Raw genomic sequence first — 71,890 nt, 5'->3', positions numbered from 1 at the left:
AGACTTACATGATGAAGTGTCTAAGGAAAGGAAAAGGGTATTTGAAGAAGGTGATGCAAAAGCCATGTTTTCTTACTTTAAGAGAATGGTAGATGACAATTCAAATTTCTTTCACACATATCGAGTTGATGAAGAAGGAAGGCTTAAGGATGTGTTGTGGGTAGACGCAAGGAGTAGGGTGGCTTACGAAGAGTTTGGGGATGTAGTTGTATTTGATTCCACTTATTTGACTAATGAATACAAACTTCCTTTTTGCAACTTTGTAGGAGTGAACCATCATGGGCAAACCATTCTTTTTGGATGTGCGCTTGTCACCCGTGAGAATGCTGAGACTTTTGAATGGGTGTTCTCAAATTGGCTTCGATGCATGGGCGACAAAGAACCTATTGGGATCCTTACTGACCAGGATCCGGCAATGAGGAAAGCTCTGAAGGTTTTTATGAAAGGAACAACCCATAGATGGTGCATTTGGCACATCATTAACAAGTTTGGAAAGAAGTTAGGCAAGCATGTGAAGTACCAGGAGCTGAAGGAGGCGCTGAAGCATGCTATTTATGATAGTCTTGATTGTGAGGAATATGAAGAACGTTGGCGTGACGTTATCAAGAAATTCGAAGTTGAAGATGATGAATGGTTGGCAGGTAAGTAAATGTGAATGTATTTTCAAACTAAGCTTAGTTCATCTGTTAAAATTCAGTTGAATTGGAGACATATTTTGATTCTAGTTTAGTTTTGTGTTGGTGTTTTGTATTTTGAAATGCTGTCTTCGAGCAAAATGTTTGTGTTGGTGTTTTGTAATATGAAATGCTGATTTTGTCGTTTTTATATTTTTAATTGTTGGAGTCATCAATTTTGCAGCAAGTATGTCTGGTTTTAATGTAATTTTAGTAATTATAATTGCTGTTTGTCAGGCTTGTATGAAGAACAAGCAATGTGGGTTCCAGCGTTTGTCAAGCATTTGTTTTGGACTGGGATGAGGACCACGCAGAGAGTGGAAAGCATTCACAACTTCTTTGATGGATATCTAAGTAGACACACCCTGCTGCATGAATTTGTTGAGCGTTACGTTGAGGCTCTTGAGGTTAGAGCTACAGCTGAAAAGAAAGCTGATGATAACAATGCGAGATATGTGAGGAAGGCTTACAGTGACTTCCCAGCTGAGCTTATATTCCAGAAGATCTATACCGATGCAAAATTTAAAGAAGTCCAGCGTGAATGTAGCCGGTCCCTTTATGTTAGTCCAATTGAAAAAGGACTTGTTTCTGAGAGTATCATTGAGCATGTTGTTGAGGATAGAGTTTGGTACAAGCCGAAAAACTGTACGAAGGAGAAACCTTCAAAGCGGAGATACAAAATAACCTTCGATTGTGTTTCTAAAGAAGCTAGTTGCGACTGCAAGCACTTTGAATGCCACGGTATTATTTGTCGTCACATCATCAAGGTTTACGAGCTGAATGATCACTATGAGATACCTGACAAATTCATTCTTAGGCGTTGGAGGAAAGATGTGATTAGGAAGCACACAAGGGTTAAGGTTGCTTACCATGACCCAAACAAGACTGACGAGGTTTGTAGGTATGATAAAATGATGGTCAAGTTTGGTTCACTTAGCACGAAGGCCTGTGTTTATAAAACCACAACTGATCTAGTGATCCAAAGCCTGCAATTATTAGAAATTCAAGTGGATGAAAAGCTATCGATGATCAATGGTAGTAACGCACAAGGAGAAGGACGAGGGGATAAGGGAACTCCTGTTACCCCTTCCACACAGAGACAAGATAGCTGCTCTGAGGTACCAAAGGATCCCCCAATGCCGAAGAGGCCTGCTCACAGAACAACTGCTGTGAGATTCCCTTCTTGTGTTGAGAAGTCTACAAAAGGGGGTAAGACAAACAACAAGAGAAATAAAAAAAAATCCTCACAGGTTGAAAATGATTCACAGTGTACACCTTCATATGCTACACCTTCATATTCTCAGGTTATCTTCCGTTTAGTATTTTAAGTTTTTTTAATGGTTGTTTGATAGTTTGCAATGGGTTTGTGTTTTATGGTGTGTTTTGTTGGTGTGTCTTGTTTTGTCTATTGTAGATGGGTCCACCACACGGTTTTGTGTTTCCTTACAGTCCCCACTCTATAGGAGGCATCCAGATGGTGGATGCTGATGGATCAATAGGGTATTTCACTGGTGTGTCAGGTGCGAATACCCCCCATACTCCATCAGCCAACATGTCGGGGACTGATGGACAATATGTTTACCATCATCACTACAGACCAGTCATTCCATGTACAGAGGCGGTGGCGACCCCTAGTACCCCTAATTCTGCAACACCACCTGCTTCCGGAAATTACAGACCCATTGCTCCTAAGCCTGTGTTCCTACCCTTTGGTCCTTACCACCATCAGCAGTATGTTCAGGCTTACCACCATCAATATCTACATCCAAACCAACATCCTCATGAACTCCGTATTCGTCCTAATGGCACTAACCAACACGCTAATGGTACAGCTAATACCCAAGTGACGATGTCTGCAAAGTAGTGAAATCGTAATGATGAAATGCAATACATGAAGAAAATGGTGTAATTATTTTGCTCATGTGTAATAGAACTTTTATGTTAGCACCTGGGGTATTTTTTTGGAGGATGACATTATGTATTTGTGATCTGTAGTACATTGATCCCCTTTTTTGCGAGGGTGTGTCTGTGCACATTTAGTTGTTTTTTTGATGTAAAAGATCAAACCCTCTAACTATATGAATAAAATCGGTGCCTCGAAATGGATAAAATTGGGTGTAAGAATTGTCTAACATTTATTTCTTTTTTTATCTAAAAGATCAAAGCCTTTTTTTTGCGAGGGTGTGTGTGTGCACATTATGTTGATCGTGTATATTTACATTCGAGAAAAAGATTACAGTTGGAATGAATAAAATCGGTTGTACTGAAAATGCAAAGGGTTCAACCGGAACAGATAAGGGTACCACTTAGCATGGAATAAACTTTTGTTATACTAAACCACCAAAGAGTACAACTGAAAAGGAGAAGGGTATCACTAGCATGGAAACGAAATAAACTATTGTTATAGTAAACTATCATGGAAAAATATTTGTCATACCTGTCCTGCTTTACATGCAGAGGGTACAACTGAAAAGGAAATTGGTACCACCTGAATATACAGACGGTAAAGGGTTCAAATGAGATTGAGAAGGGTATTATTTAATTAAGTTTACTATTAATGTAAATAACCTTTGTAAGTTATACTACCATGATGAAGGGTTCAACTGAGATTGAGAAGGGTACCATTTGATTGTGTTACTAATTATACTCACCTTATATAGTGGATGTTAATAAATAACCTTTTGGCTTCCTTTGGATTAGTACTTGTACACTTAGTTATGGGGACTAACTGATTAGTACCAAAGAAATGATTTTAACAATTTTACACCTGAGAAATTGATTCTCAAATATAGTGTTTGTTTGTATTTGCACTTGTTGTTTGTATTTGCACTTGTTGTTTATACTAACATATATTGTATTTGTTCATTATTACATAATTGTATTTCCGTTACAACCTAACTGATTTACAAACTAATTTAAATCTAACATTTAGGACATATTATGTAGTTATTGTGAAGGTATTGTACCCATTCAAACCTATTTCGCGTTTTTTTTTGTCTTGTTATATACTTATATGAGAAATTCATCCATATGTTACTGGGCCTATTTTAACATTACTGTAATTTACGGTTATACCACTACAGTTACAAAGCTTTCACTAGGTAAATGTTTATCTGTATATAACAAAAGTATCGTTAACTGCATGTAGGGTACTATTACTCTGTTTAGGGTTATGGGTTAGGGTCTAGGGTTTAGGGTTGGTTAGGGTTTAGGGTTTTATTTTCATAAGTTACACAAGTACGCTGGGGAGAGGAAAAGAACCACTGGAATACCAAAAAATCCAACTTGTATTGATTTTAACTATGAACTGGAATAGTCATGTAGTCCATTAAAACTTTGTAGGGTACTACTAGAACTATATTCATGCTTCTCCATCTCTAGCTGTGTTGTGTTGCTGTGTTGTAGTAAATTATTGGCATTACTTGAGATGATTTTACCCCAATTTGAAAGTCCCTAAAAATACAAAATATTCAGATACCAAATTATGTTCGCGTTCCATTTGATGATGAAAACTATCATGTTTATTGGAGAACTGACTTCAAATTTTGTTGTGAAATGATAAGTCTTACATTGCGCCTGAATGACTATTGCATTAATTGTATTCGTGGTGAAGCTTGATCTTGGATGTTTTTAGCATTGATTTGTCATATTGTTTTCATTTAATCGTTTTAATTAGTTCTTTAGTTATTGATTCTCATTCATTTTATTTTGTTACTTGGTTGAGCCATATGTTCTTGGGACTATTTAATTGGTTGAACCATATGTTCTTGGGATCCGACCCTTGCTTGTCCGTCTACATAGTAGTGGTATAGTTAGGTTTATCTTTGTTAGGTAGTGATTTTGTTATGCACATATACCGAAAATAGTTTGTCATTTTTTGTTAATCGTAATACCATCATTAGCAGAGAACTCCAATTGTAGCTTGATTTTCTATTAACCGTCTTTATCGAAGATCCATTTTCTATTAACCGCATTTCTTCATAAGATATACCATTGCTAAATGCCTTAACACCATATCAATACATCTTCCCATGCATGAAGGTTGGTGTTACACCCAATTTCTTATAGTGCATACATTGTCCATTGTCGTATGATCATTTGTCGTACTTATTAACTACAGTTGTCACAATATTAGTACCACTGCAAGTAAATATAAACCGTTGTAGAGCATACTTTGTCCATTGTCCTAAGATCATTTGTCTTACTTATTAACTGCAGTTGTCACAATATTAGATATTAGTACCACTGAAAGTAAATATAAACCGCTGTAGAGCATACTTTGTCCATTGTCCTAAGATCATTTGTCTTACTTATTAACTACAGTTGTCACAATATTAGTACCACTGCTAGTAAATATAAACCGTTGTAATCTGTTTATGTACAGTTAGGGGTTGTACCAATGTTACTTATTCAGAGTAATTATAGTACCATTGGTTGTAGTTAAAGTACTACTGGAGGTATACAACTGCAATTAATTTCGATTTATAAAGGCGGGAGTTTTGGTAATACTTTCCCGCCCACAGATTTTTGTGCTCTCTTCAAATATAGGGGAGAGGGATTTCAAAGAAAGTTGCATAAAACTTTTTGGAATGTAAGTGGTTGTCATTAAGTCAAGAGAGGTGGATAGTTGATCACGAAGAAAGGCAGAAGGCATACATATTCCGTCTGTGTAGTACTCATGGGTAGCAAAGTATGGAGTGGAGTTGAAATCAAGTTCAGGGGTGGTAGTGGTGGCGAATGGCCGGAAGTACATGACAGGTGTGGTGGGGTGTGGTAATACCGGCCTTCCCCAAGCCCTTCTTGATAAGTTTTGTGAGCTTGACATGGTGACTGTAAAGGAAGGACTGTAAAGGAAGGACTTAGGAACAAATGAGAGGAAGGAGTAGTTTAAAATTCAATCCACAATAACATAATTAATACTGGGAAAAAAGGGGAAAAAAATCCCATGAGATCTTCAATCACAGAGGACTTCTAATTTTAAATATAAAATAAAGAAAGGAAGTACATCTAGAAAGCTAGTTTTGTTCAACTTCAGAAGCAAAGTTTCTTATTGACAAGACAATACACCAGCAATGACAGTACAAATTTGGTGTTGGGCTCAATGCATTTCTCACATTAGTTGAACACATTTAGGAAGGTAAGACTCATTTATGTTACAGCTGAATTGCACTATCAAAGTAAATGCAACCATTGGTGTTGGGTTGTTATATAATAGTCAACAACAAACTGAAATTAAATCACCAATTCCCCCATAAACTAAACTAAAAGGTCTCCACCCTGCACCATTGGCAATGGCGAATAGAGGTATCATAGTTAACTCATGAAATTAAGTTTTTGTGTGTATTCCTTTTGATTGTTTACTTTCTATTTGTTATTGCTAACGCTTTATTTGTTCAAAACTGATGAATTTATTTGTTCTAAACTAATGAGTAGTAATCTTAGTACAACACACAATTCCCAGCGAAACTAAAATCATTGTAAGTGAATTTTATTAGCGATTCTAATGCTTCAAGTACTATTCTGTTTGTATTGTCACCAATTCTAATGTCACCATGCGTGATATATTTATGTGTGAGCAAGAGTTATTGTCCTCTCAATGACATGAAAATTTGCATGAATATAAAGTACTATTAGAAGAGTGTATAGTCCTACTACAATAATTGATTGAAGTGTCTGTTGGTCATGCAGGTAATAGAGAATCTGAAAGACGACGTAAGAGAGTGCTAAGGAAAGTACGCAAGTTGAAAAACGCTGGACATCAAGATCCCAATGGTATCATTCGGGATATGTATATGCCTAGGCGTAGCAAGGAATTGATGTTCAGTCATCAGTTGGCAACCATTGCTAAGGGGGTTTACACGACCCTGTTAAGGGAATAGATTTCCACCCCGAATACCCTTTCCTAACATTGTTTAGAGTAGGGCGGGCTAGGTACTTTCGAAAAGAAGCGTATTGTTTCATGTATTATTTGGTAGATGTGGCAAAGATATCCGTCTGTTTCAACTTGCACACTTTAAGAAGATCATTAGCGGAGTCATATGCATTCCCTAATTACCACATCTACCTTAAAAAGTTTTTTGATTTTTTTTGCTTACCTAGAAGATTGGTGGCTGGAGGTTGATGAAGCTGTGGGAAAGGGAGAGGAATGGGGAATTGTGCTACTTGGGAAAAAATTTACAACACCAAAGGGGGGTGACATCAAAGTTACTTGGAAGTGGCTGCAATACTCAAAAGAAGACCCCCTTAAGAAAATGGAGAATGATACCGAGCAATTGGTTTGGTTCAGAAGGACAATGCTAGCTGAAAATGGATTACAAGAAGATGAAAACATGTCTATTAATATAGCTCGACCATTTCAATACACCGACTACCCCAGTGCCTATGTGAACCGCATTCAGCATGCCCAATACCTGTTCGAAACCAACTCAAACACTGATACCTCGGCAGAAGGGTTTGGATGGACCTCGGGATCAAGTTTCGAGTTCTGTTGAATAAACTTTAGGGGTATTATCTAATATAGCATATAACTATGTTGTGTTCTAATTTCTTTTGAATTCAGTAGTAGAAAAGTGCTAGGAATGCTAGTATGTTCAAAATTAAGAATAATACATGATGTTCTCGTTTGCATAGTTAATTAAGCAAAACACTGCTACTGCCTAGCACAGTATTTTCAGTACCAAATTCTGAGTAACCAAAACACAATTCAGGTTAACCAATATTTTTCAGAAAATTTGAAATCAAACGCCTAAAAACACTAGTTGGTCATGTGCGAACCGCCCCTACGACTCCCTCGACGTTCTTTAGGCAGAACATCCTCCAACTTTGGCTTCATCTAGTTCAGATCATTGTTCACATCAGACAGAAACAAGTTATGCCTCAAGGTGTGAATCTTGTCCTGAAATAATAGCACATATTATTTGATTAGGAAAACAGACGGGTTACATACTCCTGAAATCATAACCCACAATACTCACCATGTGAAAGGCAACATCAAAGCTTCTTACACAATGTTTGATAGCAGCTAGCATAATTGCACCACACGAGCACCTAATGAAATGCCAACATCAATAAGGCTAACACTAGTTAAAGTTACCAAATCATACCACAACTTCTAAGATTACATACGTGTCAGGTTGTGTTACGGGGAAAGAATCCCGGCCCCAAGTAGAAATTGTCCCCTCCTCCCAGGTGGGATCACTAAGTTGGATCAGTTCCCCTAAAGCCTCAATCTGCAGAGAAGGAAAACAGAAGTATTAAAAACTAGTAGTTTAACCAACATAAACTAGACAACAATATATGAAAACAACAAACACAACAATTACCATCTTATTCACATTCTTTTCATGTCTTTCGTACGCATCATCGTACATTGAATCAATCATCCAAATACGCTGACCTTTCATATCCAAAGCAAGACAAAACCAGTGTTCCGCATCTTTCTCCTCTGTATCTAGGACAGGGACAAACACCTGTTGCCAAATAAACCTAATTAACAACCTACAAGAACAGGGACAAACAACCATAATACATTTCCCCATAATACAAACAACCATAAGACACTAAAACTACACTAATACACTAAAACTACACTACAAACAGAGGCAAAAAGCAACTAACACTTTGAATTTGGCTTAGTTCAAAGCTTAGAAGGAACTTTGCGTACTTCTGCCCCAACTCCTTGAAATCACCTTGTCCAAGGCACACAAAATGCTGCGAAACACAAATGTTACGAAAGAATGAGAAATAGACACTCCATCAACAATGACACACATACACTGTCACCTTTCCTCACCGAGTACGATGGATCAAGGAGAACCCTCTTCATAGTGTGTTGTTCTGACCAGGTTTTGGTATACAACACAGATGCCATCCTCACATACTGGTTTCCAACCCGGCTCCTCGGGGATAGAACACGGTAACAATCCCTTTGTGATGCATTCATGCCATCACACTCAATTATCGAAGGACCGGCCCTGCAAAATTAACCACAAATAACTAAATACTATAAATAACATGCATTCAATAAATTAATTCCATTACATTGTAACACTCACGCATTTTCATTCTTCAACTCCTTCCACCCGCGAACAAAGTTCAGCACCCTCTTGTCCAGCACAGTTAGCTTACATGTCCTTTGTTCATCCTCCACCTCCATATTGTCACCCGTGCAAGCAGCCGGTACTATTTTCTCAGCAGGTTTCCGATTTAGAGGAATCACACCACCTGTACTCCCCGTAGCTAAGTGGCTATCAGTTGAACAGAAATCAACAGTACCATTTCCGACATTGTGCTGTGTAGTCATTTTCGTGACAAAGGAACTGAAAGCTCTTCCTACTACACCCTCTACAAAGGTCTCCAACCTTGGGGTCAACTTCTCCATCACCTACAACATTACAACCAACATTACAACCAATAAAAGCTAATATAATTCAAAAACACGTCGCTAAATCATGTTTGCTGATTGTTAAACAAATTTATACCTTATCCAACACTACTGCCACAACATCATCCACCTTTTCCCTTTCCTTTTCCTGATTATGACTTGCCAGTGTTGTAGTTCCGGCAGTCACAGGTCTTCTCATACACTCTTTATCCCTTGGATCAAGAGGATGCTCCTCATAAGCTATGTCCAAGGCCTACGCAAAACACAAGTTCATGACATAATGACCTCATAATTAAAAATAATAAAGATATTCATTTAACTATTAATAAATGGGACATTATACCAGCAGCTTTCCATATTCATCGCGGCTAATCTTGTCTTCCATCAAGGCAGCCTTTATCTGAGAAGAATTCCACACCTTCACCCTAGGGAACACCCCCCATTGCAAGGGTCTCCTATGCAAATGATCTAATAGAATATCTACAAAAACAGAGACAGTTGTGTTCATACTCAACATCAACTATAATCATAATCATAAACACATAATTATAATAGATAAACAAAACCTACAAACTCACCATCACAAAAAGAAAGCTACCTCCTGATCCAGACCTAAACCCATCACGCAGAAACTTTGCTTGAAAACGGTGCGCAGAGTCACAAAGCCAGTCCATAGTGAATGTGCACCAATCATATTCACTAGCTTGTGTCGCCACTGTCAACGACGGAATAAGAGAGGCAGCCAAATTTGACGAGTTCGTCGTTGTGCATAGAAGTTTTCCTAGGACAACAATCAAGAAAGCTACCATAAACTCCTCCTCATCACTTTCTGTCACCAGAGGAACAGGATTGTTCTCACTATCAACAGGGCACAAAACCTCAGACACCCTTTTCAAAGATATGGTTTCTTGCTTCGGCCCCACACCATACACATCATACAAGGATTTAACCAACATTATCTTGTCTTCATCCTCACCTATGTCCATTGGCACAGGTTTCGAACCCATCGGAATGCCTAACACCGCTCTAACTTGACTCGCACACAACGACAACACTTCCCCTTCACCAAACACCATTGTCCCATCTTCAAGTACTCTAGCCATAAGCCAGTAGAAGAACTGCCGAGGGATATTATCCATATCCAACTCAAGCAATCCACCAAACCCCATTTGCTCTACTAATTGTTTTCTCCTCGAATCAAACAACTTCACAGAATCACAAAATGATTCAACACGGCAGACAATGTTCGGATACTGTTCACATGTAACAAATAATACTTAAAAAAGGAACATCCAAACAAGAAAAATAAAGGGTCGACACTTTCTATTCACAAAATCCAAATACCAAATAACACACTATTAAACAACCAAATTCAAGATCCATTACCTTCCCTACATTGTCATGGTGAGTCTTTAGAACCTCCCCTTTACTCAAAACTTTATGCCCTTCAAGTTTTGGTACCTAACAAAGAAATCAAAAACAACACACACCACCCATAAATCACAAGCCTACCTTTACCTTAAAACAGAACTAATCACATATAAAAATAACCCCTAATATATTTTACCTTTTGCTTCTGCTTCTTGTACACACTTTGTTCCAATTTCCCTTTCCTCTTCCTAGACTTCAACTTCATGTACTCCATCATCAGGTTCTCCATAAAATCACCACTACTTGCTGACTGTCCTTCTTCATCACAGTAATCATCTTCCTCCATAACTTCATCATCTTCATCCTCAACTTGATAGTCCTCATCATCATCACTTACTTCCTGCCTTCCTTTACCTTTCACTTTCCTATCAACCACCTAGGATTTATTAACAGCCTTTACACCACCACCCTTACGCGCACCACTCTTTACAGCAGCAGAATTACACTTTGAAGGACCCTTGACAACAGACAACACCACAATTTTAGAAGATCAAAACAAACAGCCTTTCACATATGACATAATTAAAATGATACACAGATAAACAACTCACCAATCCCTTCTTCCAGCCGATTGCTCGCACTACTGACTTCCTCATCCCTTTATTCCTCTTTCTATCATATAAAAAAGTCCCAAAACATGTAAAACAAAACAAATTTAACACTAAATACAGAGACAAATTTTGCTCAAATTTCCCTCAAATTTTGCTCACATGCTTTAATCAAATACACATACATACCCAAAATTCAACCACTTTTACACAATAAACCTCTCACATACATAAATCAAACCTTTTAAACAATTCTATTCTACAAGTTCAACCATTTTAAAAATAGCCAGAATACATAACCACCCACATTTTGAACTTCAAACCTCTACATATTCGACCTTTTTTACATACACACAAAAATAAACACCAAATATCGAACTATTCAATTCTTCAAATTCAACCCTTTTAAACTACCATATTCATGCCCAAATTACAACTTCTAACCTCTTCAAATTCGACCTTATACTCCTGATATTCGACCTTATTATAACACCTAATACAAGAGGATAACAAATACCCAAAAATCAAACTTCAATAAATTGCGATTACGATTACAAAACACACATTCATAAACAATTAAGCCTAATTCAAGAGGATAACAATTACCTTATACTGAACCCTAATCTTCGCCATTAACATGGTAGTTTGATTGAACCCAATAAAAATTAAACATGCACAATTTAATTGAACCCATAAATTGAACTAACCTTGATTAACACAAAATAAGGCTTCAAACACAACGACTCGCAGACTCCGGGGAACTCGATACAACGCCGACCAAGATACAACGCCGAACAACTTTAACCACCACGCATAAAATAAAATCGCCTTCAAATAATTATTTTTTAACTTATTTGTGGAATAGAAGTTTCGGAAATCTCAATTTAACACAACTACGGGTGAAGAAGACGAAACAAAAAACAACATTGAAATGAGGAGAGAGAGCGAGAAGGGGAAAACCAAAAAACTAATTTGAAATGAGGAGAGAGAGGAAGGAGGACAGAGATGAGATCGAGACAAACAAGACAATAAAAAATTAAAATAGTACAAAACGGGAAATCGAGTTGCAGAACGGGGCTGCTGAGTCAAAATTTTCAAATTCCAAGCGAATTAACAAATTTACCCTTTGATATGTATTTGCACGTACATATCAGACCTCCCTTTGGAAGCCTTTGAGGTCTGTGTACAAAGGAATTTTCTATTTTAAGATCATGTTTATGCTTGTCCAACATTCCCCAAGAATCAAGCACATCTTAAAAAGAAGAAGCTGAAAAGGCGTTTTTTTTGTGACATATGGTTCAGCTCTTGCAATGACTTGCATTGATTGGTCAATTCAAGTAAGTATAATTATATTATTTATTCTTCTTGTTGCAAGAACTCTCTATTCTAGCTTTCTCTTTCTCTTTTGGTTTTCCTGCTGTTTTTCTGATTTAGTTCTATAATGGGGAGCAATGATAGCACTGCTTTCTCTTGGAAAAAAAATTACACCTCCTACTTGGAAGTCTAAGGTAGGAAATTCTGATAGAGAGAATGTATAAGATTTTTTAATGTATTTCGTTGATGTTACGAAAAGTATGAATGCGTACCTTGATTATCTTCGAGAACAGGTTTGGAATTCTTGGAGATGAGTAGAAAACACAGAAGACATTGAAATTCTAAACAATGGTATAAACCTTAATGATTAAAACCAAACACAAAACACACGAAACAACCGATACATTTTCCTTCCCACACAAGTCAACGGTCACCCCCCCTCTCCAACGGTAAGATATGTAAGATTCGTGGTTGTGATCGTGTTTCGGAGTTTAGGGTGTTATTAACATGATGATTAAGGGATCTTATTTGTGTGATAGTCACTAACTTGTTTTAAAGTTCTTCATATCTCTTCTTCCTTCACATATACTCTCTCTCTTATATTTCTTCCTCGTCTTACCTCATTTCCCTTTTCTATTCTTCCTTGCTTTCTTTCACCTTCTTGTTCTTTTTTTCTCCTTCCTATCCACTTTTCTTTTGTAGTTTGAGCGGTTTGGTAAGTCTCTCTCTTTCTCTTTTTCTCTCCCGACCCTTCTCTCTTAATTTCCTGACTCATCTATTTCTTCATCACTCTATCTCTCTTTCCCTTCCCCTATTTCTCTTAATTGCTCTATTTCTTTCTCTTCTGATCCTTATCTCTTTCTTTTTCTCCCAGCCTCTCTCTCTCTCTCTCCTTATCCTTCTGGCTCATCTCTATCTCCTTTCTCAATCTCGACCCCTCTCTCTCTCTTTCTTTATCTCGACCCCTTTCTTTCTCTCTTTCTCACCCCTTTTAATTGAAACAAATACTTGAATTTATTTTTACAAAAATAACTTGAGTTTAATATTATATTGATATTAAAAATTATTGATCATTAAACATTTAAAAAAAAAACGCAAATTTTATGTTTATAGGATTTTAAATAAGAATTAAATTTTATGTTAATTATAACCTGTGCAATATACATTTTTTTTAGAGGAACCCGTGCAATGTACTTATATACTAATAATGTCCCATATGATAAAAAGAGAATGATGTATGATACACAAGAATTGCGTATAAAGAACATGCAACTGCAACCTGAATAATGTTGAAGTGTGTGAAAATAACACATTAAGGTGCAACCTTTGTTATTCTTATTCTTTGTGAATAATGTTGAAGTGTGTGAAAATACACCGGAATTGGTGATGAATTCAAGATCAAAATCCTAACAATGAAAAGGATTTCATGTGCAACCTTTGTTATTCTTATTCTTTCTTATTTTATCAAAATCAAAAACTATTTTCAGGCTGAAAAAATACTCACATCAATATCTCGAGCTTCTCTGATCGCTAACACATACAAAATAAAAAAATCCATAATATATATATTATTGTAAAGTTAATGCTCTCAATTAGAAAAATCAAAATCTCTCCAAAGTATCAAAATTTAATTTATTACTTGAAGAAATAGGGATAAAAACTATTTTAGTTCCCAAAAACAATACCGCAGAGGCGTCTCTGTTGATGGGCAGAAACCCCATTATTCCGCCGTTCCGACGAACACGAACGGAGCACGCCTTCTCAGAACAACCAAAACCCTAAAAACACGAAGTAAAAGTCTTCTAGGGTTGATTTCCCATGCGAATTCGACGGAATCTCCGTCTCTAACACGCAATTCCTGCACGAATTTAGCGTATTCAGTTTCAAGAGTGCGGACCTTTAAACGCAACCCACCTTTGTGCTTGTGCGTTAGGGAGAAGGTATAAGTTTTTGGTTTTCGACGGAGACGGCGTTGATAACTAGGGGTGGTTAATGGATAAGGCTGCCCATTGATAATAGGATCGGGCCAAAATTTAAAGGGTCTTGACCCTTTAATATTTTAGTAGACAGAACCACTAAAGGGCTTTAAGATACAAGGTCAATAATGTGAATCAAGCTTTTATTATGGATGGGTTCAAAATAATATAAAACAAATTATATTAAAATCATATATAAATTAACAAATTACGTGAAAAATATCTTATATTAATTAGTTAAGATTGTATATTGTACTAGTTTAAGTCCCGTGCAACGCACGTTTTTTACTGAAACTAATTATGAATTGTAATGTTAATTTAACAATAGTTTTTTTTTTTTTTTTACAAAAATCAATATTTTTTAATTGAAACAAATACTTGAATTTATTTTTTTTAAAAATAACTTGAGTTTAATATTATATTGATATTAAAAGTTATTGATCATTAAACATTTAAAAAAATAAAAAAAAATCCGCAAAATTTATGATTATAGGATTTTAAATAAGAATTAAATTTTATGTCAATTATAACTCGTGCAATATACATTTTTTTAGAGGAACTCGTGCAATGTACTTATATACCTAATAATGTTGTCCCTACTTTGTCCCTAATTTTGTGATTATAGGATCGTAAGCACCGACGAGAAGAACTCATTCATATTTCCATTTCAGACGGTGAGTCGCGCTCGCCATGTCGACCCCTGCATCCGACGAGTTATAGGTTGCGGTGCTTGCGGCGGTTGCGGTGGTTCCATTTCTTAAAACTAACTGTCTTTATTTTTGAATTTTTTTTTTTAGGGGTCGAAGATTTTGAACTTGACTGTGAGTATATAACTATTGTAGAGTTTAGGGTAAGATTAGTCCTTAATGTTAGGGTAAGAAAAATTAGATAAATTATCAGAATATATATATATATATATATATATATATATATATATATATATATATATATATATATATATATTTCAAAAAAGAAAAAGACATCATAAAATTGGTCAAACATAGAGGTCAAGAGATCTGCAATTTTTTTTTTTTTTTTGTTTGAAACCTCAAGAGATATGCAATTAAATTTTAAACAAAATTGAGTAAAAGTAATCATTTCAACGCGTAATTTTTGGGTTTACAACTTTATGCTCCGCGTAACTAATAGATTTATACCTTAGTACGTTACGGCCTATATTGCAAAAAGTCATACTAATTACACAATTTCTATTTATGCAACAAGTCATAGTTAGTAGAAGAATCAAAGTACCTTGTATAGTGTTTCATCAACCTTCATTCAATAATAAAAGTTGCTTTTATATTAACTTGTAATTTTGGGTTCAAAATTATATACTCGTAGCTTGTAGTCTTGTACCATGAAAATGTGATCGAGAAAGTTGTGATTATTTATTAGAATGATCTTATGGAACAATAAGACAATGAGATGAACGAGATTAAAGAGCACAATCAATACAATCATATTCATAGCTACATAGCTAGTTAAAAGCTAAGCTACCTAATTTCTAGGTAGCAATAATTAGCACATAGAAATATATAACATGCATGTTATAGAGAATTAAAACCAAACTATGAGGAAGACTTGGTATACACAATAAAAACTTTTTTTTTAATTTTTGACAAAAACAATAAAAACTTGTTAATAATTATGTAGCCTAGTAAGTTTTTATGTACCATGAATTATAATTAATAATTTTGGTAGATAATACACTACTTTTTATTTATTTATTTATTTTTTACTAGCTAGCTAGTTGATCGATGAAGGATAGCAGTTTACGCCTTTCTTATTTTCATCTCCAAATTCCAAGCACGAGATAATAACATGTAATTGTGGTGAGGCTTTGCTTATCGTCTTCCACATAACAAATATCATCCAAGCCTCTTCACATACTAATTACACTCTATTCGACTTAATCCCTTATATGGTTTGATTTTAAAATGTTGTAGTCCAATAAATTTATTTATTTTTTAAAAAAGAGGGATAGTTATACTGCCTTATACGCTGATGTCAAAAAAAAATAAATATATATATATATATATATATATATATATATATATATATATATATATATATATATATATATATATATATACTGCCTTATACGCTACACGTATATGTTTCATTTTTTAATTAATCTAAACACACAAAAGACATTACTACGGAGTATATATATCTTGAGAGGGTGGGAAATTAGGTGAAACATAAGTCAATCAATATCATAAACATGAAAAGCTAATGGTAACATAATAGTAACATGCATGGTAAAAGAAAAATGACTGGGAAATTCAGAAGAGTTAGTGGAGAATAAAGAGGTAAAAACGATGGAACTTTCCAAAATAAAGGGTGGTCCTTCCAGCTAGGGGAAGCTGGCATACATACTCAGTACAATTTGCATTCTATTTTTATTATGTTTCCTTCTCTCTTTTCACATGCATATATTCCTAATCTTCTTTTCAATTTTCCACGGAGCTAATACTATGGTTGATTACTATATCAAGTAGCAACAACAATAAGACATGGAAACCTATAACTTAGTGATAGACCGAGGTGGACTACATAAACCATTATTTTATCATGTAGACCTTTAATTTAAAAGTGTTAAATTATTTTAAGTATAATATCGATAAACTACCTACATAGGGGTGTAGGTAAAAATTTGTAACTTTTGTTGGGTCGTGGGTTTACAAGCTCACATTTGAAATGACCAGAGTGAAATTTGAATCATGAAATACACTTGAAAGGGAAAGGAGCTGAGGTATAGTATAAAGCTTCTCTAAGCTACGTAAGACTGAAAATAAGTGCAATATATTACCGTATCAACATAATGGCCAACTACATAACTCCAAATAAGATGTAATTAGAGAAGTAAAGGCAACTTACAAGGAAATGAAACCATCCTTATTCCTTGAATAGCATTACAAAACCTAATAAAATCGCCTCAATACTACAAAATTAGGATAACTCCCCAGAAAAACACTAAACCCGCACAGGACCTGGTTATAAACTCATGTGCTTAAACCAGAGAATTGATGTGGATACCAACCTTAGCTCTGTTATATGCAGGATCTATGCATTTGACTATGCTACTGAGGATATCGAATATGAATTGTAATGACTGCCTAATAGCAAGACATTCATTTATCACTGCGGTTTGTCTGGGTTTTCTTGCTCTTCCTTTTCCTCTTCCTTCTTTTCTTCGTCATCCTCGTCTTTCTCTGGTGGATCAGCAGGCATAGGAGGTGGTAATGGTGTTTCCATAGGGCTGAATTGAGGAAATATATCAGGTCTTCTCCCAGGCTTGGGCCTCTCCCGCTCCTATTAAGCAACATGTTAAATTTGCAGTAATTATCAAGTCTTTAAATGTAAATGTGAAAGTCATAGACAATTTTCCCTTCACACAATTAGAAATAATGATGTCATGGATTGACACAGTATTATTTAGAAGAAAAAAAATCATACAAGATATAATTGGAGCATACAATTTTCAGTTCTCATCCTTGACTAGGTCTAGGTTCACTTTAAAATGCTGATGAATATGATCAATTGAGAGATTTGCAACCATTTGAGTTGCACCTTTTACACATCAACCCATTTAAGTCACACCATTTACACATTCACCCTTTATCATTCAACTCCTGAAACAGTAACACACTAAAATAACTGCCTTAACAAGACTCATACTACCGCTCTCAATTGCATCATAACCCAACTTTGTGCTCAAAAGCCTTAATGACTCCACAAAACCATATAATAAATGAAATTATCAGGAAGCTTTACATTTTGACAGCATCATGAGATCAATGATGATTCAAAACACTTCTCTGAAGGCACCAAGTATTCCTTTACATCACATTTGATCTATAAAAATAGAAGTGAATTTCCTTTTCAGTATTCTAATTCAACTTCCCCTCTCATCCCTTGTACACCCCTCTTTTGTTCTCAGTTTCACTCAAACAGAAGCTAATGAATTTAATTAGAGCTTCTGTACTTATCACTTATTTGCTTAATTATTTGAATAGGTACAAAAATCAATACAGCAAGAGCAAGCATAGGTCTCAAGTATTCTTAAGCTTGTTCTCTTCCTCAAATTCTTCCTCACCCCTTGACCACAAAAAGACGGTGTTCCCATTCTCCTAAGGCGAAATCACCACGGAATTGCCTCAAAAAAAAAAAAAATCCTTCTCTTGGGGGAGGGACAGGTAAAACAAAATGCTAGATTTAGTAACTAAGATACCTAAAAGGCTGATTGCCAAAGTCACCTCAAACAAACTTTCAAGACTGCGTGATCAAACTTTGATGCACAAGGACTAAAAAAATGTACGAAAAAAGAGCACACAATCTTAATAAATAAATAAATAAAACACTGAAAGCTACAATCCTATCCTCCTTTCCCCAAGCCACAAAAGAAAGTACAGAAGGCTGTAAAGTAGATTGAAGGCATTAATTAAAAGGATATTGGAGTTAAAGAATGGGAGTGAGTGATTGAGAATTCACTTAATGCAATAACACTCCAATGTTTGGTTTGCAATTTAAAAAGTATTAAAATATGTAACAAATTTACCAAATCAATTGAACAACCTTCATAAATCCTCTCCCTAACTACAAAATTGGCATTTCAAGCCATTAAAGTTTCCCGAGAGTAGTAAATCCCACCAGGAGCAACCGAGCAAGAGCAGGGTGAAATTAAATCAGAAGTATAAGAGTCTTATAGTTAGAATCTAATCCCCATATTTAATTCCTAACCTATCAAAGAAACATAGTGCTTGTAATTTTAGAATATCGATACTCATTCCGATGCCCTTATAACCTACAGTATGACATAAGACAAGTTATTAATCACAACCCTAACTAGTAGATAACAGGAAACAAATGTGCAGATTTATGATGCTCTCAATTCTCAAATCAAGAATTTCAACTTATATTCCCTGAAATCACAAGATTGACATTGTTAAAACAATCAATTATCATCAAAAGCAAAGTACTAGGGCAGCAATTAACATCAGAAAAATGCCAAAATTGAAGCAATTACAACAAATCAACTATCCAAATCTACACTACTTGAATTGAACAGGTGACAGAGGCACGCGGTAAGTTTTGCAGTGTGCTCTCAACTGTCATCATTTGATCTACATTTGCACTGCGACCCGGGTATATGACCAAATTCTCCAGAACTAATGCATACGTCAGGAAAAATTGGATCAAATCTATTTCCCTGTCATATCCCAAGAAACTTTTAATCACAATTTATTTAAGATGATATCTGCAACATGTGGTAGGCACATCTGCTAGAGCTGTTCTGCAAAACTGTTGTTCTGAAGCAAGTTCCTCCTCCTCATGGCAATCAGGCTATGCAGTTAACCCCTGCAAATTAGATGGCAATAAAAGTAAATTTGTTAAACCATTCCTGAATTCAATCCATGTATGTGAAAATATATCAAATTAGAACAAAGCGACATGTACACTAACCTCAGGGAATACAAGTGTTTCCAAGACAGGCGAACAATTAAGAAATCCCAATAATATACTATCCCAAAAGCTACCTTCATAGAAACCCAGTTCTAAACACTTCAAATAACAAAACACCGGCAGTTGATCCTTTAAATCTTCATGGTTTAATTCTTTATATCAACAGATAACAAGCAGTCAAGTCAGTTAATCAATTAAAATCAAATTGATGACAGAATGGAGGCAAGATCAGAAATTGAGACAAACCTGTAAAAATAAATCGATCAAAGTTAAATGCTGAACATTAGACAATGGCCTCAAAAGGCTGAGTTTTAGCTGGCCAGAAACCTCAAATGCAACCTCCAATAAGTCATTTTCAATATCAAGGTCTGCTTCGACAAGGCGATCCATGTTTGTGATGTTGTAATGTGATGCTAAGTGTAGTGAAGATACTCCAAATTAGGAGTATGAATAAGTACCAAGTCACTGCTGTGATGCTCCTCAAATTTGTTCCACACTTCCAGAGATAGTCTCCGAAGAGAAGATGAAGAGATACTTATATAACAGGCATGTTTCCAGGTTGCAACCAAAGTGAGATCTTCAAGTATAGGGCAGCTTGAAACAAGCCTTGTCACAAGGCCATCGTCGGGAATCATAGCAGCACGAAAGGAGAGTAGTTTCAGGCTGGGAAGACGGAAGGATGTAGAGGTTGAAGCTTGATCAAGATTCAAGACCAAGGTTAGTATCAAGCTTCAAAATCTCTAATGTCTCACACGTGAAAATTTCCGGTGGCAGCTGAATATCCCCTTCTTCCCTCACATTAATACGGAGGTTGAGCTCCTTGAGTCCAGAAAAGGTTAAAGGAAAAGAAATCCAAGCATTAATATGCGAGGATTTCAAGTCTGGACAACAGCCGTTGCGACACCGATATTCTTTATGCTTGGGATTATACCTGGACCTCTGAACACAGGCGCACCCACTCCAAGACTAAAGCTTGTAAGATAGCGAGAGTGGTATGATAGGAGAACGGAGTCTACAAAGGCAACAAAAGTGGGGAAACGTTCGATTGCATAGGGTGTCACCAAACAATGACTTATAGGCGAATCATCAAAGTTAAGGCTGGTAAGCGAATGGAATATATTGTTAATCATCCTCTTAGAGGAGGTGCAAGCAGCAGCAGCATCCTTAGTAGGAAGTGAAGAAATTATATAAATTAACAATTCATCAGGTAGGCAAGTAAGTCTATCAAGGTTTCTATTATGAACGTCCTCTTGCAAGGTAGTAGTGGTGCTGGTACAACGTTTCAACCTCATATCCATATCATGTCAGATTGGGTTGGGCTCGTTTATCCTCAACAACAAATTAGACAACAATAGCATCAAAAGTTCAACAACAACAAATTAGACAAACAAGAAAAATTCTACATCTTGTGCAAATTCTGAAATTCTGAATTTTAAAGAGACAAAATTGAATTTAGAATTTCTACGAGATACCTTAATCAAGTATAAGATTTAAATCAAACTCAACCACATTATCAATTCCTTAAGATCAAGGTAAAAACCAAAATCAAAACAATCCAGACCAAGATTAGCACAAATTAAACAACCAAGAGGCAGGCCCGTCCCTGAAGCAGGGCAGGAGGGGCGGCCGCCCTATGCCCAGGGAAAAAATACATAATTTTGTTTTTTCGCTGGTTATGATCTTTCATACTATTAGTATTTAGAACCAATATAATTGAGATAATTAAATTAGATTAGATGAAAGATGAACCCTAGATTTTGAAATTGATATGATGATTACTAAAAGAAACAACTTACCTCGGAAACTGCTTCAATGGGGAAAACGTGAAGTGGGATGTTGAGTGCACTTCAATGGAGAATCAGAGAGAAAAGAAGCACTATCCAGGGCTATGTTCATCGGCTTTTTTTTTTCCCTTTGGTAGTACTACCTCCGCCTACGAATATCTGCAACAAAGTACAAATGAGTGGACTCCTAGGTAAAACTTTCAGGGGAGTGTTAATTGAGTTTTGGTGGGTTTAATTAATGAGAGAGAAAGGTAAAAATACAAAATTACCCATATAATGATATATATAAACTAAACATTTAAGTGTTGAAAAATAAGGGTATATTTGGTATTTATAGTGTGAACACAAATATTTGTAGTGAGTTTTAGGTAGTGGGTAATAAGTGGTGGAGGGGACCACTAACCAAAAAGTGAGTAATAGTAGGTAATTAATAGTTAAATATTACCAAAAAAGGAAAGAAAAAAATTTGTTGCAGATACTCCAAGCATCCAAATTTGGCAAATGTTGCAGATATTCGTGGGCGGAGGTAGTATCTTTTATTTGTAAATTATGGGGGTATAAAAGTCTTTTCAATCATTTATTATGGGTATAGGGGTCATTTCCTTTTGTCTTATTAGGATGTTTTGCCACATTTGAAATTCCCGTACTACTCCGTATTACAGTTGGCATAACGGACCTAATAGCAAGTACTCCGTTTATTCCCCAACAACCCAATGCAATTCTTTCTTAAAAAAAAGGTTTTTTTTTCTAAGCTTACCCCTTTGGTTAATTGAGTTATAAGGTATGCCTATACTTTTTAAAATTACAAGATGTGCCCTTTAACTTAAAATATTTATTTAACCGTACTATTTGATGTTAACCCAATGTTAATAGTTGTGTTAAATATTAATTATCCAAATTTGGAGAAAAATTTCACTCCAAATTGGTTAGAGTTATATTAGGGGATTAATAGTAAGCAATTTTTTATTTATTTTTCACATTTTCTCATCTACTTTTCTTCTTTCTTTTACAAGCAACCATTGATATGTCAAGCTATCGGTGTACTTTTTCTTTTTTTTTTCCTCATTCGCTTCTTATTACTTCCCTTTTTTTTTACAATTACTAACGTTGAGTTAACATTAGAGGATACGATTGATTAATCACCTTAAGTTGGAGGGCACAATTTGTAATTTTGAAAAAATATGGGTACACCTTAGAAACTTAACAATCTCAAGGGCATAGTTTAGGAAAAAAAAATGCAATTATTCTCGTTATTGGTACCGTGTTCATCACATTTGCACTAGTTTTTTTTAATTTTTTATAAAATACTTTAATTGAGTCATGTTGTGAGTAAGATTAACACCCTTGAATCTTAATAAAATGATTTCGCTTCCCGTCAAAAAAAAAAAAATTAACACCCATTATGCTATTAATCTATTATTATGCAATAAGTCACTTATAAATTTCAAACCGAAACTGACCGACCCAAATTGAACCAAATCGATTATTTGAAATTGAAAACCAACCCGTATCGTTTTTTAGTAAGCCCAAAACTAAACCAACCCGAATAATATTAAAACGTAAAATAATCGAACCTGATAACAAACCAAACCGTGTCTAAACCGAAATGATGAAATAGAACCTAATCAAAACATAATCGAACCATTGTTAATCCAAACCGTTTCTAACCCGAAATCATTTGAATTGGATAAAAAATCTATTTAAACCGAAACTAAATTGTTTACAAACCGAATTATTTTCAAAATTGTGAAAAAAAAAAAAACAAAAAACGTCCTAATCAGCAAATTAAAACTAGAATACTGCAATGCCAAACATCACCCAACTTTTTTACTCCACACTCATTGATAGACTAAAACAGAATAAAAAAAATATTAGTGATTGCACGAATTATTCGAGTGCTTTCCCAAAATAATGTTGAGAAGTGTTGTAATTCCACAAATACAGTCACATTTTTATCAATTCCAAATATACTGTCCACGTCAGCGGTTCAATTGATTATATTTTTTTGTGAAGGCGGAAGGGGGAATTGGTGGAGTGGGCGGTTTTGGTGGGGTCAGGGGGTTCCGGCGAGAGGTTAGGGGGTTCCGGCGGTTGGGTTGGGTTGTCGGCGGCTTGGCAGGTGTGGTGGGGCTGGGTTGGATTAGGATTTAGGGTTTTAATCTTTTTTTTTTATTTTTTGTTTTTATTTTTTTTTAAACAAGTCGCTGAGTGACACGTGTCCACTGTGAGCCCCACTAACGGATTCCATCCAAGAATCCGTTAGATGGTGGTGAAATCCAATTTTTGGATTTTTTAGTGGTGTTAAAATAAAAGTTTGAGATTTTGTGGTGTTATAATCCATTTTTTTATGGATTTTGTGGTGTTATTTTCTAATTTTTCCTTCCCTTATGATAACTTTTCAAAACATCAACTTTTTAAAAATTTTACTTATACGTAGCCAAAGTTATTAATGGTCAAAAATGTTTGTTGGAAACCGTGCAAATGCAAAGTGAATCGCACATTTAGGAATGGAGGGAGTATATCAATTCTCAAAATCTTAAGAACATAATACATTTAATGCAGCTAGTCCCTTTTTCCCAACCATTGTAGTAGTAATAATAGTAATAACATTAACTAAAAGGTAATGACTTATATGGTGTTATCCCATTACCTGAATTTGTTATCTAAAAATAATTTTTACTCCAATATAACTTATTAAATAATTGTCTTTTATGACACTGAGATAAAATAACTGCCTACTATGATTTATATTTGGAAGTAACCGTATACATTCTTTAATTTGAATAGTTCAACAATCATTATTAGACTCCATAAATAACATGTACATGATTAATCTATTTATGTGATATATATTTTTTAACCACATACTTCTTCCATTTCTTGGATGATTCATCTCCAGCTTATAGTCACTCGTCATCCTAGTTCATAAAAATTGAAATAGTGAAATCCTATTATTTGTGTCTTTTTGTGTTGTATAATTCATCAAGTTTCATATTAAGAGATCTAAATTTAAAAAGAGAAAGCGAAACATACCTGAAGAAAAGGATGTGCATAGCCAAAATAATTAGAGATGATTATGAGAAAAAACAGGAAAGAGAAATCGAAGTAAAATATAAATTTTAATACAGAATGAGGAAAAAAAAATGTAAAAGGCGTACATATGCAAGGAAAAAAAACTGACCTTAGAAGCTGCTTCAATTCTTTTTTCTTTCTTGCCAAATTCCTCCAATGTTGGGAGGAAAGGAAAGCTAAAAATTTGTAAAGGAACTTTCCTCCCACTTCCCTTTCTTTCCTTTGAATTCTCATGTTATTAATTCAACCAAACATGAGAACATGAGTAAAACCCTTTCCTTTCTTTTCTTTTCCATCCCTTCAACCAAAAAGGACCTTAATGTAAAAGTGTAACAAATGTGGTTATTTTTAAAAAGTCAAGTATTTGAAAACAGAATGAGTACATTTTATTAACCTTTGGCTCGGGGTTATGGGTTAGATTTTTAGATAATTTGGGAGAGTGGGGAGAAAGAGCAAGGAAATCCATTCTCCCAATTTAGTGGGGGATTAAACCTATAGCATCCTGATTTGAATTAGTTATTAGTTCGCAACATTGTATTGTGAAACAAATACAATCATGTTCCAATCTCTCCCTATGGCCATGTTTGTGAAAAATAGCAGTACCTATAGACTTTTAGATTTTTAAGTAACTAGCTAGTAGCTATTAAAACAACAGAGTAGTTATTAACTTGTACTCTATAATTTGGTAACGGTACGATTAGTTAAAAATAAGTCAACCAAAACAAGACTTAAGGTATATTTCCTTCACATGAACTCATCTAACTAACCTAAATAGCCTTTATAGGATTATATATATATATATATATATATATATATATATATATCTTATATCTTTTTTTCGGTTGGTAAGGATAAAGGCCCTACCAGGCCGAAACCTTTCATAGGTCCTCCTGACTAGGATTAGCGAGCTAGGCACTTTGGGAGTGGGGGGAGAGGAGGGTAAGAAGATTCCATGGGCGGAGCTACATTGGTGCACAGTGGTGCACGTGACTCACCAGCCCAAAAAAGAAAATAAAGTTCAATTAAAAAAAAAAAATCAATCAAAGAGACCGGTTCTTAGATGCTTGTAGTAATGCTAACAGTGAGGCAATATTCAGACTATTCACTACCGTGCTGCTTTCTTTTTTAATTAAAAAAGACCTGTTGTTTAAACAACTGGTCTCTAAGGTCATATTTTGCTATTGTTAAGAATAATGGGTCAAAGAGGCCGGTTGATAAACAACCGGTCTCTAAGGTCACTTTACCTTTTTTTTTTTTTTTTTTTTTTTTTTTTGCTATTATTAAAAGTAATGGGTGGGTACAATTTGTTTGTTACATGTTATTTGTAGTACTTTCGGCTTGTAAGATGGATTTTTTAAGTACTATAATTAGTTGTAGTATGGATTTTTGTGTCCTATTTTGGGATTGAAATCAATGTGGTTGTAACATAATTCATTTTTAATACTTCTTCCGTTCTTTTAATATCGCATCACTTGCCTTTTAGGGAAGTTTCACAAATATTGCATCATTTCCATTTTAGGACAAAAAATATCTATATTCACACTGCAAATACCCAACATACCCTTATTTTTTCACACTTACTTTTTAGTTTATCTTTATATTACATGGATAATTTTGTATTTTTACGTTTCTCTCTCTTACTTTTTTTCACTACCAAATTTTGCCTCCAAAACCCCTATGATGCAATAAAAAAAGAACGGAGGAAGTATAATTTTTGGATTAAAACCCCAAAATGTCTTTATTGGAGTTTGATCCCCTACCTTATGGTTGTAAGATACTACCTCCGCTTTTAGTTATCTGCAACATTTACCAAATCGGGGTGCTTTATATTATTTGCAACAAACTGATTTATTTCCAAATTTAGGAACTTTATAATATGTGAAATTACAAATTTGTCCCTTAAAAAACAAATTATATTCTAAGCAATTGTGTAATTGTTTTTAACTTAAGTTAATCCCAACCCATTTAACATAACCATTCCCACCAAAAAATTATCCTACACCATCCCATTTTAATTCTGAAGACCTATTCATCTTCCCAACTACCCAATTCAATGAACCTCTCATCCACCACCATTAATGATAGTTTTTCATCTGGGTTCACCTCTGTCACTTACACAGAATTACTCTGTGTTTTCGTTTATCACTCTCGCACTCTCTCTCTTCTCACATATAGTTCGTCCCTTTTCTCACTCTCTCTCCAATTCCAAACCCTAACTTTGGCAGATCTAGGTGTCCTTGTCCCTAATTCTTCCAAAACGCTTACAAAATGAGTCCCCTAACCGTAACAAGGCAGATCGTGACGTTGTGGCCACCTACAAATGCCAGAAACGCACTGGGAAGATGTGTTTGATAGGGACGCGTACTGCTATGTACCTTGATATGAAACGTGGAGGTGGGTGGGGTGCCAAACTGACTCCTTACGACTCAGATGAGGAGCGTAGTGAGGCGTCGAAGTCAGATCTGGGCAAAGACGTTGAGGTTTGCGTCAAGAAGGCTCCTGAAATCGTTATTCTTGATAACGATGATGACGATACCCCAGTTCCAACCCCTGTAGAGGGTAGATCTGTTAAGGAGGAGGTGCGTGAGGTCAGATCTAAGTCTACCCACGTCCAGACTGGGAGAAAGCGCCTGAGATCTGAGTCCCCTATGGCTGAATCTGTTGAAAGTGCAGGGTCGTACACCCCTTTCACCTCTACCTCAAACTAATCTAGCAGCGTAACGCATTTCTTTACCTACATTCTATTATGTGTCTTAAATTGTTAATTGTTGTTCGTATTTCATGCTGGTTGTCCTAATTTTGCTGTGGTTGCCCTATTTTTGCTCTTGTTGGCCTAATTGTGTTGTGGTTGCCCTAATTGTGCTCTGGTTGTCCTAGTTTTGTTGTGGTTGTCCTAATGTTGTTGTGGTTGTCCTAATTTTACTCTTGTTGGTGTAATTGTGCTCTAGTTACCCTAATGTTGCTGTTGTTGGCCTAATTGTGCTCTGGTTGCCCTAATTGTGCTATGGTTGCCCTAATTTTGCTGTTGTTGGCCTAATTGTGCTCTGGTTGCCCTAATTGTGCTCTGGTTGCCCTAATTTTGATATGGTTTTCCTAATTTTGGTCTGGTTGGCCTACTTGTGGTCTGGTTGTCCTTATTTTGCTGTCCTTGCCCTAATTTTGCTCTGGTTGCCCTAATTGCTCTCTAGATTCCCCAATTTTGCTATGGTTTCCCCAATTTTTCTCTGTTTTCCCTATCTCTGCTCTGGTTGGCCTATTTTTGCTCTGGTTACCCTCTTTTTGCTCTGGTTGCCCTTATGGTGGGGTTGCTCAAAGCTTTAGTTGGTGGTTGTCCTGTTTTAACAATTTAAAATGCTGTATGATTTGTCTGCTATTCATGGTAGCTATTGGTGGGCAGTGAATGGGCTATTGGTAATTTCATGTCCAATTGGCAATGGGGTTTGTGCTATGGTGAATGATGATGAACTTGTGGGTTGCATGACTGTGCCTGTATGAGTCCCCCTATCTCATATCTGTCCCTAGGTTACATAAGAGTCCCTCACTTTGTTGTGTGTGCCTGTAAATTCCAACTGATGAAGGGACTCAATTGACAGCTAACATTCATAACTTGGAGTTGCTCCAACTACTCCAGATGGTAGTTGTTGAGGGAACCAGTTATGCAATGTCTATGAAAAAAAAATATCCCATCTGATGGAATGATGCTATGTCTCTGTTTTGCACATGTAGATGATGGTTTTGTTATGTACTTGTAAATAAAAACAACCACCTTTGTAATTAAAACTTATAGAAGTTGACAAAAACTTGTACATTTCCCACTTATAGGTTGTTAAGACATGCTGTAATAAACAAAAAATAATAACACAGCACATACTATTTGAATTCATGTTCATAGCTTCTCACTGGTTATGTGTGGCAGTCTCACTAGAACCTTCTTCCATTGTTTGACTTCAGTTCAGTCTGCATCTACTTGCATCTCTTCATCTTCCACATTCTCTTGACTTGTTGATATGAATAGAGTGTTGAGGTAATCCACAGCCTCTTGAACCACATTCTTGTCCACATGTAGTATCTTTGGCAGCATCCCTATCCTCTCAAGTTTTTTTTTTTCCTTTATGGGGTGGGGTAAAATTATTCCCTCCTTTGTGCCTTAGTATCTCTTCCATGCAACACTGTAGAGTTATCCAACAGTGCTTGTTCAACATTGGATTGAACAAATCATAAGCCTCTTTCACTTTGTCAATGAGTTCCTTAAGGTTCTTGGGAAAGGATTGGTATTGTATGGATTGTATTACATTGAACAGCCCTTGATCCAGCACATTTAAGTTAGGAGACTGTGCTGGCTGAGAGATGAATTGAATGTTGAATCCTTTTGACTGACATGCTGATTCAAATTCCTCATCCCTTGGAATTTGATGAGGTCTTGCATTATCCCACTGAATGAATATGTCCTTGGGCAGATGTGAAGGCCATTTTGCTTTGATTCCAAGAATAACATTTGTTAATAGCATTGCCCTTATAGCTTCTTTGTTTACATTCTGTGTGGCTTTTATTTCCACTGTACCAACATCTCTGTTTTTGCTTTTTTTGTTGGCTGTAGTTTCATACACAAATGGCCATATTCCATATTTTCCATCATGAAGTACTTCTCCATTAGGGGAAAACACTGGTTTCCCTATGGCTGCCATGAACATCCCTTTGATTTTGAACCTCTTGGACTGTTGGGCTCTATAGGGGTTTGGCTCATTTGGTAGAAGGTAAAACCTCCTATTTTCTGGGTTCAAGTAGAACCACTTCTCATCAACATGGACCACTTGTTGCATGTCCATAAACTTGGGGTCCCTGTTCTGTGTGGCAGGTAGTATGTGATTTAAAACCCATTTCATCCTAGCTATTTTGTGGTTGGATGTGAGTGCTGGGTGGTTTGTGCTTGTATGAGTTCTGAGTCCCCCCTGTTTCTTTAGTTTGTGAATGGCTGTAGATGAAATCTTTAGAGTAGCTCCATAGCTTCTCTCAGTTGCCCTCTTGTACAAAGGTGCTGACTACATAAACTCATCAGTGTATTCTTTGGGTTTGGGTCCAGTTTTTCCCAATTTTTTGCTTCTGACATCTATGACATTCCCCATTGCCATTTGGTTTTTGATGTCTGTGAAAACTCTTTGGATTGTTGATCTGTGCACATTGAGTCTTCTTGCTTGTTGTGATAAGTAACCCCTTGGCAACTCCCCCCCCCCCTCAGCTTGAGTAGATAACCATCTACTAGTTCCCTTTTCTGATGAACAGTCAGTTGCTTTCTTCCTTTGGGTTCCTGAAATCCACCCCCATGATGTGTGCTGTTGCTTTGACTGTGACATGTCCCTTCCATGTCTGCATGAATGTCTCCCATATTGAGTTCCTCATTTAACATCTGATCTATGCTAAAAAATGCATCATGTGAAAAAATGCCTGACATGTTCAGTGTACTTATGATGCTGAGTTCCTTAGTTGTCAGGTCTGGTGATGACGAGTAGGAGCTTTTTTTTTTTACTGGGTTGCTGTTGCTGAACCAGAAAGAAGACGATGAAGCTGCAACTGACTTTGCAGTATGATTTTTTTTTTTGGATTTTAGTTAGACTTGACTGTTGGGAAGAGGACTAAATGTCCTGTAATCTTTTGTAAACATTGAATATTCTGATGTTACTGTTGGCAGGGCCTTTAAATACCCCCTGTTGAATGCAGAATTTAATGGGGGGAAAAATTTGAATTGTAAGGATTTTGTATATGGAGGGAAAATTTCAAGTTTCCCTCTTAAATTTTCCCTTACACTGGTTTCTGTGTGCATGTTGAAACAATAAAAAAAGAGGGGGGGGGGGGGTTAAAAATTTGGGGCAAAAAATTGCCCCCAAATTTTAAATTTGGGTCAACACTTTTCACTTTTTCTCTCTCCTTATAAAAAAAGAATAACTTTCCCTCCCATTTCCATTCTTTAATCACATACCCCACTACCCCCTTTTCCTCTATTAATCAATCTCTGAAAAATTTGTCTTGGCATGTGTGCAACCTCCCATTATTGCAAATAACTAAAAGCGGAGGGAGTATAAAGTTTACCACTAGACCATGCTTGATAATTAAGTACATATATGTCAAACATCGTTACACACTTGTAGTCGAACTAGTCGTATACTCGTATTGAGTTTGTACATAATTAGAAGAGGATACGAAACTGTATAGTTGAGCCCAACACCACAATTAACCATACAAGTGGGAAAAATGACAAATTGAAGAAATATAAAAATCAAAAAGCGAGAGAGATAGAAGAAACTAAATTAGTGATATCTTAAAAATCAAGTCTAAAATAATTAGAGCAGAGGTCGACGAGCAAGGCAGAGTGGTCCTACGGGATAACAAGAAGCTTTGGTTTGATTTAAATTTAGGAGATTCGAAAACGAAAGATACAGATACACAGAACCTACGCCGCTTCTTATTATTACTACTTATACTTTTACTACACGTGTATGGTGGATCACCTCCATCTTTGTTTTTAATTTTTCATTGTTTGCTTCTTGAAACTTCTACCTTCGTTCTCACCTCTGATAACTGTGGTCAACTTGCCTTCTGCTGTTTCAAACCATAATAAGTGCCTTCACTATTTTTTATGTGTTTATTCGTCTCCTATTTTTTTGCTGCCTTTCATTGCAAATGACCGAAAGCGATTTTGCCGTTACCTTTTTTTTCAGCCTTTTATTTTCAGATTTATTTTTTTCTGTATATTATGTGATTGTATGAGTTAATATTGAATTACACCTTTGTTCAAAAATAATATATATATATATATATATATATATATATATATATATATATATATGAAAAATTTGTCAAAAATAAGTCAATCTTTCAATAAACTAAGAATAAGTCGATCTTTTGGGGTATTATATTTAGTTAGGCCTAATAACTTACAACCTGCCCAACAGGTTACTTTTTTTTTTTATGTTATTTTATTACTTATTTATTTTCTAAATTCTTTTTTGTGAAAATCCCTCACCCCCTTTGACCCACCACCTGCTGAGCCACCCAGGAACCACTGCCCATGCACTGTACACTCAATCCCTCACAAACCTTCCTTGCCTAATCGTATAAAGGTTGACTTATTTTGGACAAATTTCATATATATATATATTGAATTACACATTTCTTTTTGTTTATTATTATTCTCTATCAACTAATATAAATTATGATTCCCAAAAAAAAAAAAAAAAAAAAAAAAAAAAAAAAGGGGGTTGATGATGGTAATATGTTTGGTTCACTATGATGTGTATGAACAATGAACGTGGCAACATGTTGATTCACAATATTTCAATTAAGCTAGCATTCCATTTAGATAAAAGCAAAAAACAAATACTAAAAGATATAAAAAGAATTTGGCCAATTAGATAAAACAGAAAAAATATAATATTCAAGTTTATTAATTAAGTATGATTACTAAGCTTACTTCTATTGCTTTCTCTATCTTATATATATATTTCCCTCATTTTGAAATTTACAAGTACATTTTAATTTACGGTATGATTAGGTAAAATGGATGAGGGAAAAAATTGGAAGTATCATAATAGCAGTGCTGGCCTCTTATTATATGTACTACGAAGCATGAAACATTTGTATATAGATAAAAATAATAATAATAAAATAAGAAGACGATGAAACAAAAAGATAACTACGAGAATAATAAATTACTACTTATACTTATTAGTATCCGAGATCAGAGATGACAATTACTCCGTACGAGGGACAAATACGTAAAACGACCTTATAGTACCCTTAGAAGGCGATGAAAACCCGAAAAAAGGGCGCACATATTTGACCCAGTCCTTTACTAACCCTACCGGGACACCTTCGTTTCTCATTTCTCACCACTTGCCACACTTTTTTTCTTTAATTTAATTTACACTTGCACTCCTCAACCCTCTTCTATATATACCCCCATTCACTCCCCTCCCAAAACCCATCTCCACAATCAACAGCCTCCTTCAACAGTGAAATAACAGAGGCCAACACAAAGAGCTTGCATATTCTCTTCTTCCGCCGTCGTCGACGGAGGTTTTGCTTGACTAGAACTTCCTTCTACGGCGGCGTTTTTTATATTCAATTCTCGTTTAAATAAAATTTTCAAACAACAAAAGTATCAATGGCTCGCTCTCTATTCAACGCTAAGGTGTTTTTATCCCTTGTCGCTGACAACGTCTCCATTGCTTCTCAAAGGTATGCCCAACTCGTCGTTTTTATCAATCTTTTCCTTTAAACTCGTCGTTTCACTCCGAGATAGTTTTTTTAAACGGATGGAGAAAAGTACTAAAAAGTGATTTAACGTTTAATTTAAATATTGGAATGAACAGGCGAGGATACGCTGCGGCAGCACAAGGGGTTTCAGGAGTAGGAGGAAGTGGGAAGAAACCATCGAAAGAAGAGATCGGACGGTCAGCTGAGAACTCGTGGGTCCCAGATCCCGTAACTGGATACTACAGGCCGGCTAATCGTGCGGCTGAGATTGATGTTGCTGAACTCCGTGAGATTTTCCTCAAGCAGAAGATTAGATCTCAGTAGATTTTTAATATTTGACCCTAAAAAACAGAAAGGAAAAAAACGATCAATGATACCGTTTACGGCTTCTTGTGGGTCCGTCGGTGAGATTATCAAATTGAAGATTTAAAAAGAAAAAAAAGCGAGAAATTGTGTGTTTTTGGTATGCAGTATGTATAATTCATGACTATTATGTCCTCAATTCTTTGAGTGACTATGAAGTTATGAGGTTTGTATCATAAAAAAAATAAAATTAATGAGAATACTTATGGTTTACATTTTACAATTAGAATTTGGAGATTTTCATTGTACTTCTGTTGCGACTTGCGAGTATGCCAATTATGTGTTGCGAATTTGTACTGTAATAACGAGCTTTAACATGAGTTTTTGGCCTATTAGCTAAGATTAATAACCTATGTTTGTTAAGTTGAACGTTGTAATATGAATATTATCTTGTCTCATGTCTCAGACATAAGTATAAACATTGATCATTACTTATTGCGCACAATTAAAAGTTGAAAATTGTGCTTTCCGTTTTGTTGGAAATGTTATCATCTTGAAACTCGCTTTCGTAGGCAAGTGAAAGTACTAGTAAAGAGTCAATTTATAATACGGCTTGTTATACGAGAATTAAGTTGCCACTTTAAATGGACAAATGCACTTGCCTCCCGGTTAAAGCTCAAATGGTTAAAGCTTCCCTCCCAATTCCAGGAGATCTTCAGATCGATTCTTACCTCCACTCTTGTGGCTCTCTAAACACCAAAAAAAGAAGTTGCCACTTTAAATGGATCACGTTCTTGCATTATTGCATACCAAATTATTTGGGAGGAACAATTCAAAATGAGGAAAAAGGCAGCATGGACCGCAGCCCAACCGCGGCTGCCACTGCTGACTGTAGCCCCCTCGCGGTTTTTCCTGCCGCTGCTACTGTAGACAATTCGGATTGTGGCACAGGGGCTACTCCGAAACCTTCTGCTTCTGATTTGGGCCGTGGTCAACACCCTCGACATCCTCCGGGTTGGCACAAAGATTATGTAGCACATACTATCTCTAGTCCATTTATCTCCTCACATTCATCGTCTACTCCATGCTCTTCAGATACTCCCTATCCTTTAGCACATTTTGTGAATTGTGATAAATTTTTTGTGCGACACCGTGTCTTTATTGCAGTTGTGGATACGGTGTCTGGGCCTCGAAATTTCAATGAGGCAATGCAACATGAGGGGTGGCGCGAGGCTATGCAAAAGGAGATTACTGCTCTTTAATGACACTTGGGTAATGGAAGCATTGCCTCCGGGTAAGAAAGCTCTTGGTTGCATTATATGATCAGGTAAGTTGCCTATGTTATTAAAATATACTTAATCAAAGATCATATTGGAGTGGTAATAAGAGAATAAACATAAAGTGATGACATCAAACCAAATTAGGGTAAAGGTTCAAATAAACTCGTATGGAGAAAATACATAACCCTATTTGGTATTTAGCTGGTAGCTGATTTATATAGCTAGTTATATCAGATGATTTGACTAGCTGGTTGTGTATTAGTGTATGGTAATAGTTATAAATTGTTAGTTGTTTTAGTGTATTTAATAGCCAAAAAAACTAATTGTTCAATAAGCTCATTTTAAAAAGCTCTTATAATGATCTTTTTGTAAAAGAGATTTTGAGCCCAAAAAACTTTTTTAATAAGCTGTATACCAAATACCCAAATTAACTTTTCTAAATAGTCAAACCTCTAATAGGGCACAATAAGCTAAAAACTCTTCAAAAATCTCTTTGCCAAACAAGGCCTACTTAGATTTTATAATTAGGAGTTTTAAAAATTAAAATCGAGGAATCTTCTAGATAATTACTCCCTCCGTCACTTTTTAATTTTTACGCTATGACTACTATTTTTCTCTTAAAAAAAAGTTCTAATGCATGCAATAATTAAAAAGCAGGAGGTACACTTTAATCCATGCTCTAGGCTGTTTAGCATACGATTGGTTCAAGGATGATACATTGATACTCCCATTGCGAATCTTACTAGTTGTAGACTTGGTAAGTTTTAGAGCGAATATATAGACAAATGCACTTGCAAAATTCACATTTACTTTGACTAGGTCTTTGCCGCCTAACGAAGTTTGTGTATTGAAAGAGTAGATAGGAATTGTCAACTTTGGATGTACTCATAGAATTTGCCTCTTTTAATTTTGCTTTCACTTGACAATTGGATAAAGTAAACTCCTAATATAATGCCATAAAACCTAGCTAGCATAAGTGGGCATAATATTCCATCCCTTTTTTAAGTTGTTACTTGTTAAATAATACAGGCTTTTTTTTTTTTTTTAGTTTTTTATACGATAAGATACTAGAGGTCCCCCACCCTATCACAGGAATGGGGTGACGAGGATCGAACCCCCAACCACTTGGGAGGGAGATAGAGGGACTAACCATCCCTCCATCTCTTATGTCCTCATTTGTTAAGTAATACTTGTATTAGCTCTAGACATGGAAAAAAATAATTGCGCGCGTTTTCCAATTGAAATAGATTAAAATTAAAATTTCAAATACTACGTTTAAGTTTATAATTTTACTTCAATGGAGGTATGTGGATTGTAGAATGAGAAGTAAACAACTAATTTGTCTTATAAAAGGGCATTATGCAAAAATTAAGAGGATAACATGTTAGAAATTTTCCATGTATGAATAAAAAATTGTCTTATATCAAAAACCTGGTGACAACATGACTAATTCTAAACATGTAAATTAGCGGATTACTCTTTTAACTGTCATGCGATTTTAAGATACAATCTCACTTAAATTTATATGCTAGGCGTCAATTCTTATGCCATGTGAGTTGAACCAGGGCTAATATAACAGTCTTTTTGGAAACTCGCTTTCGGCCATTTGTCTCATATATTGAACAATGAGTCTCACACATTATTGTACAATAAATCTCAAATTTTGAACAATGATCTCATATATTGAACAATGAGTACTATACATTGGTGACCAGTTTCAGGTTTTGCGATTAGATTCTTAGACTTTGAACAATGAGTCTCGTATCCTGATCATTGAGTCTTAGATTTTAGACAATAAATCCATGAATTTGAGTTTCAAATTTGGACAACGAACTCCAATTTTAGTTGTTGAGTACATTTAAATAATTCAAATGGTGCAAATAAATTGTACAGAAATAATAATCATATGAGTGGTCTCCTTTTAGGTTCTTCTTGATTTTCATAGCTACAACAATTGAATAGAATTCAAGAAACCAAATATATTATACTCCGTATAATTTATTTCATAGCTATTAAAGTATAACTGTATAAGGACTTTATAGTTACTTAGGCACTTGAAAAGTACTCGATAAACATTCAACAACATATAAAATAGCATTACAAAATGCACCCAATCAACAACATATAAAATAGCATTACAGTTATGGAAAGGGCGGGAATATTAGGTAGTATAATTGAAGGAACTAATACTATATCTATATTCTACATAACAGAATAAAACTCATTCAATTAGTTTTTCCTTTCTTATATTGTTCATATCAATGACGAAACGTATCATACAATTATGTTTTACGTAGCATATTCTAATCATATGATGCCACAACTGCCTAACATTATTCCTGATGTCCAAGAGATTCATAAATGATGGATAATGATTCATGAATCATTACAACACCGTTCACCTCACCTCTCAATAAATCAATATACGACGTAGTACCATTTTAAATTAGGCAAAATTAAGTGATCCAAGATAACCTATTATAATTACAGTATCTAATAATTTGGCAGGAATAAAATAATAGCTATAGAGTAGACGTGTACCAATTTTTCCCTTCATACGAGTAGTTGACATTTGACAATTTAACATGCTCTAAGTAACTATACAAACATTATACTTTGTATATGTATACTCCATCCGTTTTAGATTAATTGATATATTTTTTATTTTATATTTTTCAAAACAAAATTTTAATTGTTTCGTAGAAGAAATATGTAAAAAAATTTAATACACTTAAATAGATAATTAATGAACAATGCAAACGTTTACATGTTATAATTAATCGAAAATAAAGGGTGTTTGAGTCCAATTTATTCTAATTGGGCCAATCCACAAATGATCAAATTAAAAGCCCAAAGAAGGTTCAACTCCCCTCAAGCATGCCAAGTAAGTCAAAGAAGACCCAATCAGCGTGGCAAGCCCACATGTCTAAAAGGCCCATTAAAGCTATTTGAGTAAGATATATAAAAGCCTTCACTTCTCTCCCTCTCAAGGCATTCACATCAAGCCTCAAGCAATTAATACTCTTGCATAGCTTTCTCTCTCTAAAAACACCGTACTAACTTCACCACCCCCAGGCCAATTTACGTGTGCTTGTTGTGCAAGAAACCCTGGTCCTATTCATCACTTGGGCCGAGTCCAGTCAAACCACAAGAAAGGTCCATACGAAGGACCCATTGTTTTCATCCGAAATAATTTGACGCTGTTTGTGGGGAAGACAATCAAAACAAGCCAAAAATCAATCATCTTAGCAACATGACTAAGAGCGCGAAGAAAACTAATCCTTCTTCCTCGAAGAAGAGTCCTTCTTCATCTTCGTCTTCGGAGGCTGCATCATCTGAGAGAGCCACACCAGAGAGACCGTCTCACAACACTGCACAGTCGTCGAGCTCTTGCCGGCCGAGTCAGTCGAATGCTAAGAGTCCAACTCCTAGCTGCCATTCACAATCTCACCCGAGGGGGACTCCCCAGACGGGTCCTATTTCTGAAGAGGTGGAAAAAGCCCTTGCGATTTTCATGGACTTCATGAAAGCCCATGCAAACCAACAGTTCCCACCTCCTGTCTCCTTGGTGCACGCTGATACAATTGAGCAGTCAAGAAACCAGAGAAGGAGAATAGGTCAAGTGGATGGAGGACGAACTCCATCTCACAAAGAGCTCGGGAAGCATTGGGAAGAGGATACTTGTAGGACTGAGCGGGAAAGAAAAAGAAACCCCTAGTTCTTCGAGGAACCCGATGACCGAAGCTTCAAGAGCAGTAACACCGTTTCCACGCGGCCAGAAACTACTCGCCGAAACGTTCACGAACATATTGGCTCAAGGGAGGTGAACATCCACAACCGCCTCACCTACCCTGATGGAAAGCAACCCTACCTTTCATGATCCTAGCCGAGGACGAAAACCACTTCCGCCTCTCACAGGGGAGGAAGCGAGGTCCCAACGGCTGAGACCAAGGGGAAGCCGTGATGGTACCTTCCAGTTCCCCATTCCAAAAATGGATCCTATAAGAAAGAGTGCCAACAGTGAAAATCCCAACACACATCACATGTAATAGGAGTTCGAATCCAAAAGACCACATTGCCTCTTACGAGGGGCGCATGTATCTGAACCCCAGGTCCGAAGAGACCTAGTGCAAATATTTCCCAACAACCCTAAAAGGTGTCGCGCAAATGTGGATCACCAAAGGGGTAAAGGAAGGCTCGATAACCGGTTGGAAAGACCACTCCAACAAGTTCAAGAGCAAATTCTCTACGGCAAACCGCCGAGAGATAACCACTATAGAGCTTATGGGCATGCATCAAAAGGAGAACTAGAGCCTACAAGACTATTTGACCCGCTTTAGCAACGAGTCCTTCAAGATCACAAGTCTGGACCAAGGGCTGGCCGTTTTTACATTGCGGAATAGGCTGCAAACCGGAAAGTTCCTCGACTTCATGCTCATGCATACCCCGCAGATCTTGGAGGAAGCCCTTGATGCTTCGGACAAATACATTCGGGCCGAGGAATGGAACAAAACCAAGTCTCAACCGTAAATTGGGACTGGTAAGGCAAAAAGACACCAGTCTGACAGCCAGAGCCAAAGGAAAGGGAAGGCGAAAGCCTCAGAATCTTCCTCGACTATTGAGGCGAAGAAAGACATAACCCCATTAGTAAGGAAATACGAATCCTACGCCCCTCTCACTCTTCCTCGTGCTAAAATCTATAGCATAACGAAGAACGACAAGAAGTGGAAGAAGTCGCGGGCGCCACTACAAAGACAAATAGTGTGAATTCCATGATGCTCATGGACACAACACTAAAGAATGCATCCAGCTGAAGGATCAGATCGAGGATCTAGTCCGAAAGGGATATCTGAAAAAATACATCGTAGACCACCGTGAGGAGAAGAAAGTCGAGCAAGACTCTGGGCAGAAAATAGATTTCAACTGGAAGAAGGACAAGCCGCGAGACAAGGAGAATCCTGACATCCTTTTCGTCTCCGGGGGGACGAGCTCCCGCAACGCTCGTAAACGCCACTTGAAGGGTTTAACCCATCAAGTCAATCACGCCTCCATCCGAGGTCCCAAATCTTCGGTTTCGAACATTACGTTCACAGCCGAAGACTGTCGGGAGGTAGCATACCCCCATGACGACCCGTTGGTGATCATCATGGGGATTGCAAACCACAACGTCTGGCGAACCCTCGTGGACGGCGGTAGCGTGATGAACATCCTATTTCGGGATGCATACACCTGCTTGAAGCTGCAAACTAAGGACCTTAGTCTGGTACCTTACTCGGTTACTGGATTCAATGGTTCTGCAACGTACCCAGATGGGAAGATCACTCTTCCCGTTACCATCGGCAAAGACCTAGCAGCTAGGAACATTATGGCTGAATTCCTGGTCATGGACGTTACATCTGTCTACAATGTGATCATGGGAAGACCTATGATTCACCAAATCCAAGGAGTGGTCTCCATATATCATCAGTTAATGATATATGTGTCGGACGAAGGTCACTTCAAAAGAATTCAAAGGAGCCAAGAAGTTGCCCACAAATGCAGCTACCTCAAGCCATCCAAGGACCGTCGCGAAGACCGAGATGATGAGGATAAAGAAAGAGAGAAGGACCGAATCACCAAGAAGCAGAAGGGGTTAAGTGCTTTGGCCTAGGGGACCTCATCCCAAGAAATATCAAAGGGGAAAGGAAAGGCTGGCTCCTCATCCGAAGCAACAGATTCGGAAAGCCGGCCGAAGTCTAGAAAGCCTGCTGACATCGACAGCAGGCCGGAGAATGAAGAGTTCGGTTCCAACGCAATGGAGCTGGACCAATAGACTTAGTCAATCGAGTTGACCGAAGGAGACCTAGAAAAATGTGTGAGCATCGGGCTCGGACTTGATCCAAGTATCCAAGTCGAGCTTATCCAACTGTTTCGGGACAACCGAGATGTGTTCGCTTTCTCAGCCGCAGACATGCCTGAGATTGACCCGAGCCTCATCTCTCACAAGCTGAACGTCGACCCCAGCTATCGACCCGTCAAGCAAAAGAAGCGGAATTACTCCGTCAATAAGAACCGCAACATCGCAGTCAAAGTAAAAAAACTTCTGGATGCAGGCTTCATCGAGCCCTGTATATATCCGGAATGGCTAGCTAATGTGGTGATGGTTCAGAAGGCCAATGGCACCTAGAGAATAGGCGTTGACTTCACAGACCTAAATAGAGCTTGTTCAAAGGATTTCTATCCCTTGTCGAGGATCGACCAGCTAGTCAACTCGACAAGTGGCCACGCTCTGCTTAGTTTCATGGACGCATTCTCGGGGTATCATCAGATCTTTATGCACCCTGACGATCGAGCAAAAATGGCATTCGTTAGGAACGTTGGGGTGTACAATGTCGGGACAGCATACCAAAGGCTGGTGGATTAAGTCTTTGCCGATCAAAAAGGCCACAGCATGGAAGTTTATGTTGATGACTCCATCTTTAAAAGCAAAGAAGACAAGGACCATGTTGCGGACCTAGCCGAAACATTCGCCACCTTAAGAAAACTTCAAATGGAGCTGAATTTGAAGAAGTGTGTCTTTGGCGTGAAGTAAGGCAAATTCCTGAACTTCATGGTCAGCAAAAGGGGGATTGATGCCAATCCCGCCAAAGTACAAGTAGCGCTCAATCTTCCCAAGCCGAAAACCAAGAGGATCGTACATTGGCTGACTGGGAGAATGACAGCCTTGTCAAGGTTCATCTCCAAAGCTTCGGACAAAGGCTTACCCTTCTTCAAGGCTCTAAAGCTGCCTAAAACAAAATAGCTCATCTGGGAAGACGAGCAAAAAGAAGCCTCCAGACAGCTCCACGAACATTTGGCTCAACTCCCGATGCTAGCACGTCCAGCTGAAGGAGAAACCTTGTACTTATACGTGGCAGTCAACCCTGCCACCGTGAGCGTGGTTCTGTTGAAAGAAGAAGACAAGGTCTAAAAGCTGATCTACTTTGTCAGCCACACTCTGACAGATGCCGAGACGCTAGACGAAGAGAAAAAGACCCGGACCATATTTACGGATGGATCCGGGGCGGAGGTAGTACTTACCTCGCCTGAAGGTAAGTCCTTCGAATATGCCCTCAAATTTGCATTTTGAACTTCAAACAACGAAGCAAAATATGAGGTAGCAATTACTGGCTTAGAGTTGTGCATATCATTGGAAGCCAAACATGTCTGCTTAAAAACAAACTCTCAGTTTGTCGCAAATCAGATCCGAGGCGATTGAGTATGAGGCAAAAGAACCCTCAATGGTTGCTTACCTCGCAAAAATCAAAATGATAATTGCGAAGCTGAGGACTTTTGAAGTCGAGGTGATCCTAAGGTCTCAGAACGCACAAGCCGATGCACTCTCCAAACTCGCAAGTTCAACTCTAATTGAGCTGAACCGATCTATTTATGTAGAGGTGCGACGGGAATAAGTGTAGATGAAGCACTTGAAATCTGCTGCATCGCACTTGAACTGAGCTGGATGGACCCCATCCTAGCTTACAAGTTTCGGGGAGAGATTCCCGAAGGCATAAACTTAGCCTTCAAGCTGAAGAGAATCAGCTCCAGATTCATCATCTTCAGAGGGGAGCTATTGAAAAAATCATTCTCAGTCTCACTACTAAAGTGTGCGGGACCAACAGATGCTGATTATATCCTTCGGACCAACAGATGCTGATTATATCCTTCGGGAAATTCACTTAGGTATATGCGGGAACCACATCAAGGGAAGAACCTTGGCCCACAAGGAATTAAGGGAAAGATATCACTGGCCGACCATGGTCTTAGATGCAAAGGAACTGGTCAGAAAATGCGAAAAATGCCAAAAATTCGCACCAGTCATCCACCAGCCAGCCCGAGATCTTCAGCCGATTTTTTATCCCCTTCCATTTTCTCAATGGGGGTTGGATATCTTGGGGTCGTTTCCCGATACTCCATACCAAAAAGGGTGGATGATTGTCAGTATTGACTATTTCAGCAAATGGATCGAGGCTGAAGCAACCTCGAACATCACCGAGCAAACTGTCAGGAAGTTTATCTGGCAGAATATCATCACTCGTTTCGGAATCCCGAAGGTGTTTGTCTTTGACCATGGAAGGCAATTTGACATCTGCCGCTGAGGTAATATACTGATCAGTTCGGCATTAAATTGGCCTATTCTGCAGTTTACCACCCGCAAAGAAACAGCCAAGCCGAAGCAGCGAACAAGCAGATTCTCAATGCGCTCAAAAATAGAGTGGAGGATCAGAAGTCCAAATGGATAGAGGAAATCTTGGGTACCCTCTAGTCCCTTCGGACGATAGAAAAAGAGGTTACGGGACATTCACCTTTTGAGCTGGTGTATGGATCTGAAGCCGTTCTTCTAGTGGAAATAGGCACTGAAAGCTTTCGAGTCCATAACTTCTTAGCCGAAGAAAATAAGCAGCTTCTGAAAGAATCCCTCGATTTCCTAGAAGAAGTCAAGGACTTGGCTAGAGACAAAATGGTTGCATACAAGCAGAGAATCAGTAAGTTCTATAACCGAAGGGTCAATGCAAGACCACTTAGAATTGAGGACTTGGTTCTTCGAAATGCTGCAGCAGTACAGAAAGCTATGCCGCATTCATGGGAAACTCTCGGCCACTTGGGAGGGACCCTATGAAATTCATGATGAACTTCAGCCTGGAACCTACTGACTTCGCTAGTTGGACAAAACCGAGCTGAAGAACCACTGGAATGCTGATGTATTGAAAAAATTCCATGTGTAAGCCCTCCGGGGAGAACAATCTATGTAAGTGAATCTTTCGAAATTAATGAAAGGCCTTTGAGCCAGCATTTTGATCCATTTTGCATGTTTTTATGTTGCATTTTTATATGTCTTCCAAAGGGTTTCCTTCGGCATTGTCCTAAGTATAGCCCAACAGTGGCATTATACTTGGATTGCCTTAAAATCTACCCAACAAGGAACAATGATTTCACAGCCGAAGTATAGCCAACTAAAGGCACGGTACTTCGGATAAATCAGTACCTTGGGGCAAAGGGGCCATGGACAAATCAAAAGCATAGCCAAGCACTGGCACCGTGCTTCAAAATAGTCATATCCGAGGCATAGCCAACCACTGGCATTGTGCTTCGGATAGTCATTCCCCCGCAAAAATCTTAAGGATTGAGAGAATACTGCTCTTGGAGTCCTTTACTTCGGCAGCAAACTCATAGACTCTTAAAAAAAAACCTCTTCAAAAAATTCTGCTACGCGGTACTAGACAACGCGAATCAAGACTTCGTTCGTACAAGTGAAATCAAACAAATACTTCAGATTTTTGGGGGCAGGCAACACGATAGTAGAGAAACATCAACCTTGTCCCCTCAGCAAAAAGGACCAAATAGGTCTAAGCCGAAGCTCAACACTTAGAAAAATTTTGCAAAATAAATAAAACACAGTTGCGCAACAAATCAAGTGAGCAAGGCAAGTAGAAAGAAAGGCAATGCAATTCAAAACAGCAAGTTATGCTCGGGTCACCGAGCTACATCAAACCAAGTTCAGAAACTTCAAAGAAACCAAATACTAAACTTCAAAGAATCTGGCTAAAGAGCAACGTCTTGGCCACTGGAGGCTGCAGTAGCTGAGGATGAAGAAGGACGGGCTAAGGCCTTCTTAGCTTTCAACTTCTGAGCTTCTTCCCTTGCAGCTGCTTCCTTCACTCGGGCCTCAGCTTCAGCTTAAAGGGCCAAAAAGTCAACTTTGGCCTGGCAGGGGTTCCACAGATGAACATCTTGATCATCCAAGGCCCAAGTCTCAGCCAGGTCCCAATTTATGTTGGGATCAACATGGAAAGCCAACCGCTGAGCTACGTTGAAACCAATGGTATACCCTTCCTCATACTCGGCCTCGATATAGACCTTGACCTTCAGCAGATCTAAGGCCCTTTCAAGCTCAGCAGTGGCTTTGAGGGACTCTTCCTTCTACGCATTCAGCTTATTCTAGAGACGCTGAATCTCGTTCTTAAGATTCGTCTTCTCCTCCAGCGACTCCTTCTCATCAGCAGTTGATTGCTGGCGAAAGTCCTCAACCATCTTCTTTTTCTCGTCCTCTAGCTCTCGGATCCGAGACTCCATCCCAGGAATCTCCTCGACCTCATACTTCCTCACCAGTTCTACCCTTGATCCATAAGGGGAAACAGATTCTTCTTCAAGTCATGGAGGACAATATCAGCATTTGTCTGAAGAACCTTCATGCTGGCCCTAACACATGCGGCATATTCTTCAGCTGCTTGAGCCTTAAGTTCGGCAAGGTGGGAAACAAGTCAGCAGAAGCAAAGGAGTTTGAAGAACAAGCAATAAGAAATAAAATAAAAATACTAAAGTATAAAATACATAAGTTCTAAAATCTTACCAGCATCAGAACCTTTATGTCTTAAGCATGGGGTTGGGAACCCTCACTGAGGGCTCGGCTAGTCTAGCAGTAGCCCAAAGAGACCAATTCTCCGCCTTCTCCAATTCAAACTTGCTCGACAAATCACCGAAGAAGGCAACCGCCGAATCTCGGTGCGACTAAAGCAAGTCCTTGGTATTATCGGGGATGTGAAGAAGAGGGGTTGATGCAAATCCCATATCCGCGGACTAGAAGGTCTTGAAAGACTGATCTAGAAAAGTCAAAGGCACGTCATCTCCCTTCGCAGCCTCGGCGTCTTTCGACGTTTCGGCCTCGAACCCCTCGGGCTTACCATCCAAAATCTTCAGCTCCTCGGCAGGATCACTCAGGAGATCCCCCAGGGCATCAACCTCTCGCTGGATTTCAGCAGAAAAGTTTCTCCCTGATGTAGAGGTGAAGAGTGTGGAGTCCTATCCTTGGACTGAACCTCCTGAGCTTCGTCAAACTGCTCAGGAGGAGGGTCTTGTTCCTTGATTTTCTCTTCAATCTTCTCTTCGGTTGGCCCAACGGGAGGGAGCTGATCCTCTATTTTTTCTCCTCGATCCGAGGCTTCTTTGAAGGAACGGGGGCCATCTGAAATTGCCCTGGCTTTATGACAGCTACTTTCTTCGGCCCAAACATTTCCTCTTCCAAAGAAAGGTTTTGGGCAACTTCAACAGCTTCTTCTCTGTCCCTTTCTTCTTTATCTCATCCTTCGTCAGACAGCAAAAGAAGGAACAAGGGTGGTAAAATTGGAAAAGTACAAAGACAACAACAGTAACAAATAAATAGAAGACAAGTCAAATATGAAAGCTTACTGTAGACACCTGATTGTGTCTCCCTAAAAACCAAACCTAGTGATGAGTACCTTTCACGTCTTTGATTATCGAGTTAGGTGAAGGGTTAAAGAGTCTCGTGAATTTCCTTTAACCTTAATAATTTTTAACCTTTCTTTAAATGTTTTAAACCAAAACCATTCATTTCATGTCTTTGAAAATCATTTATTTCGTGTTCGCTTTATAAAATAAATGTCCAAACCAGTCTATTTTGGTCCATGATCTTGGTCCGATTATTGAATAGTTGGATGGGGATTGAAAAGAGCTTTCCAACAATATATTATAAGCCCAAATTTGACTTATAATGAAGAAGTTATGGCATAAATGCTAAACTGAGCCCGAACCAAGCCTGCAACCCAATGATCATGAAGAGGGTCCATTTACTGTAATTCCATTCCTAAACCAATTAGGATTTATTACAAGCTTCTAGAATCTTCTAGAAGGTTGTTTTCGATCCTAAATCCATTAGGATTTATTGTGAGTTTCTAGAATCCTCGAGGAGGTTCTGATTTATCCTGTTTTCGAAAAGATAAAAGTTTAAGAATTTTACATCGGATAAAACATCTATTTTTCAATGATCCTAATCCCGATCAAAATAGAATACGTACGGATATTTGGTTGACCCAATCTGATTATGAATCAAACTCCGTACGGATTCTATCTTTCCAAAACCATCGCTGAGCAATAGCACCATCGCGCTACGATGAACCTGTCACGCCGCGATAAAGCCTGTTTTACTTTGATTTGAATTATGTCTCTTTTCTGGTCCTTCGACTCTCTTTTTACCCTATAAATAGAGTTTGTATCACCCCGTTTTCATTCACCACCAATCATCATCAACCCTCTCTAATATTCTCCCTATCTCTCTTAATTTTTCATGTTCTTAGCCTAGCCTAAACACATTCCAAACACACATCCTTGGTACTCTCTTCGATCAAACACCATACTTCCTTCACGTGATTTGAATACTCCTAACCATCCTCAGCGTTGCCTTCGACCTCGATGTGAAAGGTTCATAATTCTGAGGGTTTGGTCCCAATTCTATATTTCAATTGTCATTTAATTTATTTACTTTGTTGAATTAATTAATCTTTCTTGAAGTTACTAACGTGTTTATTGTTTTAATAGCAAGAAGGGAGGAACATCAAAGTGAGTAATTCAATCACCCTCGTTATTATTTGGTTTTGGAGTAGAAATCATGTTTAGAATATTATTATGATTCCTATTATCATGTTAGGATATTATTATGATTTCTAGTATAAAGTTAGGATGTTGATTTTGGTTGATAGTATCATGTTTAGGATAATGCTTTGATTATGATTTTTATTAGTGACATGCTAGGATTTGTTATTAATCCGTTTAGTATCATGCCTAGGATCTTGCTATTAATGATATTTTGATGATGTTATGATTATGATGATGATTTTTGTGTCAATTAGTTATATGTTGCTTGATTATTCATGATTGATTGTTATTGCTTGATCACGCCCCTTTTTGCAAGTTTAAAGGGAATTTGTACTTGAAATCACGCCTAATAAGATAATTAATAATTTGATTTAGGCTAATATGATTTTAATTCAAGTGATCGCCAATAATAGATTTGATTGTGCATTAATAGTCAATCAACATAGATTAAACAGGTTTAGGGCTAACTAAATGCATATATGTTGATCGAAAAGCACACAAGAATATCATAAGAATTGAGTAGAGGCCGATTTAAGGCGGGTTCAATCTCTTTTAAGTTGGATTCGTACCATCATCCCCGAATATCCAGTCATGGTTACGGACCACTATGGAGTTAGAAATCTCTGTGATCGTGAATGGGGTGTAACCTTCGCACCTGTGAACGGTTTACAAGTTCCTAAAACTTGTTAGCGACTCTTCTATTTCTAGCTTCCTTCCCTTAGAGCGCCGCCATGCCTAAAAGCATGAACACAGTGGGGCTTCAACATTAGAAGGCAGCTTGTGTATGCAGCGGAAGACGAAGAGGTTGGGCGTAAACCCGAGAAACAGACATACCCATAGGTATGACATTAACCTTTGAATACTCATGGGAGTCAGCTGAGAGAGCGAAATGTTGTACCCATTCAACACTTCGGTTATAAAAGAGTGAAGGGGAAACCCGAGCCCGTACCACAGCTGACGAACATAAACGCCAATATAACATGGTGGAGGGCGGTGAATTCGGTCGTCCGAAGCGGGCATTCGGCACCAGTACCCATCCTCCTCCATAATGCCGTAGCAAACCTCAAGTTGCCTGGCGAAATTATACTCGGCGTCGCTCCTGGTCCACCAATCGTAAGGGGAGAACCTCATAAGGCCCCAATTCGAAGCCTCTTCTAGACACCTCCTTTCCTCAGGGGGCAACAGCCTAGACGCCGAAGCTTCGCTTCGGCTAGAAGTGCTAGCCTTCTCCGAAGCTCTGGGAGGGAAAGAGTACTAAGCGGCACGACGCTGAGGACAGAGCTACCGGCTGCGGCGGCCCTAGCCCTAGCCCCAAGGTTTTGTCCGCTGAGTGTCGACATCATCACCAGAGGGCGGTTCCGTCGCATAATCAACTGCGGAGCCTCTTCTTCTACATTCGGCCCAGCCCAACCTTCCTCTTTCCACGGTCGTCGGCCATTGTCAAGATTGGTTACGTGAGTGAACTGAAAAAGAGAGGTACTTGAAATAGGGAGGAAAAACGAAAGAAATTTGACGAAAATTACCTTATTCAGAAGCAGAATTCGCCGATTTACAGGTTCGGAGCAACGAATTTCAATTTTCGGTCTCGGATAACTGAGCACAAGTGAAAAAGGGAAAGATTTTAGCGGTGGTGATTAGTCAAAAGCAAGTAAGGATTAGCAAAAATTGAAGGGAAGAGAGAGAAAGGGACGTGTGGTTCTTATACTTGCTAACTCAGGAATTTTAGGAGCTCGTGCCACAAACCCCCCCCCCCCAACTAACTCCACTTCAATGCACCATTCTTCCATTTACTTCTCAAATTAACTACCCCTTAAACTTTTCAAATTCCCATTAACTTCAAAACAGCCGTTATTGCCTCAATAACTCAAAAAAATTATAAAAAAAATAAAAATCAAATCAAATTTTAATTAAATCATTTACTTCCCTTCAATTTTAATTAAATACTCTTGCATAGCTTACTCTCTCTAAAAACACCGTACTAACTTCGACATTGGAGGGGCCTTCCTCGGCACCACCCCCGAGGCTAGTTTTCGTGTACTTGTTGTGCAGGAAACCCTCGTCCCAATCATCACTTTGACCGAGTCCAGTGTTCAGCCTACAAGAAAGGTCCATCCGAAAGACCCATTGTTTTCATCCGAAACAAAGGAATAACAAATCGGTAACAATTAAGAAATATACAACTCCCACTGTATGGAAATATTAGTTATGTTGAATTCTGAGTATGTAATAATTAAATTTGAACGATTAATAAATAAACTTAATCTAGATTTCAAATTTGAGCTTTGGGAGCTTAGCTTCAACTGCAATAGTCTTGCCATCTTGCTTATTAGCTAATTTAGGAGAGGGCAATATGCTCTTGACACTTGAGGACTTGAGCTTTCATAATCAACAACACATGTGTTCGTATTAAATAAAGAAACATATATATATATATATATATACGGGGAGATTCCTCTTAAAACAGGGCTTACGGTGAAAACTAAAAAACAGAAAATCTCAACCATCCATTATTACTAACAAGATTTAACGGTTTAAAAAAAAATAACGTACAGTCACTATATATAAATATAACGTAACTACTTACAAAAATAGGGTAACTATATTAATTTTTACAACATTTACATTAAGGTCACTATATTCAAAAATAGGGTAATTATATTAATTTTTCAACATTTACATTAAGGTCACTATATACAAAAATAAGGTAACTATATCGACTGAGTTTTTGACACCATTTACATAAAGGTTACTATATACAAAAATAAAGGTCGTTATATATAAAAATAAGGCAACTACGTCAATTTTGACTAACATTTACGTAAAGATTAAATAAGGGAAATCATATTACTTAATCAATCAACCACAAAGACTTCAAGGGAGCAATTATAGCAGCTCCAAAATAAAAAAAAAAACCATACGAGTGCAAATAAGAAACTTGTTCTACTACAATCCAACAAAACCCATTACATAAAAGAAAAGGCAAGGTCTTCAGTACTGTGAGCTTAGATGCAGCTTTCCACCATATCATTTTCATAAGCATTCTTGGCGCAAGTCGGAATGTTGTTGTGCTTGACTATATCTCCCTCCATTTCAATTGCCATTTGCGCAAGATAATGAGCCACTTCGTTGGCTTCTTGGTGAACAAAGGTGAACTCGAATTTGCAGGAACCTTTGAGCGATTCTCCAATGTCCCCTAAGATAGCAGCAAGTTTGTGTGTCCCCTACTTCCCAATATCTTCCAAGAGCTCAACCTCTGCCGGGTTTCTAGAAACCCCCAAACCCAGACCACCGACACCACCGAAACCCCAAACCCAGACCACCACCACCACCGACACCACTAAAATCCCCAAACCCAGACCTCCACAACCACCGACACCCACCAAAATAATTCAAATAAACAAGCAACTAAAAAAATTGAGTAGCAATAATCAACGAATCGATTAGCGATAATTAGCAAATCGATTAACAACTACTGTATTAAAATCAAATAAACAAGCAATTTAACCTAGACAATCGAAAAACAAAAAAACGAAAGAGGTGGAAGAAATCGCTTCAATGGAGGATCAAGAAAGCTCAAACTCGCTTCAATGGAGGAGAAAGCTCAAAACTCGCTTCAATTGGATGAATATTCAGCGACGAAAATGATTAACTCGCATAATTGATTGTTGAAACGTAAAACTCACTTTTCAGGTTTAATTTTGAAGTTAAAGACGAAATTGATGAAGATTGAAGCAAATTATTGATGAAGATTGAAGCAAATTCCTCTAAAATTTGATGATTTTTGGGAGAAGGAGAGAGAAACAGTGAGATGGTGAGATTGAAGAAAGATAAAAATAGAGCAGAGAGAATGGATGGTCAAGATTACAAATAACGCGAATGTAATCTAATCCGTCAGATGAAAATTCAATGGTCTAGATCATCTGATTTCAGTTTTCAGCTTTAGGTTTGTTTTCACGTGATCCAATCTCTCTCTCTCTCTCTCTCTATATATATATATATATATATATATATATATATTGTTCAGATATTCAACACTAAATGTTCATATAATTCAACTAGTTTATAATGAACATAAGTTGTGATGATTATGAACATGTAAAAAAAATTAGCAACTTAAGAAAATGAACATTCAGTAATATAAAATGAACACATAAAAAAATGAACATTTGGCACTAAAAAGTAAACATGTTAAAAACAATGATCATTTAGTACATTAAATATGAATATGATTATTATATAATCATAAAATTACTGGACCACGACCTTATAAATGAACATTTAGTAAAAATAATTATGAACACGTAACAAAAAATGAACATTTAGTAATAAAAAATGAACACGTCAAAATATATTATGAATATTTAGTATATTAAAAACGAACATTTATCATACAATCAGTATATTAAAATATATGAATACATTAAATAAAATGAACATTTAGTATTAAAAAAATGAACACGTCAAAAAACATTATGAACATTCAGTATATTAAAAATGAACACGGTTTTCATATATTCCATATAGGTTCAAATTCATTGTATATATTTATTAACGAAAAATAAGATAAAATAAATTGTTAAATATGTTCATGTTTTATGTACTAAATGTTCAATTTTATAGTACTACATGTTTATTTTTTCCCCCCAAAAAAAAAAAAATGACAGCAACTCAATAAATAAAATAAAAATCATAATAACAAACAAGTTCATAACAAATGCAGAAATTCAATAATTCATCACAAATTCAGAAAGTTAATCGAAATTAATCAAATTCATTGCTAATATCAATAACTCATCAATTAAATCAATATTTATAACAAATTCAAAAATACAATTGAGATAGTCTAATTCATCAAATTTATCGAAAAAAAAAATCAATTGATATTCATCAAGTAAAAAATCACAAAATCAATTACAATTTTAGCCAAAATCTAACCTAATTAAAATTAATTAAAAATCAACAACACAAAACTAACCTGCATTAATGATCTCTTCAAAAATAACAACCAAATCCAAAATGATGTAACAGAGGAAAGAGAAAATGTCGAATAGAGAAGAAAGAGAAGAGAGAAAATGAAAGAGATCAGAAGAAAGAGGAGAGAGAAAATGAAAGAGAAGAAAGAATCATAAAAAAGGAAAGAAAAAACTAAGAAAAAGGAAAGAAGAAAATTGCACTAAGAACATTAAGAAAGAAAGAAGATGAAGGTACGTAGCATGCGTTTTATTAAAAACAAAATGCGTTTGTGGATGATGCAGCTATCTATTAGTTGTTAAAATCCCGATCTGAATCTTACGATCCTATGATTCTACGATCCAAAATTGCGTCATCGATCCAGATCTTTGGTAGGTTTGTAGGATTTCAACACGATCCTACTCCGATATTAATTATGAGTGGTAGGATCTCAACACGATCCTACGATCCGATCCAACATTTCACTATAAAATGAGACTTTAATTTATTTTGACATATTTTTTTATTACTCATTGGGTTATAAGCACCTAAATTTAATGTATTCGATAATTATCGATAATAAATTAGCGAATCCGAGACATTGACAACTTGCAATTGTCATAGTTAAGGTCTCATTCTTGACAAATTTGCACATAATTTATCAATTTAAACTTGTGTTATTAATCTTCTAACTACCAAACAGACAAAGCTAAATGAAGATCGACCTTTCTTAAGCAAACCAAAGTCTTTTAGCATTAAAACCCCTTAGAAGAAATGTTTTTAAGTCAATTTATAGCATAATATATAATATAATTCGTTATTAAGTAGGATTTTACGATCCCACGATCTGATTCTATCGATTCGATCCCACCCATTCCCCCCCCCCAATCAATTCAAGGTAGGATCCCGATCCTAACAACCTTGATCTTAGCTGCAAAAGAATGCAGCCAAGAATTTGCCCAATATAATATTAGTTCTGCATGCATATAAACCTCATGTCCACAATAATATTATTGTGGACCAAGTCCACGCAAGATATTATGTTGTTTATACTCTATAAGTCATTTGTGAAATTTTTTTAGTATAGTCAATTAAGAAGTAAAAGTTTGTATAGCTATTGGCTTACAAGTTACAACCACTTTTTATTTGATCAAATAGTTATAATTAAAAGTTCATCAAATCGTCAATAAATTAATTAGTCAGATTAGCCAAGTAAAACAACTAACAACCAAGTACTCTATTAAGGATCTTGCTAACAAGCGTCCTGGGGCTTTAGATAACTAATTAAATAGTATTTAAAATAGTATTAAGTTCGGAATGTATGACCAAATCACGTGTGAATTGGTGTAATTAATATTAATTTTGTTTTAACATGTTCATATGTAGTTCTCTTATCTAATGTCCCCGAAGAGCTCATTAGCTTTTGCCCGCTATCAAATACCCCCGAAGTTTAGAGGGGCAAGAGGCTGGTAATTTGGGAAAGAGTAGGAAGGTAGTGATAATTTTAGTATAATTCTCTTTGTCGAACAATATCCTAATTATTTATGCTAGATATTTGTTCAAAAACTTGGTGTAATCGTTAATTAGATACTTTGTATTTGCCCGGTTCTTTCTTAGCAGCCAGGAAACACAACATTACAACACAGTGGCTAACATAGTAACATGGCTATTAGTTGAATTAATACTATCTCTATTATTTTGTCTTTCCCAAACTCCAAACATCACACTACAATCATCTTGTCTTTTTTTCCTTTTTTAAATGGACTACAATTATTTTGTCTCTTGCAAAGATTACAACGTAGACTGCCATAATTCTAAAAGGGATCTCAAAAGATGCATCTCGTATTAAACCCTTGACACGATGAGTAGCTTGTGTTCAATTATTTCTTCAACATTTATCATTAGGTACTACAGAAAAATTGATCGTAGTCACCTACTTCAAAAGAATTGCCCAACCCAAAGTTGAAATACAGATTGCACCCTAAATTACAAGATCCGATATAGAATGGACGAATGTCAAAAAATTGAAATCGACCTTCTTAAATTTGGATCAAACCCAATTCATCATTTCACCAAGTTCAATCCATTTTAGGACTAAATAGTTGGGATTTAATCCGATATCCTTTACAAGCAAGCCCAACATTGATCCATCAATTCTTAAAAACATAGCTTAGGAGTTTTCAAAAAAAAAAAAAAAAAAAAAAATCTAAAGAATAAAATTTCATTCTACGTACTTATATTTCCAATTTTTCCCAGCTCATTCCCTCAATCAGATGTAAATTGAAAATTCGATCTTAGAAGAAGAATTTAAAAAATCAATTCAAATTAGTAATTCAATTCAACTTGGATTGGATTGGACTTTAAATATTATCCAATTAACTCCCCCCGCCCCCCCTAATCATAATCTAATTCACAATAGACCTAATCTATGGATGTCTACTAACTAACTTGATTAAAGGCTTATAATGAATTGCACATAAGACATGAAATCAAAATCTAGTTTACTTCATTTACCCTCTGTAAGAAGATCGATTATGCGAATAACCATATAGTGTCCTTTCCTAAAACAATATCATGTATGGTTCGTCATTCCAGTTGCCGAAGATGTAATCACACCAGCAGCAGCATACCACACATGGAATCACTTTGGGAAGTATTTATCTCTGCCTCAAGTTTTCAATCTCTTTCCTCGAGCCAAGAGAGTAGAAGAAGATAAAAACTCAGGCTTGCAATAAGATAAGCATGTATATCAGTATAATATGTAGGTCGTAAACTACTGCTACTACAGTAACACTTCATACGTCTAATAAATCTAATTAGTATTCATATTCTGGAACAGCAGAATCAGACCTTCTATAAGGGCATCAAAATCTGAGTCCTTTGCAGTAGACAACACACGCGGAATAATTTTGGAACATAAAAGAGGGGAAGCAGAACGGAATAGCTGTGATTTTTCAAAGTAACTTCAGTTGTGAAAAGACATGGGATTTTTGCAACTAGCGAGAATCACAAAAGTACTTCATACAACAAACTCATGATTAATTGAAACAAATGTTCAACTCCCTGCTCTGTTTTCCTGGAATGTTATGCCTAACTTGCCAACCAAATTCACCTGCAAAATAAACTGGAAATAATCCATTGCTCACATACTATAATGTATGCTCTATGCATTCTACATTTAACAGGAGGTAATTCCTGGATAATTAAGAGTCCATTATTTAAGGATGGGCAAAGCCAACAACTTCAAACACCTTAGATTGAGGCAACTAAAGAGCAGAATTAAAAAAATGTTACAAGGAAAACACAGGCTGAGTTGACCTGACCCTGATACGGCGATACACCAATTGGATTGACACTCCCAAATGCTTAAATTTTGAGTCTGAACTCTGAAACCTCTATAGGATTGAAGACTGAAAAGCTAAATGGTTGAAGCGTCTTATGAAAGAAAAATTGAAACACCAACATTGAAGAACTAAACAGGTAGTAGTTGCAAAAGTGTTACAGGTCCATGTGATGTATTAGTCAAAATCTAAAGCTCCCGTATACAATTGAGATGAACTAGCTTAACACAGCTTCATCATCTAGGATAAACACCTTTAGATTGACCACTTAAACCTCCGCAATGAGACCATGGAAAATTGGAAACATTAATTATTAAGACCAGCTAAACAACCTGTAGCTCCATAAGCTCCTATAGTAACTGAGAAACTATCCCAAGAACAAAACCATTGACGCAAGGGCAAAGAAGGAAATATAGCACCATAAGTGTGTTTGGATGGTTATCATGGAAGAAAAGGGAGGGAGGGGGGCTACGGTGGGGAAAGTGAGAGAAAGGAAAAAGGAAGGTGAGGGAAGGGAATGACCTTGCATTTCCCTTCCAAATCTTTCTAACAATGGAAAAAAGGTGACGGAGTATGGATCTCTAAACAAAGAAAATTGGTTTCCTAGCTTTATTCCCTTAATTCAAACATAATAAAACTAGTAGCTCCATTAACTCAAAGCAAGGTTCATTACATTAGAACTAAATCTACCACATCTAAAGGAAGCTAAATCCAAAGAGCCACCTGATACTCCCAAAGATAGCAAACATCCTCAAACAAGCAGACCCACCATAGACTACAGTAAATCAAGAAGGGGAGAGGTGAAGATGCAAAACTTAGATGCCCAACTTGTCTACAGAAACTAAAAAAGCGTAAAAGCAAGTGATCTCAACCAAACTAAGCACCAACCACAATTGACCTATCTTTAAACGAAGATAATCTTATTGAATGAACAAGCTAAAGAAGGAAGAAAATGAATGAGGGATATCAAATGAGATCCTAAGTCCTGACTAAAGATACTTCTTAACCACCAAAAATGAAACACATAAACCTTTTTTCTCCACCCAATAAAGCCTAAGAACTCTAACTGCTTCAAGGATGGAAGGGAATTGGGTGGGGAAGTGAAAGCAAGCTTATAAGCAATAGCACCAACCAACTCCATGAAACATACTTGAACCCCTTGCCAACTGCATATTTTGATTGGAAAAATTATTTGACCTCATGAGTTAAGCTGCAAGATGAAGAAGAAACATCAAGAACTAACAAGCCTTCCAGTCACCACTACAAATCTTTAAGTCTATCATTCTTGAACATCCCTTTACAAACTCCAAAATAACGAAAGTAGACTTGTGTGAGGTTTGGTTACTTTGGTCTCATATGACTGAGAAGTTCCCATAAGACATGATTCTCCTCCATACTTAATTTTCTATCTATAAGTTGTGTACTTAGGTCTCTAATAATAATTGTAACAAACTTTGAAAATTTCCTTTTCAAACATAAGATAGACTAAGTAAGCTACGTCCTCCATTTTGAGGAATCAGACTTTTATCAAATACCTAGCATCATCTCCATTTTTTCTACAATGAATACTTACTAACAATGCAAGATTACAAGGATTAGAAGTCTTGCTTCCAAAATTTTTTTGCTTCCAACCAAAGAACATCCTCCAAACCCAAAGAAGTGACAGCAGGGTAAAGATCAGATTTATCAACAATATGATCGAGAACATACTCTCACAAATGTCTAATCCTCCCCACAAACTTGTGCAAATGATAGTTAGTTACAATTTCTTACAAGGTGAAAGCAGTAACCCTTATCCCCCTCCCCCTCCAAGTCTGCAACCATCAGAAACAGCACAAAATAATCTTTCAATCAATATTTAAACAGTATCAATCTTGTTCCTTCATCTACAAAAAAGTTAAATTGTAGCTGAACAGAAATAGTTTCCTACTCCTCTTCCTCAATAGCAGAGAGATTACTCAACTATTCAATCAAACCCAATAATATTTTAATAAGTTTTATGATTAAAAAAAATCAGAAACAGCATCACAACATCTTTTGATAAAAGGTTTGACATCAATCCTGTTTTTTTTATCCACAAAAGGATTATTTGTAGGAACGTAAGCCTACTAGACTCCGACTTATTCAGAAATGAACAAGGGAAGCTCACCAAACAAGTGCTGCAGCATTTATAGAGCTTGGAACAACCGCTTACCGGGCTACCGGCTGATCCAAGTACCTGTTGGTAATTCAGTACTAACAAAGTAACAATCTATATGCACATTCAAGCAATAAATTTCACAAAGCATAAAGTCAACCAACCATTAAAAACTGTAATAAAAAAATTAAAGCAAAACAGATTTATGATCATAATTTCTCGTTATCCAAATTTACATACAACAAGGGTTAATTTTAATCTTTCTTGCTAAATCACAGCAAGATCCAACAAAACAACAAAAGGCAAAGAAAACCCATTAAAATTAACCCCAAAACAAAACAAACCCACAAATCAAAACCCCTCAAATCGAAGAAACAGAAGACCTAATATCATCATTAATCACCCTAACCTGATCATTATCAACATGACTGACGCAATCTAATCCACACCCACATTGCGGGCACTCCTCGAAATTATCAATAGGGAAATTAGCAGAAGCAATTCCAACAGAAAACTCAAGTTCATCATCAGCCCTTCTGACTTCAACAATATTCAACCAAACGAAGAAAACCTTAACACTAACCCCAGTAAGTTTAGTAAGCTTGTTTTTTGAGATAAACCCACTAATTGTAGGCTTATATTTCAGCTGATAAGACCCTTCTAATGAAAAACTACAACTCCCATTTAAAAATGCCTTGAAACTTCCAGTTTTTTCGTTCAATTCATACCCTAAAGCACCTTTTGGAAGAATACCCATTGGAAAATTGAAGGTTTCCAAGGCTTCATAGGCTGATAAATTGTCATCGATGGCAGCAACGGCGGTGATGAGTGAGACGATGAAGAGGAGGATTGACGAAGATGCCATTGTTATTGTGAAATTTGGTACTATAGAAGTTTTAGTATTTTGGGGTGTTAAATTTGTCTTTAGTTGGAAATTTGATGCAACATATGGCTAAATTGATGTGCCAAAAGATGCAATAATGTTGGTCTAAAATATTGGTGGAAATTTTGATAATTGACGTGTTTACTTGAGAGATTTTATTAGAATGGGTACTAACAGCTAAGCAAAGTTCTAGTCTCTCCTAATTAACTATGGGTTTGAAATTATGAAATATGATAAATGATTTTTTTTTTTTTTTTTTTTGTTCCACCCGGTTCACTTTTGGATGGTTAGGTTTCAGTCCCCTCCCAACTGTTGTTGCGGGGATCGAATATGTGGTCCTCCCTACAAGTGCAGTCTCAATCACCACTACACCAACAACCAATTGGTGATAAATGATCTTTTAGCCATATTATGGGTAATATTAATAGAATTATTTGAATCTAAAATATTGTTTAGCTATAAGAGCACGTCGTCAATAAAATTATTTGAATCTAAAATATTGTTTAGCTATAAGAGCACATCGTCATCTCTAACGGTAAAGGATTACTTGAGAGATATTATTTGAAGGGAACTTGCTTGCAATTTTTAGAAGTTTTCTCTTTTTTGAATGATGTAGTTAAAATGACAAATTTGCGTTTTTTTTTTTTTTTTTTTTAACACAAAAGGAAGCATGCATTATTTGGACAAAGCCCTTAAAACTATTACATCCTAAAGTTCAAAGAATAGCTTATATGCAAAATGTATTCTCTGAACATAGTCAAACCAAAGTACCTTACTACTATGCTTCTAATATTGTTTTTAATACAGTCATCCATAGATTGAAAATACAACCAGATAGAACTAAGTGGGATTGGGGGCAGGAAGAGCATTAAGATCAGCTTCATAAGCAGCAGCACTCACAGGTCAAACAAAATGATCAGTGTGGCCCATAGCCATATCCATTGCATATTTTGCCAAGTAATGAGCAAGGCTATTAAGCCCCCTCGGGACTGTGCTGAGGATGACATTCATTTCTCTGTTGTTAAGGAGTCTAGCAACATCAATGATAACAGCTGCAAGTTCATGATGCATATGATCCCCTTTTTTGTTGAGCAAAGACCTGATTGCCTCTGCATTAGTTTCCACTTCCAGATACTGAAGAGGCATTGCTCTTGCATAATTCAGCCCCTCCCTTTAAAGCATACAATTCTGCACCCAGAGCATTTGAAGCATTGTATTTGCTTGAATAACTAAAATACCATTCCCCTTTAATAATCCTGAAAACACCACCACCTCCTCCTAAATCAGTTGAAACCCAAGCTCCATCTGTGTTAAGTTTCAAAAAACCAGGCTTAGGAGGGCGCCAGCAAGGAGGCTTAACCACAGAGGGTCCAGCTTCATCACCAACCTTCTCTTTTCCCTTATAAACACCCTGTAAGAAAAAAGAGTTTATTTGGTAATCTATAATAAATCTGTTAAAAACAGAGTTACAATTATAGACTTCTGCATTGGAAATAACTCCATTTTTGAGCTTCCAAATGTGCCACGTTCCCATTACAAAAATACATTTCCATTTTGGAGTCTGATAGAAATTATAGGATATCCAATAATTCCAGTCATTGTTCATGAAATTTGAATAGTTGAACTGCAAAGGAGGTTTTATTTGCTAAAAAATCATTTTCCATAAGATAATGGAGGAGTAACAGTCCCTAAAGAGATGTATAAATGTTTCAGATGAAGTGTGACTTCTAACACAAGTATCATCAAAGTTTGGAATCCTAGATGCAAGGAGGGAAGCTGTAAGGATTATGGAAAGAACACAGTTCCACATAAACATTTTGTATTTATATGGGACTTTGATTTTCCAGAAAGATTTCCAATTAAAGTAGAAGGGAAAAGGAATTTTTGTGGGGTTGGTGGAAGTAAAATAGGCAGTTTTAATAGTGAAAACTCCAAAGGTATGTAATTGCCATCTTATTTGATCTGTTGAAGAGATAGGGTCAATGATAGAAAGGGGGGTGCTGAGAATGAGAGAAATGAGATCATCAGAGAGAATGTATTTGATATCATCAATGCACCATTTGCCGGTTCTAATAATATTTGGAACCCTCTAATGGCATTTGGATTGTGGAATATCAGTGTCTAGGATTTGGTAAAGAGGAGTTATACCTATCCAATGATGATACCTTAAAGAAGTATCTTCACCATTCTCAATCCTGATTATGACACCTTTAAATAACAAATCCCTACCCTTAAGAATATCCCTCCAGATTGAAATTGAGAAGAATTTGGTATACGATCTAGCAAATTACTCCTTCTCATATATTTATCCTAAAGAATCTGCACCCACAGCTTATCTGGCTTAGTTAGGAAAATCCAGCCTAACTTAGCCATGAAAGACAAGTTCCATTCTCTTAAAGACCTAAGACCTAGAATCCCCCCCCATGGCCGTTGGAATGGTAAGAGACTAGTTTGCATGGCATGGATAGGGTAGGAACTTAAAACAGACTTTATAAGGGTGCATCTACCAGCCATATTAAGAAGTTTGGCTTGCCATCCCTTAATTCTATCTAGAGTCTTTGAAAGCAACTCCCCATAATCCCCTATCTTTAGCTTATTAGGGCTTATGTTAATACCTAGATATTTCCCAAAAGAGAAACTAGATTTGAAGTTACAAAGAACTGTGAGTTGGTGCCTAACATTATATTCCATTTTAGGTGGAAAAATAATACTTGACTTCAAATCATTAACCTTCAAGCCAGAGAAAGCTCTAAAGCCCTCAAGGATACTCATCATTGTGGACAAATTATCAACATTGCCAGCCCAAAAAAGGAAAACATCATCAGCATAAAAAAGATGTGAAAGGCTGTAATTTTTAGAAATCTTGAGAGGTTTCCAAATACCTTTTTTCACACTTTCCTCAATAAGCAAAGAAAGTTTTTACATGCATAAAACAAAGAGATAAAAAGATAGGGGATCACCTTGTCTGATACCTCTAGAAGGTTTAAAATTATCTATTATTTCCCCATTCCAAAGGACTGAGATATTTGTGGAAGACACACAATGCATGATGAGTTTAATGGTGGACTCTGGAAACTCAAAACATTTGAGGGTCTCGCCAATCATATAGTGCTTCCTGTCTTTTTTATAGAAAAAATCGTACTTCTCTTGTAGCAGTAGCTAGCATTCGAGTCCTTGGTACCAGAAAAGGAGGGTTCAATTAGTGCCACTATCTTTTGTCCAAGCGATGTGTCAGCAATGAAAGACCATTCAAGACAATCATAGGCTTTAGCCAAATCTAGCTTAAGGGCCTTTGGATTTTTTCCTTTCTTGCATTTATGAAAGAGATGAGCCACTTCTTTTATGAGAATGATATTATCCTCCATACATCTATTCTGAATGAAGCTGGATTGAAAAGGACTAATGACTCGATGCAAAACACTTTTAAGCCTTGAAGAAATGATCTTAGTGACTAGCTTATAAATGGTATTGCAAAGACCTATTGGTCTCAAATTAGACATGGTACTTGGATGGTCTTTTTTTGGAATTAAAGAGATATAAGAATGGTTTAAGTCATCTGGGATATGAGACTCCTTAAAAATATGGGCTATAAACTCATGAATAGTACTGCATAAGTCATGCCAAAAATGCTGGTAAAAAAGAGGTTGAATACCATCTGGACCAGGACTTTTGATTGGATCCATTCTAAAGAGATTGGATTTGACTTCCTCTATAGTTGGAGAAGATGAAAGCAAATTGATTAGGGGATTTTTATCCACCAATCACCGTCTGACAAGTGGACCAACCAGGTTCCGCCACGTGTCCTTCACGAAGGCCAATAGGAGCCTGCCACGTGTCAATCACAGATACGTCCTCTACGGACCAATCGAGGCACGCCACGTGTCCACCCATGCCAAATGGGAAAACCGGCCAACAAGGCCCAATCCTGTCTAGAGGCCCGGTCAGCCCTAGGTTTACCCTAAACCTAGAGAGTGGCACGCTTCTCAAGACTATAAATACTTAATTAATCCTCATTAATTAGGGGAGGAGGAAAACATCAGGCAATCAAGCAATTGAGAGGCAATTGATCAAGCAATTAATCTCACCTGAAGAACAGAGAAGAACAGAAACATTACGGAACACTAATAACCGGCTAATCTCGCTAACAAAGCAGATTACCAACATTAAACACTCTCACCTAGAGAGGTCTTATTACTTTAATTTCCGTATTAATTACTCCTTAATCAGGTACTAACTTGACCGTTGGAGGCGGAGCTCTCAAGAGTCTCCGTTATTTTGCAGGTACAGGCGTCCGGTTCCAGTCTCAGAATTGTAACTCTCCCGCAGGACATCAGAAAACCCCGAAACATTTGGCGCCGTCTGTGGGGAGAGTACTTCAGAGATGGCATCCAAGTCTGTACCGACTCCTGAAGAGAGGCGTCCCCTAAACGACCCTCAAGTTCAGTCGGACCATGACACCGAAAGTGAATTTGAAGTGGAAACTCATACAGCTCCAGACGGGACCCTAAGGGCCCGACGTACCCGTCATACTGAAAGGAGGGAACGGGAGCATCTTCAAACAAGAAGCGAGCCAGCAGGCGCACCGCCTGCTCGGCAACAGCCGACTGATGGGTCTGCTCCCATCACAAGGAACGAACTCATGACCTTCATGAGGGACTTCAAGGGAGAGATTCAAGAGTTGATCAACAAAAAGCCGCCTGCTTCAGTCAAAGAGCAGTCGGCCAAAAAACCTTCCACTTCACTGAAGAGGAAGCCAGTTCAAGGGCGAGAGGCGACTCCTCATCCTAAATCCAAGAAGCGGGAGCCACCTGCTCTTGATTTCACAAAATTCCGTTATCCTACAGGAAATAGGAAACCGGTTCGTCATATTCAGGCGGACGGGTCAAAGCAAATGTTCACAGATGCTCGGCTACTGCTAGAGCAGAAGAAGAGTGACCGATTGTCAGAGTCGGCTTCTACTTCAAATTTTCAAGACAGTTTGCGAAATGCCTCGATGAGGCATACTCAGTCGTACCATGAGAGTCAGTCAGGCGGCACCTCCCGTCAGTCTGGCTTTCATAGTGCCCAGGCGGTACCAAACTTACCATTTGTGCCGCAACAACAGTATTTTATGCAGCCACCTCCATTTGGTGGACCTGCAGCAAAAAACGTCCAACCTATGGACTGGCAGCTACGGTTGCTTAGACTTGGTGAACAGCCGTCGGCCTTCTCCAAGGAAATTACTGAAGCCGCTCAGCCGGCCAAAGTAAAAAATGTACTAGTAGGCGCCTATGACGGCACTACTAACCCAGAAGACCATCTGATGGCATTCACCAACCTGATGTAAGTGTTGGATGATCCCACTTGGTGCAAGTGTTTCCCAGCGACTCTCAAGGGAATCGCACAGCAATGGTTCGGCAACCTGCCGACTGGTTGTGTCAACAGCTTCAGGACGCTTGCTTACTTATTTGCCTCCAACTTCGCCATGAACATCCCTGCGAAGAAAACGACCCTTGATTTGGGAACAATTCAGCAGGGCGAGAAGGAGGGGCTTCGTTCTTACATCAGGCGGTTCAACCTGATGAGAATACAGATTCAAGGGTTACCGGATGAGGTAGCTTATACTGACTTTTTTAGAGGTCTCAAAGACGGGTCTACCTTCAAATTTGACTTAGTTCGAAAAAGGGTGGCGACTCTTCAAGAGGCCTTGATTGAAGCAGAAGCCTATATACAGGCGACTGATCTGTGTACGATAAAACAGTCGGACGGGAAAAGGTTCGACAAAAGAGAAGGACGACAGAAACAGTCGTCTAACAAAGATGAGAAAAGAAAAGAGGTCTGGGCGGTTGATTCCTCTAAACAGCCGGCCCAGAAAAAGAAAAAAGAATTCAAACCATACTCCCCAAAGTATGTGTTTAACAAGGATAACCATTTTATCCTAAAAGAAATAAAGGGACGGTTCTCAATTGAGAAGCCGGTCCCCATGAAGGGTTCTGCAAACAACCGGAACCAAGACAAAATCTGTGCTTATCATGATGACGTTGGTCATCACACCAATGACTGCATCAGTCTCATGCGGTACCTAGACCGCTTGGCTGAGCAAGGTGATCTTGACACTTATGTCAAGAAATCTACGGGGAACACTTCCTCAAAAAAGCAGTCGGCCAAAAAGAATCAACAGGCCGACAGTTCCGATACAGATGATGCAGTCGTCTACACCATTGCAGGCGGCTTCTCAGGAGGCGGCCCCACTATTAGGGGCAACAAAGATAATATAAGGCGGTTAGATGTAAATTCCGTTCACCAAGAACGGCCGTCCAAATATACATTTCCTGAGATTGTCATCACTGAAGAGGATCTAGGAGGGGTAAGGGGGCCGCATGACGACCCTCTTGTTATTGAATGTAAAGTGGCCAACCAGAGAGTTGGCCGAATCCTCATAGATACCGGGAGCTCCTCAGATCTCATCAGCAGCAAATGTCTGTCAAAACTGAAATATCAGACGGACTGCATACATCCGGCCTCCCACCCTTTAATAGGGTTTGGAGGAGGAGTCGTCCACCCACTGGGACGAGTAGATTTACCCATTCGCCTGGGCGAAAAAGGGGAAGGACGACACATGGTAGTCCGGTTCCTAGTAGTAGAGGAACTCTCGGCCTACAACATGATTCTGGGTCGACCAACCCTGAATAATTCCAAGGCTGTTATAATCCCGTCTCTTATGCTGCTTAAGTTTGAGAGGGATAATGGAACAGTCGGCTCCCTAAGGGGAGATCAGAGGATGGCCCGAGAGTGCTATCTCTCGGATGTCAAGCCCACTGTTATGGCCACTGGGTCAAGTGGAGAAAAAACAGACCTTGACAATGTCAAGGAGAGTGCGCCTGTTCAAGAAACAGGCGACAAAAAGAGAAAGGCGTCCCAGACAGAGTCCGCAAGAAAAGCAAGAAAATAGCAATCATTGGCAGAGGAGCGGCCGGATGAGTTCCGCCCTCAGCCGGCTGGTGAGCATGCGGACCTGATCTTAGACGACTCACGTCCTGACCGAACAGTCAAAGTTGGGACGACTGCTCTGAGAAACCTTGGTGACGACTTTCACAACCTATTGAAAGAATACAAGGACATCTTGATCTGGTAGTACATAAACTCGTTGTGGATCCGAAAAAGAAGCCTGTACGGCAAAAGAAGCGGAACCATGGCGAAGAAAGAAGTCAGGCGGCAGCCGCCGAAGTTAAAAAATTACTTGATGCAGGGTTCATTCGGCAATGTTACTTCCCAGACTGGGTTGCAAATGTGGTGCTTGTTAAAAAGCCGAATGGCACCTGGCGAATGTGTGTAGACTACACAGACTTAAACAAGGCGTGCCCCAAAGACAGTTACCCTCTGCCTAAAATTGATAACCTGGTGGACTCAACAGCCGACCATGCTTTGATGAGCTTTATGGACGCCTACTCTGGTTTCCATCAAATTCCTTTATGGAAGAAAGATCAGGAGAAGACGGCCTTCGTCACTGATCAGGGGTTATACTGTTACACGGTCATGCCGTTTGGTCTTAAGAATGCCCCGGCTACCTTCCAGCGAATGATAAACACTGTGTTCTTTGATCAGATTGGGAGAAACGTCGAGGCATACATTGATGATATGATTGTCAAGACTAAACTTCAGAAAGATCATCTGTCGGACCTCCGAGAAACTTTCGCCACACTCAGGCGGCACCATGTCATGCTCAATCCCAAGAAATGTGTATACCGACCAACCAATCAAGCGGCCCCTTACCATCATGGAGTCGTCAGGACGAATGATCAAATGGGCCATAAAAATACAGAGCCTCGAAGTTACTTTCGAGCCTAGAAAAGCAGTGAAGGGGCAAGCCTTTGCTGACTTTATTGTAGAGATGACTCGTCCTCCTGACTCTCAAGTTACAGACCAAGTCTGGAAGGTATATGTGGACGGAAGCTCTACTTCAAATGGTTGTGGAGCAGGCGTCGTATGTCAATCTCCAGAGGGCGACAGGTTCGAGTATGCTCTACGCTTCAGTTTTCAGGCTTCAAACAATCAGGCAGAATATGAAGCTTTACTAGCCGGGATCCGCATGTGCAAGGCGGCAGGGGCAAGAAAAATAGACGCCTGTTCTGATTCACAATTGATAGTGAGTCAGTACAATGGCGAATACGAAGCAACCCATCCGGCCATGATCAAGTATTTACAGGCGGTCCGACAAGCAGTCGGCTCCCTTGAGGATTTCCATCTGATCCAAGTGCCGAGATCAGAAAACAACCAGGCAGATGCACTGTCAAAATTAGCATCATCCGCCTCCTCCGATACTCCTCGAACTGTTTTTTGGGAAGTAATGGAGAAGAGAAGCATCGAGGAAAACCCTATTGGAATCCTAGACAGAAGCTCAACCTGGATGGATTCAATCAGGGCATATCTGACAAACGGTACACTGCCGGATGATCCTCAACAGGCGGCAGCACTGAAAAAACGAGCCTCCTGTTTTGAAATGATACAGGGAGAACTTCACAAGAGGGGGTACCTTCAACCCTTCTTAAAGTGTGTTACTCCTGAAAAGGGACGAGAGATACTAGATGATCTTCACTCTGGTTTCTGTGCTTCTCATATAGGTGGTAGGATGCTTGCTCAAAGGGCAAGGCGGCAGGGCTACTTTTGGCCTACTTTGGAAGCAGATGCAATGGAGATGGTGAAAAAATGTGACAAGTGCCAAAGGTTTGGCAAATTAATTCACCGTCCGGCTACTGACCTCACTACCATTCACAGCCCACTACCGTTTGCTAAGTGGGGCATGGACATTCTGGGTCCATATACGCCTGCTACAGGCGGCAGAAGGTATATACTTGTTGCCGTTGACTACTTCACTAAATGGGTAGAGGCGGAGGCTGTAAAGGGAATCAAGACGAAAGATGTAATTTCATTCATTTGGAAAAACGTCATCACTCGGTTCGGGGTTCCCATGTCTATGGTTTTTGATAATGGTCCCCAATTTGAGACGCCTGTTCTCAAAAGCTGGTTGGGAGACCAAGGAATTGCACACTACTTTGCATCTGTCGGCCGTCCACAAGCAAACGGCCAGGTAGAAGATTGAACGAGCAGGCGGCCTATGGGCGGATGAACTACCACATGTTCTCTGGGCCATTAGGACGACTGAAAAAGGGGCGACTGGAGAAACTCCATTCCTCCTAACTTATGGTGCGGAAGCTGTTCTTCCAATAGAACACTACGAGCCGACTCTTCGAGTAATGCTATATGACGAAGAGGCAAACTGGGAAGCCATGCGCCTGACATTAGACTCACTTCCTGAAAAGAGGGGCAATGCTGTTTTGCGCCATGAGATCTATCGCCTGAGAATGACTAGATCATACAACAAAAAAGTACACAGGCGTCCACTCAAAGTAGGGGACTTTGTACTTAGAAAAATGGAAGCAGTTGGTAGGGCTAATGAGTCTGGCAAACTAACTCCCAACTGGGAAGGACCCTACCGAATCTATGAGGAAGTCAGGGACGGTACCTACCGTCTGGAAACACCAGACGGACAACCGTTGCCTCGAACTTGGAATGTAGATAACCTTAAAAAATATTTCTTCTGAATGATGTAAAGTAAAGAGCTACTTAATAAAGTTTGCACTTACTATTCAATTTTGTATTACGAGGGGCATGCCGTCTGTACCTTTACAGTCGGCTACTCTCCATTGAGTTTTTCACTCTATCTTCAGAGGGGCATGCCGTCTGTACCTTTACAGTCGGCTACTCTCCATTGAGTTTTTCACTCTATCTTCAGAGGGGCATGCCGTCTGTACCTTTACAGTCGGCTACTCACCATTGAGTATTTTACTCACAATACTTAGCTAAAAAGATTAGGGCCTGACCGACCCTGTGTCTAACAGGCGGCTACCCTTCTTTTACTTAGCACCTACGTTCACCAAGAACTTACCAAGGCCACCGGCCGAATGATCAGACCAGGCGCCAAGCCACCTGAGCAAATCTACAAAACTAATACGACATGTCCCAACATCATAGCAGGCGTCCGACGGCATCCCTCCGGATGAAATTCGTCGCAGAGAGCAGCTCCATTTTGGGTGGAACATTGTTCTATAAACTAATTACACGGCACCTATACGACTGTCCCCAAGGGCAACCACGTAGCCGTTTTTGAGACAAGGATAACTCTATCACTAACCAAACCAGTGGTAGCAGTTGACATCTGAGTCAGATGACCGCCTGTATTACTTGGGATAAATGCAGGGGGTACCTATTGAGTTAATAGCCAACAAACATTGGCAAATCAAGGGGTCTAGCCGGCCTACGCCGCCTGGTACCTCTACTTCTCAAACAAAAGTGACGGCGACTGAGTAACTCCAACGTTAACTCATAGTCACTCCTTCAAATTTGGTATGGAACCTAAAAGGTTTGAGTCGTCCGCCTGTTTTAAACAAACAAGGGCACTCAAACCCCTATTCCTACTAGGTAACCTATTGAGTTAATAGCCAACAAACATTGGCAAATCAAGAGGATCAGCCGGCCTCCGCCGCCTGGTACCTCTACTATTCAATCTAGAGTGTGACGAAGACTAAGTAACTCCTATGTTAACTTAATAGTCACTCAAACTTAGTATGGAGCCTAAAAGGTATGAGTCGTCCGCCTGTTTTTAACAAACAGGGACTCTCAACCACTACTCTTGCTAGGTTAACAAATTACGAGTTAAAAGCCAACATTGGCAATAAAGGGAAACAACCGGTACCCGCCACTTGTTATCCTACTTACTTAATTCCTTGGCGACTAGGTAATACTATTTACTTGGTCAGACCGATTGAATAAAGAGTTCGAATACCGATTGAATAAATGGCCGACTGATCGTCTATCCTGGAAACAGACAACCAGTCGTCCAGGGGCATAGGCGGCGTACTTACTATTTGTACCTGTCTGCAACGTTCGGCCATGTACAACAGTCGGTCTAGTGAACAAAGGGATATTAGATATGGAATACTTAGACAAATTTGAATCAAAACAAAAATTTGATTAAAAATAAGCCGGTCATTGAAGACCAGCAAAATATTCAAAGCCCCGGCCCCCTGGCCGGGTAAATACAAAGCAAACGGCACGCAGGCCGTGGAAAAAATACATTAAGCTTAAGAAGGGGCAGTTCAGTATTAGCAGCTGCCGCCTGGTCAGCATTCTTCTTGCTGGACTCGGCTTCAGCTGCACCCTCTTTTGATGCCTTACCCCCAAGTGGCACAAGCGCCACAACCGGCTCTTCCTCCTCCTCCAACGTATCTCCCAACGCCTCTTCTTCAGCAGCCGCCAGGATCTCTTGATTATATGTTTCCGAACACTGGCGGTACGTTCTTTCCCATGAGGCAAAGTCGGCATTGGGGAACAGGCGGCCCCAGGTCATGCGCTGGATTTGAGCGGAGTCTTCCACCATCTCCCGGACGAGCTCTTTCTTCTCTTGCTCGGCCTTTTCCGAGAGCTCTTGGGTAAGACTCTTCTCTTGGCTCACCAGGCGTTCTTTTACGTTGGCCAAAGATTTCTCCATGGCTTCGTAAGAGTGCATTTTTTGGCGGAGAGGTTTCAGCTCGGCCTTAAGATTTGTGACGGTCGCCTCCAGCTCGTCATTCTTCTTCTGGGCCGCCTCTAACTGAGCCCGAACAGCGGCGGTAGCCTGCGCCTGATAATAAAGAATATCAATGGTCAGTACTTCATTTTGGGCAATTTGAAACATTGCCTTATCACAGTTGGAGGCGGCCATAGCTTTTGCGGCCTTTACCTCTTTGTTTTTCCGATCAATCGGCTTGCGAAGGATGTTAACTCGGAGCAGGGCCTAAGTACAAAAAAAAAAAAACAGGCGTCAGTTTCCAAACAAAAAAGATAACAGGCGTCCTGGAACTCAAATACTCAAAAATATGCTAAATATACCTCAGCAAGGACCCCTGCAATCCCATCAAGGTCAAGGGTGCCGGCACCCCTGACCGCCTCCCTTTCAGATGGAGGAACTGCTTTGATCATGGACTTGGCTACCTCAACCAAGTCAAGCCCCTGAGGGCCGGCTGCATCAAGCGTAAAAAAAAAAAAAAAGCAAGTTAGACCTAGTCAAGGAGGAAGCAAGTGTGAGTTTTTACAAGTGATTGTTCATACCTCTAGGCGGCCCCGCCGGGGTTTTAGAAGAAGTGGCCGGCTGTTTCTCAGCCGCCACTGTTTTCCTGGAAGACCCAGGAGAGCTTGCAACAGTCGTCCTCCGGGCCTTGGGGTCCGTCTGTTGCGAGGAAGAAGCTCTTGGAGTGCCAGACTGAAAACAAAAAGAGTTAGTATATGCATAAGACAACTCCTAAAAGAGGAAGAGTTTTCGAAGCCTACCAAGGGTGCCCCCTTGTTGGGGGAGTCGGCACAAGACTGTTGCATGAGAGAGGCCCGCAACATGGCCGCCGCAGTCTTGGATGCTGTTATTTTACTCATGGCGTCAGCTGCAAAAAATAAACAGCAAAGTTAGTAAAGATCCCAAGTAAACAAGGCGTGAAAAAAAACAGAGTATTTGTCAGGCCGGCTACCTCTAGAGCACCGACTGCTGAGGCCACAGGCGGCCAAAAAGTACTCGTCATAGAGCCACTTGAAGCTCGGGACGCAGTTTAGGGGTACTTGCTCTCGTACCCCTGAAGTAGAGTTCACCCTAGTCTCTACTTTGAAGAGTCCTTTGTCTAGGATCTCTCTTTTAGCCTTTGGGGAACAGGCGGCATGCTGCGGCCGCCTGCGAGAAGAGGCGGATCCCTATTCCACTTGTTAAAACGTTGGTTCAGCTCCGTGTCTGAACCCTCAATGATAAGGAAGGTGTTCCGCCAATCCTTCCATTTGTTCGCCTTACCTCTCGTCATGAGGTAACCCCTATGGCTTGTTAATTGATACCAGCCGGTACCTCCCGACTTAGGGGTCCGGCTGAGATAGTTCATGTGGGCGAAAGCCTCAAAGCTTGGCTCCACCCCGTACATTTCGCACCCGGCCACATAGCCGAGTACGTTTACCCAAGAGTTGGGGGCTAACTTCCATAACCCCAAATCATACCCATCTAAAATCCGCTGAACAGCCGGATGTAATGGGAAGCGCAGTCCAGCTTTGATGGCCGCCACATAGCAGCCAAAGCAGCCGTCATCATAGCTGGTACCAGCCGGCCAGACGACAGTGTCTTCTGGATCCGGCACGAACAGTAAAAATTCCGGGCCCATTCTGTGGTTAGCAATAAAGCTCTCCACTTTGTCTTGCATGGTTGCGATCCGGCCCCGGGGTACCATGCAGTAGTAGGGGGCGTTTTCCTCTCTGTAAGAGGCGGACGGCTCCGCCCAATTGTCCCGCTTCTCAACTGCATGAGAAAGTCTCGCCTCTTGTAGGCGGCTATGTCTTTCTTCTGAGCCTGGAGAACTGTGGCCAGAAGAGCTGGACTCGGACTCGTCCTCTGACGAGTCCGAAGAAGACGACTCCTCCCCTCTCCCAGAGGGGCCCGCCTCCTCTCCCTTAGAAGGAGCAGGAGGAAAATTAGACATATCAACGGTAAGATGGGAAGGGACCACCTTGGCCCCTCTCTCAGAACTGTCGGCTTGGAAGCCGCCTCGTTTCAATTCTACATCTGGCGCCTGGTCAGATGTTTCACTAATGAGCACCCTTTGGGAGGAGCCGTCTGAGTTTGATATCATAGCAGTCTTTTTTGTTCTGG

General features: G+C 38.4%; 7 protein-coding genes and 1 long non-coding RNA gene across 8 annotated transcripts in view; 4 read left to right on the top strand and 4 right to left on the bottom strand.

Annotated features, from left to right (window-relative positions):
* LOC110689910 (protein FAR-RED IMPAIRED RESPONSE 1-like) overlaps positions 1 to 2,538 on the top strand; it is a 2,735-nt gene extending 197 nt beyond the window's left edge. Inside the window, exons 1-3 of the mRNA XM_021866736.1 lie at positions 1 to 641; positions 912 to 1,978; positions 2,089 to 2,538. The exon at positions 1 to 641 is cut by the window's left edge and continues 197 nt beyond it. Of these exons, the coding sequence (XP_021722428.1) occupies positions 1 to 641; positions 912 to 1,978; positions 2,089 to 2,538 (2,158 nt within the window). The remainder of the gene's footprint in view (positions 642 to 911; positions 1,979 to 2,088) is intronic.
* Positions 2,539 to 19,220: 16,682 nt separating this feature from the next.
* Positions 19,221 to 21,743, bottom strand: LOC110689826. Its single transcript, XR_002504962.1, has 3 exons — positions 20,039 to 21,743; positions 19,793 to 19,944; positions 19,221 to 19,687 (listed from the first exon to the last, which is right to left on the bottom strand). It is a non-coding gene; the product is annotated as an uncharacterized LOC110689826 (long non-coding RNA).
* A 6,996-nt stretch (positions 21,744 to 28,739) lies between these two features.
* Positions 28,740 to 29,531, bottom strand: LOC110689909. Its single transcript, XM_021866735.1, has one exon. The coding sequence runs from the start codon at positions 29,529 to 29,531 to the stop codon at positions 28,740 to 28,742; it is 792 nt and encodes a 263-aa protein (XP_021722427.1).
* Positions 29,532 to 32,605: 3,074 nt separating this feature from the next.
* Positions 32,606 to 33,504, top strand: LOC110689825 (late embryogenesis abundant protein Lea5-like). The gene is made up of 2 exons (XM_021866652.1): positions 32,606 to 32,880; positions 33,015 to 33,504. The coding sequence occupies exons 1-2, from the start codon at positions 32,807 to 32,809 to the stop codon at positions 33,220 to 33,222; spliced, it is 282 nt and encodes a 93-aa protein (XP_021722344.1). The 5' UTR covers positions 32,606 to 32,806; the 3' UTR covers positions 33,223 to 33,504.
* Positions 33,505 to 37,734: 4,230 nt separating this feature from the next.
* LOC110689908 lies at positions 37,735 to 38,199 on the top strand. Its single transcript, XM_021866734.1, has one exon. The coding sequence runs from the start codon at positions 37,735 to 37,737 to the stop codon at positions 38,197 to 38,199; it is 465 nt and encodes a 154-aa protein (XP_021722426.1).
* A 1,482-nt stretch (positions 38,200 to 39,681) lies between these two features.
* Positions 39,682 to 40,131, top strand: LOC110689906. The gene has a single exon (XM_021866733.1). The coding sequence runs from the start codon at positions 39,682 to 39,684 to the stop codon at positions 40,129 to 40,131; it is 450 nt and encodes a 149-aa protein (XP_021722425.1).
* A 17,373-nt stretch (positions 40,132 to 57,504) lies between these two features.
* On the bottom strand, positions 57,505 to 58,375 carry LOC110689824. Its single transcript, XM_021866651.1, has one exon. It carries the CDS (start codon positions 58,180 to 58,182, stop codon positions 57,679 to 57,681), a length of 504 nt encoding a protein of 167 aa, XP_021722343.1. The 5' UTR covers positions 58,183 to 58,375; the 3' UTR covers positions 57,505 to 57,678.
* Positions 58,376 to 59,103: 728 nt separating this feature from the next.
* Positions 59,104 to 59,799, bottom strand: LOC110689905. Its single transcript, XM_021866732.1, has 3 exons — positions 59,746 to 59,799; positions 59,439 to 59,611; positions 59,104 to 59,371 (listed from the first exon to the last, which is right to left on the bottom strand). Exons 1-3 carry the CDS (start codon positions 59,797 to 59,799, stop codon positions 59,104 to 59,106), a joined length of 495 nt encoding a protein of 164 aa, XP_021722424.1.
* Between the last annotated feature and the right edge of the window lie 12,091 nt (positions 59,800 to 71,890).

Source organism: Chenopodium quinoa, unplaced genomic scaffold (genome assembly GCF_001683475.1).
Source record: "Chenopodium quinoa cultivar QQ74 unplaced genomic scaffold, ASM168347v1, whole genome shotgun sequence".
Lineage (NCBI taxonomy): Eukaryota > Viridiplantae > Streptophyta > Magnoliopsida > Caryophyllales > Amaranthaceae > Chenopodium > Chenopodium quinoa.
The sequence above is the reverse complement of the archived record's forward strand: the minus strand, read 5'-3'. Positions and strand labels throughout refer to the sequence as shown.

What these genes read in the sequence shown, in the direction of transcription:
- LOC110689909 (XM_021866735.1), bottom strand. Translation starts at nt 29,531, where the DNA reads ATGAAATGGGTTTTAAATCACATACTACCTGCCACACAGAACAGGGAC.
- LOC110689905 (XM_021866732.1), bottom strand. Translation starts at nt 59,799, where the DNA reads ATGACTGGAATTATTGGATATCCTATAATTTCTATCAGACTCCAAAAT. An exon ending in TCAGACTCCAAAATGGAAAT is followed by an intron (nt 59,612 to 59,745) that starts GTATTTTTGTAA and finishes TTTTTCTTACAG; the next exon opens with GGTGTTTATAAGGGAAAAGA. An exon ending in AGGATTATTAAAGGGGAATG is followed by an intron (nt 59,372 to 59,438) that starts GTATTTTAGTTA and finishes TATGCTTTAAAG; the next exon opens with GGAGGGGCTGAATTATGCAA.
- LOC110689908 (XM_021866734.1), top strand. Translation starts at nt 37,735, where the DNA reads ATGACTAAGAGCGCGAAGAAAACTAATCCTTCTTCCTCGAAGAAGAGT.
- LOC110689825 (XM_021866652.1), top strand. Translation starts at nt 32,807, where the DNA reads ATGGCTCGCTCTCTATTCAACGCTAAGGTGTTTTTATCCCTTGTCGCT. An exon ending in GTCTCCATTGCTTCTCAAAG is followed by an intron (nt 32,881 to 33,014) that starts GTATGCCCAACT and finishes TGGAATGAACAG; the next exon opens with GCGAGGATACGCTGCGGCAG.
- LOC110689824 (XM_021866651.1), bottom strand. Translation starts at nt 58,182, where the DNA reads ATGGCATCTTCGTCAATCCTCCTCTTCATCGTCTCACTCATCACCGCC.
- LOC110689906 (XM_021866733.1), top strand. Translation starts at nt 39,682, where the DNA reads ATGAACATCCTATTTCGGGATGCATACACCTGCTTGAAGCTGCAAACT.